This window comes from Abrus precatorius, unplaced genomic scaffold (genome assembly GCF_003935025.1).
Source record: "Abrus precatorius isolate BTA unplaced genomic scaffold, Abrus_2018 Scaffold3, whole genome shotgun sequence".
Taxonomy (NCBI): Eukaryota; Viridiplantae; Streptophyta; class Magnoliopsida; order Fabales; family Fabaceae; genus Abrus; species Abrus precatorius.
In genome coordinates, this window is record NW_020874373.1 from 17706770 (window position 1) to 17778858 (window position 72089).

Below are 72089 nucleotides of genomic sequence, written 5' to 3' on the forward strand. Positions count from 1 at the left end.
AAATGGCTGAAAAATAAAATAAAAATTTGTTATTTATAAAAAACGATTTTTCCTTTTGCACAATTTAATGTAAAACAAATATTTCATGACTAATGAGATTTTAGAGCATTGGAAAAATATTATTAAATTAAAATAATTTGTTAAATAAAAATTAAGATATATTATTTTTATTTATAATAAATATTTTTATTATATTAAATAAGACTAAATTAAACCACTTAAGCATATAAGTAAACTAGTAAAGGGTTCTTTCGATTTAACATGTGATCTCAACTTTGAGCACAATTGTGTTAAAGAATTGGAGGGAGAGTTTTACCACCTACAATGATTTCTAATTGACTTGGACATAATTGCTTCTAAAATTAAAAAAATAAATACTTAATAAACAAATACGTGAAATCAACTCCTAAAAATGCTTTAAATACCAAGTAATGAAATATATATATGGATATGAATTCTCTCCCGTTTGCATAGAAACTAGATGTTAAGTTCTTTTTGTTTAAGCAGATTTTGGTCCACTTAGATAGAATGTTCAATTTTTGCTTAAACGCAAAAAAAGTTTGACTTAAGCGATTAGTCACGTTAACTTAAGTGAATATAGAATAATAGTGACCATCGCTTAAGTAAGAAAAAATATGCTTAAGCAAAAACAAATTACATAAGCGAGTATTAAAACTACTAAGCAAAAATTGAATATAGAGCACCATATTTTAAACATCTCCATTGTCTTAAGCGAAACACCTTTCACTTAAGTGAACTTCACTTAAGTGAATTATAAATTTTTTAAGCGTGTTTGGTGACCTACCTCCTAACTCGCTTTAAGCAAAATGATATTTGCTTAAAAAATGAATTTGCACGAAAGTGAATTTGCCATTGATGTGCATTAAAGGAGAGATTCCAAAAACTCAACAATTACTAATATTGAAAACTTACCCACTAACAATAGTTATACACTTCAACTCAACAATTACTCTCTATTACTTGTATTTGCAAGTTCAATCATTTCTTTCATCTCTTCAACTTTCCTTCTTTAGGTACGTTCTCCTTCATCTCTTCAGCATATGTCCTTTCAAGTATTCTATGGGTTAGATATTTATTGAGCTAGTTAGAATTTGGATTTTAATGGTTAGAGTTTTAGGTTTATTATAAAACTAGTTAGACTTCGGGTTGTAATTGTTAGAGTTAGAGTTTTAAAGTATTTATTTGTGATCAAGTGCATTTGTGAATAGTTTGATTTTTACATTTTTGTAAAATTTGGATGAAGCGCATAACATTCAATTAAGCGAAGAAATTTGTCTAAAGTGATTTATCTTGGCTTAAGCAAATTTGTTTGACTTAAGTGAATTTTCATTGTTGTTGACGCATTTTACTTAATCCTATTATTGTAATTTTGCAGAGATGACACCAAAGAAGACTATTCCCCAAAGGAAGAGACAACATCCAAAAGTAGGATTAGGCACACACAAGAATATGAGGATATACCTACTCAAAAGTAGTCCTTTTCTACACAAACAATAGTCAGTCTCATTCGCACTCCTCTGTTGGTTTTGACAAATTCAAATTCAGAAACCAAGCCAAATATGAAAGGTTATTGGAATTAAACTTAAGGGAATTATTGCTAGAAAGAAATGTGTGCTTAGAAGAAGAAGGACAATTTACTGAGTTTACAAATGAAATTAACAAGAGGATATGACATTTCTTTGCAAACCTCTTAAATAAGATTTATGAAGAAATAGTAAAAAAAATTTATATCAACGCATGACGCTTGCAACCAAGTCAGATGAAGAAGAAGTATTGGGTTTGTAAGTGCACAGTCTCATATGATAGGATGCAATTAACACATTGCTAAGAAATCTCCACACCTTATAAGAAGGGAAGTTATGCCATCACTAGCATAAGAGAAGAGGTGTTACTAGATTTTTAGATGGCAATATAGTTGAGACAATAGGTATTCCAAATAGATCATATGAGCCAAATAATCAAGGTAAGCCAATGAGGTTTAAGAGAGGGAACCACTCACACATCATACGTGCATATGCCTTAGGCTTACCTCATCTACAACATCATGGAGACGATAAGAGTGTGCATTGCAATGGTGATATATAAGAAGATTTACTAGTTTATGATGCTGAACCTTTCCCGTTCTATAGTTGCCACAAAACCCTTAGAATTCCTAGCATTAGTCACTGCTTTTTGTATTGTCCAAGGTGTTCAAATACTATACCTTTTAAAATCAAGTATCAAATCGAAAAAGTTTATCAATGTTCAGTTCATCAACGATTATTGCATCAACCAATTAAAGTAAAGACATGCACCATTTCAGCCTTCTTCATCAACACCACCACCTATCCCCAACATGACACTCATGGAGTGTCACTTTATACAACATCTAACTCAAATATTACTATGGAGGCCAATCATCAAGCTTATATACACATCCTCCACCAGCCAGTGGTGAATCATCAAGCATACACACACCTTAATGAATCATTCTATTGCTTTACCCTACACCAACATCAAGGAAACACTTCAACATTCTTATGGTTTACACCTGAAGAACTGCACCATATGTCTCATAGCTTGGAGGCACTTCTCCAGTTCCAAATAACTCCAACTGATATAAAGAGGATGCAGGACATGAAAAGGAGAAAGGCAACAATAGGTTGATGATGGAGGCCATATTGATCAAGGGATCACAAAAGATGCTTAAGAGGATCAAGTTGAAAAGGATCATGGTCATGAATAGTAACATACTATGGAGGGAAAAGACCATATAAGAAAGATCAACCTTTATATGATGATGTTGTTGCACAAGAACCATGACTTTAGTTTTATTTACTTTTTTCCTTATTTCATTTCAAATTTTAGTTTATGTTTAATTTAGTTTCATTTATTTGAAGGACATCTCACCATTAAAATTTGATTACGAAACTTATATATATAATATAAATATCTTATTCTCTTTTAAATTTTGTTGTATTTACTTATTTTTATATTAGATGGCAAATTTTTGCTATTTTTTTTCAATTCCTGCAATATTTGGTTAAGTAGACCAAAATTTGTTTAAGTGCACACAATTTGCTTTAGTTGTTTTCCTTTCAATGAAAATCTCTAAAATATGGTGCTCTTTGTCTAGTTTTCTCTTAAGCTACTTTCCATTTGCTTAAGCTATTTAAGCGAATGAGGATCTCTGAAATATGGTGCTCACTATCCAATTTTCACTTAAGAAATTCACAAATCGCTTAAGCGAGACCTGATCTAGAGAGCTCCCATTGTTTTCTATGCCTTCTCTCTTTAGCGAGATACCTTCTTGCCTAGACGAGAGGACAATTGGGGCAATATTATTCATTCTCACCTGGATTAGACTGATCTTTCTTGAGCGAGAGTGTAGTGTAGCGAGTGATTCAGAATGATCAGTCTTGCTTGAGCGAAACATGTCTCACCTAAGCGAGACCTCTTGTAGTTTCATAATTTCAAAAATTTTCTTTTAAAAAATAAACTAAAATAGCAATTAAAATAAATATGCAATAATAAAAATGAAGATGTTACAGTTACAAACTCATTACATATAGTGTGACAAATTTAAAGACATGAATTGTAAAGTAAAAAGCATTTGCATGTGTCTTTAGGGATTGTGAGTAATCATATAAGTATTTGCCTAAATTGATTATTGTTATTAGAAGGTGGGTATAATACTATTAATATAAGTTGTACTAGATTATTTCATATAGGTGACTTTCAAATTTTAATATAGCTTTTCAATAAATTGTGCAACAATAAAGGTGATTGACAGAGGCATCAAGCACTACTTTTAACTTTTTAATTGAGAGAAAACTCACTAAAAGACAAAAAGGAGCATTTGAGGTGGTAGGTCTCAATATAGAATTACTAGATTAATTTGTTTTAAGTGGCAATACAATTCATCTTATCTTAAGGTTAAAAATTGATAGTACAAGGATCATATAACTCAATCTAACAAATAAGACACAATAAGAGTATTTTCCTTTTAGAAAGTCTACATTGAAAGATGTAATTGTATCGTGCGCATGAATATACGAGCAAAACATTAAAAGGTAATAGCAAAAGCAACCAAAAATATTGTTTCAAACTTTTAGTTTATTGTTGTTCTTTATTTGTCTATTCTTTAAGCTTTAACCACCAATCTTTTAGGTAGAAAAAGTAAATAAAAATATTATTTCAAACTTAGAATTTGTTGTTGTTCTTTCTATATTTTTTCTTCTTGGTTTCAACCTTTGGTCCTTTAGATAGAAAAATAATTGATTTCATACTAAATGTTTGAGAATGCAATTAGGTTGGTACTTGAATATTTCATGGAGATTCACATTATTGTGTTTAAGTGAAACAATAACAATAAGTAATATATATAGATAGATAGATAATTAGTTATCCACTATAATTAGTCATCCATAATGATTACAAAAAAAAAAAGGTAATCCTTATTCCAAATATACAATTTGTATTCAAATATAATATCCATCATGAATGGATATGTTCTGGGACGGAAGGATTTGAACCTCTAAATAGCGGGACCAAAACCTGTTGCCTTACTGCTTGGCCACAACCCATTTTCGATTTGACACTAATAAACACTATTATTGTGTTGGTATTGGTTGTTCATCAATTTATTTCAGTTTAAAAATTTGTTAAATTCAATTGTTGTTAAGATTTTGATTGGATGGGACTAAATGTGGAATAAAACTCAATTTATTGATCATTACATAGAATTTAATTAAGATATTGTATAAAAATCATATTTCTTCTATTTTTTATTTTAGAATGAAAAGATTTTCTTTTAGTTGTGATTTTGTAGTGTAATGATAAGAAATTGATATTTTTGGTATACATTTTTGTATTATTTACAAAAAGAAGGAATCTACAATTGTTTCATTAGATTGAAGATAAGGTCATTAAAAATGAGTAATTTAAGTCTCATATGGTAGCGATTGAATATTTGAAAGAAAAGTTAAGAAGCTAAAAAATAAATTAAGTATTGCATGAAATAAAGTTTTGTGAACCATGATCAACGCACCTAAATGTGGTGTGTGAGTCTATCACGAAAGATTTTTTACATACACAAAGATTTGAACTCGAGACCTTACTTAAACAATATCGAACCGCTTGCCATTCTAACCAACCTCCGTTAGTAATTTTTATACCTTCTTAACTTTGCTTCTTAAATCTTTAATCTAGGAAGAAAAGTTTAAAAATTGAAAAATAAGAGAGAATGCCAAGTGGCAATTCTAGTGGAATATGTTTTATAGTAAATATAAATATTAAATACTAAACTTCTTCAATTATACAAAAAATTATATATGTCTAAATTTTGTAAGGGAGCAAACAAAATATTATCTACTATATTAAAGACTAACAAATTAAAAAAAAAAAAGGAAAGAAATAGATAAGAATTTTATTTCTTTAAACTTTTTGGACTTTGTCAAATGAATGACCAAATCTACTATGCCATAAGAGAGTATTATCAACTACTTTAAAAATTAAATGACTATCTACTATATTGATTATCATAATATTTACATCAACATTAAATGAAAAATGGGAAGAATGTAACGCCCAACCTTTTTGTAATATTGATTGTCATTATTATTATTATTATATATATATATGGATATTGGAATGTACTCTTGAGTGTGTGATAAATATTGAATTATGTGTGTATGAATGCGTATAGATAAATACGCGGTTATAAGAGTATATATATATATATATATATATATATATATATATATATATATATATATTTGGGGTTAGACTGAATTTTGGCCAAGTGTTTTGGTGCAGGGTGTTCTCGCTGTAGCGAGAGGGCCCTAGGAGGAAGGTGTGAAACTGTCGCCTTATTGTTGTAGCAAGAGTGTCTCGTTGTATCGACAAAACAACAGTTTGAGGTACATTTCTGGGCGTAGTCTCGCTATAGCGAGAATATGCAGAAATCAGGGTGTAATTTTCTCTGATATTTTTGCTATAGCGATAGGAGGCGTTGCTGCTGCGAGAGTGTCTCGCTGTAGTGAGAGTGTCATGAGCAGAGGGGTATTTGAAGGGGTTAGGGTTAGGGTTAGAGAAATTCATTTCTCATCTTCTCCCTTCAAAATCTCTTCTATCTTCTCAATTCTAAACCCTATTCCACCGATTATATTGTTTCCAAAGCCGTTCGTAAGCTAGATTGGAGGTTGGATTCGTGTTGAAAACGCTTAGATGTGAGTTTTCATAGTTAGGGTTTATGATGTGTCATCCTCACTCATTGTTTTCTCAGTTTTCCTGAGTTCTCATGGAGTTCTTCTATGTATTTAGGTCAAAGTTCGTGTAGGGGAGCACTTACCTTGTTGATTTGGTGTGCGAGTCTTCATTTGAGGTAAGGGGAGGACTCTACCCTATCTCATTGTGTTTAATTTACTGTTTATTTTGTTGAATGTTGTGATGTGGCTGAGATAGAGAGTAAGAAATGTGTGATTTGATGAAAATTATTGTGTGTTTAGAGTGAAATGTGAATTGATTGTGGGTTGACATACCCTTGATTAAGAATGTGTGTGAGCATGTTAAGGAATGATGATTGAATAATGTAAATGGTTGTAAATGGATATGGATGACCTGTTGATATGTTGTGTGATGGAATAATAGCATATGTGCCGAGCATTATGAACGAATTATGGGTCTGTGTGCCGTGTACTGTAAATAAAGGTGGGCCTTTGTGCTGTGTAATGTGAATAAATGTAAGCAAAGTATGTCGTGTATGATATGCTATAGATGGTTTAGAAATACACTAGATGTGTGGAAGATAGGGATGATAGAGATACCTTGGGGAAGAGAGAGTGGTGGTGACCCAACAGTGAGCATGGATGCACCACAGGCCACACACTCTCCTCTTGACTAAACCCTTGACTAACACCTTTGCTGAGCAACTCGTGACTGCCCACGCAGTACCTATGAGGTGAGGGTAATCGGCGACTATTCATGGTATGAAACTGTGATCACAGTGTCACAATGAGCGTGGCTACGTGTGATAAGCGCATATGTGTGAAATGTTGGTACAGTAAGTGCACCAGTTGTGTCCTGAATTGGAATAGATGATGAATGATGATTGTGACTGAGATTGAGATGCTTGTCTTGTGGATGCATGATTGAAAATATGTTAGTAAATGTGTAGTATTTGATGTGAGTCTCTATGTTTATATGTGTTGAATATTGTAGAGTACTCATCATTACATTTATTTTTCAGGTGACCAAGACGATCAATACCAAACTTAGTGAAGAAAGGATAAACTACTATAGGACTTAGATTGTATTTTGAAATTATGATGTGACTGAATTAGTCCTGTAGCAGTCTTTTATATAAACTTGTAATCTTTTATTGTTTTGAACTATTTTATGAAACTCTATGATGTGATCTTTTATTTAAATGAAAATTTTATTACTCCTATTTTATGAAATTATTACTTGAAAATTAATTTAAGGTGTTACAAAGAATGCTCAATACTCCAACATGTAAGCTATGTATGACTTTACTATTGCCAATCATTTTCAACTTGAGTGAATTTTGAATAACAAGAGTTAGTAAAGAATATTATGCCATAATAACATATATTGAGTAATGTTTTGATGGATAAAAAGGTGGGTCCAAGAGAAGATATGTAAAGTACATTTTGAAAAATAAATGTTGAGTTGATTTTAATAGTTCATTGTTATTGTAACTATGACTTTAATATGAGAACCATTAATCAAAGTGACAAATTTGTTATTAAGTAATTGATAAGAGTTAAAAAAAAATTAATATAATGAAAAATCAAGAATTTAAGAAATAAAAATACACAAAATATAGCAAATTATTTTTGGAAAAATACGTATGAGAAAGATGAGAATTAGATTCTCAGTTGTGATCTTTAGATTAAAAACCTTCAAAAACTTGTAACTGTAGTTAGGACATCATCTATTAATACCAATTAGGAGTGAGTCTTAAAATCTATTGATGAACCAAGATGAAATGAGTATTTAGACTAATTGGACTTCTACTAGTTAGAAGAATAACTTTAAGTTAAAAAATAACCTACTTATAAAATGATTAAGAGTAGAAAGAATGAATATTAAACAAAATTTATATTAGTTCACCAAAAAATGATAGACCAATGCTTAGTCTTTGACCTTAGTCAATATTTTTTCTATTCAACTTAAGTATACATGTTGCATATGTTACACTCTAAATATTATTGCACAAGTCTCTTCAAGTTCTATTCATCTAAAGATTCTTACAAATACTTCTTTAAGCAAATTACACTCTTAAAGTATCATTCTTATGTCTCTTTAGGCTTCTATACACTAAGAAAGAACACAAGAAATTTGTACATAATAAGATTTAATTTTTGAATGATATGAACTTTACATATTCTAGTTGCTTGTCTTTTGCATGGATATGTATTTTGTTAAATAGCTTTTAGCTTGATAGTCTATATTAGACACGTCAAATTACTTGTGAGATAGAATAAACTATTTTTAAAAATATTTCTAAAGAGAAGTTCTTTTTGTTTTCTTTCTTTTGTTCTTTTGCCATTTTGGTGTAAGGCTTGAGGAATGAGCATAAAAATACTTTTGTCTCTACTAAAGAAGATAATCTTTCACTTCTTAAGGATAAGTTCATTTTTTTGGTTAACTTCTTAATTTTGTACTTTGATTGACACAGTTAATTTAAAACAAATGTTTGTCATAATTTTTCTTTTACAAAATGTTAGTTCCCTTATTGGTTGCTTTCAAACTATCTATTCTTATGAATAATTTTATAATTACATATTTTGAAACATTTAACAAATATATTAAATACAATATAAAATTCATCTAAAGCTTAATAATTCTCAACTATCAAAATTCATTATGACTTTGTGTCTATGAGAAATTTATCTTTTGCTTTAACATGATGAATCATTAAAATTTGACCTCTAATTTGAGCATGAGAATTACTAAGGTTAAGAAGATAAAACACGTTCAAAGTGATGATATTCCAAATGATCATATTGCACCATAGAAACATGAGGGTAATAGTTGATAGTCATTAAGTTTGTTTTATAAAGTTTTAAACATAATAAAATAATGGTTAATAGAAAAATTCTCTTGAGTGAGACTCAATTTTTTATTTAGTAGAAAAACATAAGGTCTTTTTTAATGTTTGAATTGAGTTTCAAGATCACACCAAATGACATGTACTAAAGAAAAACATATCTCAATTATGTAAGACATCAATATTATTATTGCTCTCCTATAATGTTGATCCACTTTGAGATTTGGAGGAGGTGGGTTGTCACCAACAAAGACAAAGTTGATTTTGCTTAAAAATACCATACACATGGTGCAACTTTAAGAAGAATAGTTGTCAATAGTAAATGACTTTGAGACAAACATATGCTCAATACCATTTGAGGGATATATGAAGTAAAGATTAAGAAATTCTTTAGAAATCACTATAGCAAACAGAAGTACAAAAGTACAAAGCACAATAAAAACTAATTGTCAACTTATACCATAACATGAATACAAGTAAAAGAAAATGAAAGTGTGTTATATTATTGAATAACTAAATATTTATATACAAAAGTAACAAGAAGAAACAATTGTGAATAATTAACAAAATCTTAACATAAAGTTAACCATTATCAATTAATAAAAGAAAATTGCTAGCAATACTCTCTTTAATATATTTTTAATTATTAACTAAAATTATTAAAATTTAAAATTATATGTCTCACTCTTAATTTAATAATTATCTCTTATATTTTTATATATTTTTAATAAAATCTAGTTAATAAATAATAATATATTAAAAATGTATTATTAGTTTTTCTCTAATTTATAAAATCTAATGAAATAATTATTAATAAAAATTAATAATTTTAATAAATACTTGATACCAATTATAAATGTGAAACAACACATAAATTAAAAATAAGCAATCTAGTATGATAAAAATTATCCAAATTAATGATTTTAAAAAAATATTTTTTAGTAATTTGTTTTTAAATTTGTTCGGTTAAAAGGCCTAAGAAGCGAGGACAGGCTGAAGAACAAGAACAAGAAGGGGAAGACTTAGAAAGCAACCTGCTGGCATAGGGTTTAAAGAAAATTACTGTTAAGACCCAGAAATATTGTACACAAGCAAGGTGCCCCACATAAACGACGCCGTGGGCTCGGATAATTTCCGAGGCAGGTTAAGGGGTAATTGGGGAATCCAGAAACCACCCTTAGGCCGATAATATAACGCGCACACACCCACCCAGTACCCACCGCACAGCACAAACCCAAGGCGGTGAAGTCCCGAAACAAACTTCGCCGTGGAGGTTACAACTCACAGCAACTGCTATTCTGATTCCACACTTCTGTTTGGTTTGGATTCCCAGCAATACACCCTTTCTCTATCAGCAAAAAATCTCACACCGTACAAATCCGCGTTGCTTCATTCTTCGCTTATCTTCACCCGCATTCTTTCTTCCTACTTGCTATGTATGTATCTTTTCTTCGAATCTCAGTTTTCACTATCCAATTGTATTTATTCTTATGTTTTTTAAGTGTTTGCTTCTTGTTTTATTTGCTGCGGCAATGATTGGGGTTTCTGTTGATTGTGATTCTGATATGATTTTTATTTTATTTTTTTGTATGTGTTTATTTAATTTGCTGGACTAAGGGGGACTGTTTGGCGTTTATACGCCCTTTTTTTGGTGCGTGTAACAAAAATGTTTATGAATTTTAGGATAGTCGAAGTATGGAACGGTTTGGTTGGAATTTAAAAAATAATCAGTTCCGTGGAGCTTATGACAATCCCTAATCAAATTCTTTTTGTTTTTCAAATTCATGTGTAATTTTTATTGTTTGCTTCATATTCAATGTAAGTCTTGGGCTATGGCCGTACGAATAAGTAACACTCTTACATGTGATTTTTTTTTGGACTGATACTTTTATCTCATAATTGTTACCATGAAGTGAATTTTAAGAAGCTTATCAATAAACCTCATGTACTCAAGTAGAAAATTAGGGTTACATCCTGCTGGTTGATCTTATGATTTGAGGACTGGCTGTGCTTACTTGCATTTGTATGTTCTACATCTGTTTTTCCCATTATGTGCTTCGGTTGTGGCTTGTAGTCTGATGGCATGTGCGTGTTTGTTGCATATGCATCCATGCTTGTGATTTGATGTAATTAAGATTTGTGAGCATGTGTGTATCTGTCATGCCTGCAATCATGCGATCCAATGGTCTGACTTCTGTGTGCATGTCTCTACTCTCTATACTTTTTGTGTATCCGATTGTGTATAAATGGCAATATCAGCTTTCATTTGATTAGGGCATAAATAATTGATAACATTACATTCATGTATAGAAGTTTATTTTACCTTGCTGGCTTATAATTTAAATAAGAACTAATCAACCAATTAATTACATATTATATTCTCTGATCTCATTGAGGGTTGTTTATTCGTTCGCCTAGTCTTGTGGCCTTGATTGCCCTTACTTAGTTTTCTTTTGTACTTCTTTATAGGATTATCTTATTAGCTTCCTATGGTAAACTTACTTGACAGCCAACATTTTCTTCTCTTTTGCTTTTTGCAGTTTATTGCGAGCCAAAACTTTACCTATTTCAATTCAATTTTTTCAAGGTTTTTAAATTGTGGTATGCAATGACAGTGTTATGGTTTTGGAGATCTCCACAAGTGTATCACGATTGCAATTGTGGCAGCATCAGTTGCTATTTAGTTAATTGCAATGAAAATGCAACCATGACTGCGATTGCAGCTGCTATTTAAAACCTTGAATTTTATGCATGTAATGTTAACTTAGTAATGTCCTGAGTGTTTTTATCTATCCATCTTTCAAAACAATCTTTTATGTAAATTTTCATTTTAATGGAAAACTTACATTAGGTGTGTTTAGCTGGAATATTTTGTTTTGAAGGATTACTTTGTCTAATTTTCTTAACATATGTGTTTTTTTGTAATAGCTGATGTGTGTACTTGTTATCCTAAAAAAAATCTGTATCTTTTATATGTTTTATGTTAATATTTTGCTGGGGTTGATATCCTAATTTTCAAGTTCCTTTTTTTTTTTTTTCTTTTTTAAAGGTTTTTATGAAAGTTGGAATTCTTGTTGATTAGTTGTGCCAGCTCTACTTGGAAAGATGGGTAGCACATTCAATCCACAGATTTTAGTGGAAAAACTGGCCAAGCTGAATGGTTCACAGACGAGTATAGAGAGTATCCTTAAAGATCATTTTATTGGCAGTAATGGATTTCCAATAGTGTCTTGTTCAAGCGGATGTTTATCTGTTTCCACTTTATTGAGTTCGTTTAGTCATGATTTTAGTGTCTAGATCACCTATTGTGCTTGCCCTGAATTTTTGTTTTACTATATTTGGATGTTGGAACATTATCCTTGTAATGTTGGAAGAGGTGTAATACTCCTCCTTGGTTTATTGCAATGATAACCCTTCCCTTTCAAATGCAGAACTGTTTATGGAGTTCTATGATCAGCAGTAAACAATGCAATATAACTGTTATTTCCTTCTTTACCATATGATGGCTAACAATAATCTTGTACAAAATTCATCTGCACGTGTGCTTGGACACATAAACATTCATATGATTTCTTTGGGTCTTTTTGAATTTGTTGCGTATAAATATTTACTGCTGATCAGATATTATCCTTAATGTGGTTAAGCTTTGTCGCATTGGTGCATTTTTCATATGAACAAAGCCAAACAAGTTGTTGAAACATGGGATAGACAATTTCATTGTTCTCCTCGTGAGAAGAGATTGGCATTTCTCTATCTTGCAAATGATATTTTACAGAACAGCAGGAGAAAGGGTTCTGAATTTGTAGGTGAATTCTGGAAGGTTCTTCCAGATGCTCTTCGAGACGTGATTCAAAGTGGAGATGATTTTGCTAGAAATGCAGCACTTCGGCTGGTACTTTAATAATTATTTTTTCTTAATTATAGAATGTGATACATGCTTTTTGACTTTATTCTTTTACACGTTATCTTAAGATGTAGCCTTGTGTTGTTAGCTGGATTTAAAAAAAGTGTTCTTAGATCTTTTGATTTAAAAGAAAGATAAATAACTTCGGTTATTGTTTACTCCAGCATTTCTTCTTGCATGATCACCTATCAGGGAGTGCAACATGTGTTCTGAATTAGTTAATATATTTTGTTTTGGTCATGTATTTTATGCTTGTTTTTGGAATTGCTGCAAGCTAGATGTCTTCTCATGCATTTTTCTTAATGTAATGAAGTTTTTGGCCAACCTTCAGCTCAGATACTGAATTGTTGATTTTGTTATTAAAGGCTAGGACGCTAGGTACAATGTTAGGTCCAGACATATTAAAGAAAAATGCAAAATTTTCTGGTAGTCTGTTCTAAGTTTATTATAAATTGAGTTGTCAAGGTAGTTTTACATAGAATAGCAAGGTGGGTTAGATTGGTCCGAATTATAATTATAATTTTAAGAAGCTCATGCATCAAGTTTTTTGTTTGTAAACTTTTTGATCAAATATACAGTATGTTTTTCCTTGCATAGCTCAGTTGATCTGTTTATGACATATATACTAACTACATATTACTGTTAAAAATAGTTGCTTTTTAAATCTGTTTACATTTTAAAACTCAGTTGCACAAATTGCAATGTGGTTAAAACTCAATTAAATGAACATGATTTTTCTGCATGGAAATGGAGTTTTGAGCAATGAAAATGCCAAACCAATCAGGCTGCAAGTCTTTCTGATGTTTGAAAACTGCATGTATATTTTTTATTTTGATAATAGGGAACAGTTATATGTTTTTGAACTGAGGCTTTGCCTGATTAAGTTGGAGAGAACCACACTACAAAAGTAGCTGTTGTAGTCGGAGAGCCAAGGCCTTGTAAACTTCACAATAGAATTTAGAATCCCTTACTTTTGATGTGGGGCTCAAGTTCCTTACCTTACAATTGGATCCTAACGTTCCACTATGCTCCACAACTCTGGTGCCCACATGGGCTGACCATGCACTGGCCCCTTTGACTAATCTTTGGTGAACACTACAATGCCAGTGTTACTACTCATGCTGCTCATTTGCAATTGGGAGACATGGTAGAAGGTTTTGATCATAGCAGTCAATTCCAGATACCGGCGTGGAGCGATCAACCCCAAAAATGATATAGTGGGATAGTAGATAACGAGATTACTGCTATTTTGAAAACAATCAAAACAGAGGAAAAAAAAAGTCTAAGAGTGTTTAGTCACCGGAAAAAGCTTTAACACAAATGATCTCATTGAAAAATGACTCACTATCATTGGAAAAAGTCTACATCTTGTCGAAAATAGCTTGGGTTATACTGGAGATGAAGAAGCAACTGGAAAATGTCTTTGCTCACTTTAGAAATAAGTTGGGTTTCATCTGAGCAAAAGAAGACGATTGGAACTTGGCCGAAAATGATGACTTGCACCAGAAAGTGACGTCGGAAATGACGGATGAAGCAAGATAATGAGAGAATAAAGATTGAGGTAGGGTTCGAGATAGAGGTTGGGTTCCAACTTTCAAAAATATTAAAGGGGGCAAAATCTCAAGATTCTCCCCTTAAAAAGCATTCCACCTTTTAGAAAAAGAAGACAAACTTGTCCTTTTGCCCTTGTTTGACATATAAAAGGGGGCGAAATCCCAAGATTACCCTTCTTATAAAGCATTCCAACCTCTAGAAAGGGAGTGCAAACTTGCCCTTTTGCCCCATGATGAAATTGCGATTGCTAGAGCCGTGATTTGCTTCGCTTTTTGCCATGATTTGCAGCGTGATGGCTGCTACACTGAAACGCAATGCGATGATGATGGAATAGCGGCACCCAGCCGCTTTGCACCTCTGGCGATAATGGCCGCAATGGCCACTATTGACTACTATGGTTTTGATACCAATTGATAAGAACCCTTGAAAAATCACATTACAAAAGTTAGTGGTTGTAGTTGGAGAGTCCAAGGCTTATAAACCTTGCAATTGGATCCTAACAAAATAATTTATAGATATATTCTTTTTGAAGTTCTTTAGATATTGCATTTGAAACAACAACAACTGAGTCTTATCTCATTAAATGAGGTCGGCTATATAGATCACACGATGCAAAAATCAAATTCTGTGATATTATTTATTGCTAAATTTCTTTTAATAATTTTCTCTAAAGTTTTTTTAGGTTTTTCTCCATTCCTTTTTATTGGATTGAAAGTCATGTTTTTTACTCTCCTTGCCGACACCTCTAGTGACCTTTGCACATGTCCAAATCATCTAAATTGATTTTTTTGTCATCTTTTCCCCAATAGGTCTTACTCCAATACTTTTGATCATGTTATGTGTCTGTATTAATGCATAATGTTGACTTGAGCATATTGTCTACATGGACCTGAAATATGAGAATATATCATCATGCATTTTTTTTCCCTTAATGTTTTTCTCTTTCAGTTTTGCTCTACTTTTTGACAGCTTATGTTCTGAATTTTTTTAATATCAATTTCATGTTCAAAGGGAATAAGCATGGTGGTTATTGTATCAACTTCATGTTGTTTGTTATCTATTGTTTATTGATCTGATTGACATTCAGCCATTCCCTGATTATTTTTAATTCTGTGATGGAGAGATGTTATTTGATTCCTCAAAATTCATGGTAGTTACTGTAAATTACTCAATTGCAATGATGTGTTCTTCGCTTCAACTCACCCTGCCATTATTGGCTGCTTCAGAGTTGCTTTTGCAATGAAATGCCACTTTCTTGTAGGAATACTATAATTATGACATGTTCCCCCTCTCCTGTAACTGATCATTAAGAAAATATGTAATTTGTTTTTTATCATGTTACTCTTATTAGTTTAAATGTTCGTGATAAAATACATTATATAAAACATTGGCATTGGTGAAATTTCTTTTGATACATGACTCTCTCCTTTAAGCAGATTGGTATATGGGAAGAGAGAAAAGTTTTTGGTTCTCGTGGTCAAATTCTAAAGGAAGAGTTTGTTGGGAGGCATGTGGAAAATAATAGCCGTGATGTGAAACCTGTGAACATGAAACTGGTAATAGTTTCTGTATTTATATGATTTGCTGTGCCTACTGTCATTGTATATATGCTCTGCATGCTGATTGCATTTCTTATACTTTTACATTTCAGAGGCCATCTGCGGGGAATGCATTGGAGAAAATAGTTTCTGGTTATCATGTTGTTTATGGAGGGCAAACAGATGAAGATGCTGTGTTGAGCAAATGCAGGAATGCCATTAGCTGTCTTGAGAAAGCAGATAAGGAAATAGGTCATGATGGTAATTCAGGTATGTCAGTTTATCAATTATTGTTTTTTTGCCTGTTTGCAGTAATTGTGAGTTTGTGATTCATGCACACTAGTCGTCTGTCTATGTTAGTGTATGTGTGTATTGTATCTGTTCCGTAGTGTGACAGTTGTTAGTTGTTGGGTTAACTGAATACAGCTGTTGCACACTAAAAATAGATTGTAACTATCTCAGATTAATAGACTGAACAGTGAACCCTCAGATTCTCTCAAAATTTTTCTCCTTATTTTCTCTCTACTCTGAACTCTAAACAGTCTTAAGCATGAATAACTCATTACTGATTTTTTTTTTTAATTTCTTAATGACTGTATCTGTTACTTGAATGTCAAAAGGGCAATTGGTGTTTTTGCTTTGATTAAATTAGTCAACTCAGCTTAGATGCCAAATGTAAATTAGGGTTAGTTCTTAAAATAACGAAGATGAAACTTTGTAATAGAGATAATTTTCTAAACCCTAATTAGTCTAGTTAACTATCATGACTCATGTATCATCTCTTCCAACAATGACACTACTATGATTTTTTCATGAATATAAACAATAAGAAGCTTGCTAAGGGTGCACTTGGATAAATTTTGAAAAAAGTGCTTTTATGAACTTTTATTTTGGGGAGGAGTTGTTTGAAAAACATTCAATGATCTTAATACTATTTAGGCATCTTTTTTTTTTTCAAAATTAAGAAAAGTGTTTTCTATTAAAGAAAAGCACAATCATCAAAGGAGCCCTAAAATATTTTTGGAATTCTTGGTTTTATGTACAATTAAAGCCTTATTGTAAAATCTGTAGAACTTAGTAGTAGATAGATGTCAGGAGAGAGAGAATGGATAAGGCCATGGTAATGAATCCCTGATAGCGGCATAGAGCGACCGACCCTAAAAACATTATAGCGGGATAGTGGATAGCAAGATAACTGCTATTCCAAAGACAATTAAAACAGAGAAGGAAAATAGATCAAATAGTGGTTAGTCACCTGAAAAAGCTCTAACATAGATTATCTTGCTGAAAAATGTCTCACTATCATTGATAAACGAGTACATCTCATCGGAAATATCTTGGGTTTCACTAAAGATGAAGAAGATAACTGGGAAACATCTCTATTCATGTTAGAAATAAGTTGGGTTTTGCTGGAGATAAAGAAGACAGTCGGAACTTGATTGGAAATAGTGAATTGCACTAGAAAGTGACACAGTTGATGGAGGACGAAATAAGAGAATGAGAGACGGAAGTAGGGTTCAATCTTGACTTGCGAAGACATAGAAGCACATAGCATTGCGAATTGCGATATAAAATGGGGCAAAATCCCAAGATTGCCCTTAAAAAAATTCAAAGTTTCGACTTTCAGAAAGGGAGGGCAAACTTGCCTTTTTGCCTTGTTTGACATAGCGGTCTCAATGGCCGCGATTTTCCCCTTTCATGGCTGTGAATTGAGGTGTGACAACCGCGACATTGAACCATGACACGATGGCTCCAGAATCGTGGCAGGGGGCTGCTCCTCTGTGATTGCGTTTGTTATTGACTACTACGGACAAGACAGGGCTAAAGGTTGCTATTATATTGCAATTTTATATGATTTTTCTTATCCACACAGTATTGCTTGGAGTCTAATTATTTTCCATTATTAACATAAATTACCTAAAATAACTAAATACAACAACAAAGCTTTATCCCACTAGGTGAGGTCAACTACATGGATCATAAAATGTCATTGAGCTCAGTCAAAAATTAAATTCTTTGGGATATTATTTACTATGACATCCCTTTTAATAATTTCCTTGATAATTCTTTTGACTCTCCCTCTACCTCTTTTCACCGTTGCTTGATTCCATTGGGTTCTATCCAAAACCATATAAGTTATGTGGACCTAGCCTTTGCCCTCCATAATTTTGTTGTAATTGATTGTGATAATAACCTTGGGAGAACCAAACCACAAAAGCTAGTTATTGTAGTTGGAGAGCCTAAGGCCTTATAAACCCCACATTAGAATTATAGCTTGTGACTGCATTAGCTCAACGCAGTCTGTTTTTAATCCTATTTTTAAACCATGAATTCATCTCATGCACTGTGTATGTGTTGTTGTGTTAAGTAGAAAATTTAAGATAATGTTTTCTAGTTATTGTGTTTATTTAAGTGGCAATACTTGTTGATTGCATCTTATCGGATATCCTTTGCTATTCAATCATCAATGAGTAGGGCGATTCCATGGATCTGCACTAGTGGATGAGCTCCAGGGGCATAGTGCTGCATTAAAGGACTGCATCGAGCAATTAACAACCATAGAATCATCAAGAGCTAGTCTTGTGTCTCACTTGAGGGAAGCTCTCCAGGATCAGGTACTTATTCAAGAGTTTATCTTTAAAAAAGTAATGTAATCTATAGTATATAATTTTGCTATATTTTTGTTCACAGGAATTCAAGCTGGGTCAAGTCCGTAGCCAGATTCAGGTTTGAAACTTGTCCAAATTCATTAATATATACTTTCTGTGATTGTCTATATATATGAATATATGAGATGGCAGAATTTCGTATTGCCTTTTAGCCCAATGACATGCACAAAAAAATTGCACTATCATTTATCTAGAAGTTAGTGGTTATAACTCTTATGAGTAACTTCCTTATGAAGACACTATTATTTTTATCAGCTGGGGAAATAAAATCAAGAAATGAAAACATTTGTGTCTTTATTTTTTGTTGATCCTTTTTTCATTAAAAGGATCCTTTTTACTATAAAAAAATTATTTTTTTATCTATCCTCTTATTGTATTAAATTATCCAAAAATGGCTCCCAACCACTGCTGGGTAATTTAGTGCTTGGTCTCTTGCTCAGCAACCAAAAAATGTGGCAGCTTTGGTAAAGCAGTAGAATTTGATTGTATTGCATCAATCAATATTATATAACCTCTTTACATTTGTCACACTTGCATTGAAAAGATAACTTTCCTGGTCAGTATTAGAACCAGAGGGCCTAAGAGTGTTGCAGTGGAACTCGTCCATTCTCTCTCTCTCTTATTCCTAGGTATTCAAGAGACTTGGAACTCATCACGAAATGAATCCTCTAATTATCCTATACCACTTTTCTTGGTTCTCCTTGTTAATCATGGAATTTATTATTACATCTATTATTATTCTCTTTCCTATTATATGTTGTATCAATTAGTAATAGAATCAGCTTATTAATTGTATATATTTAGAATTCCTAATTTAGGTTGTATAAATCAGGAATTAGATTTAATTTGTCATTAAATGTACCTGTATTATATGGAGCAGATCAGAACCAGAGAAATGAGAAAAGTGAAATTGTTTTGACATGGTTGCCTGGCTTATTGCATGTTCAGTACAAATATTGACATTTATTGATAACTATAGTCGCTTTACTTGAATATATTTTCTCTGTTGTAAAGCTAAAGTTTTCTCAATGTTTAAAGAGTTTCTAGCTTACATTGAAAATTAGTTTCGATCGAGCGCTAAGATCTTGTGCATGGATTCTGGAGTAGAATATACTTCTACTGATTTTCAAGAGTACTTACAATAGAAAGACATTATTTCTTAGCATTTCATGTCTATATACACGTCAACAAAATGGTGTTGCTAAGCAAAAGAATCAGCACTTGCTTGATGTTACAAGAGTATTACTCCTTGATGCCTCAATCCCTTCTTTTTGGGTTGAAGGCTTGAAGCATTGTACATTGCTTTTCTACTTGATCTACGTCGTCTTTCTCAGGTTCTTTGGCATCACTCAAAAGGGTGTCTTGTGTTATGATGCTACTGCTCAAATATTTCTCATATCCTGAAATGTTTTCTTTGATATCAATATTTCTTTCATTTTCTCCTAAAATTAATGGTTTTGCTTCTCTCCCTACCTTTCTTGAGGTCTCTCTTGATACTAAATGTTTTAAACCTGGACATGAATATGCTTGATGCCAATTTGCCTTGTTCCTTCTCAAGCCTGATCCGTCACTTGAGCACACACCTATTGCACCTTGTAGATTCAATTGTGTTTCTCCTCCATCAAATAGGTATGTTTTCTCACCTACTTCTCTAATTGCCACTTCATCTAGCTTCCCTATTCCTACATGTTATTCATAGGTTATTAAAGACGAGTGTTGGGTCAAAGCAAATCGAGGAGTTGTAGGCACTCAGGAGAATTACATATTGTTCCTTGCCTATCTGCTGTTAAACCCATTGGTCGTAAATAGGTGTACTTTGAGAATCGTAATTCTGATAGTTTTCTTAATAATTACAACGCCCAATTGGTTGCCTTGGGTAACAAACAAGAATATGGAGTGGATTATGATGAGACTTTTGCACTTGTGGCAAAAATGACTACCATCAGAATTCTACCCTATTGTTTTCCTCTTCTGTAGGTGTGTGCAAGCTTCAATGCTCTGTATATATGGCTTATGCCCCACAAGCATGGTTTGAAAAATCAGACTACTCTTCTTGGCTTTTCTTTTACTCAGCCGATATGACTCCTCATTTATTTATTTCCTCATTTATTTATTCAAACCACTACAACTGATATTGTTTTTTTTCTTATTTATGTTGATGATATTGATTATTATTGGCTTTGATTATGTATCCATACAGTACCTTAAAGAGCAACTTTAGGGTTCTTTTAATATGAACGATCTTGATAGTCTTCACTAATTTTTTGGTTTGGAAGTTCATTCTGATTCCAAGGGTATTTTTCTCCATTAATACAAGTACAATGAAGATTTGGTTTTTTTTAGCGGGCCTTCAGTCTACTGTTTCAGTGGATACTCCTCTCAAAAGTTAATGTCAAATATCATCTTGATGAGGGTGACCTTTTTGTCTAATCCTTTACTGTATCGTCAGTTAGGGGAAGCTTTAACTATTTGACTATTACCCATCTTGACATCTCATTTGCAATACCACATGTCAGTCAATTTATGCACATCCCTCGTTACCTTCACCTGGCTGCCGTTTTCTGCATTGCTCTTCTGGTTTATTTTTTCCTACGTGAAACTCTATAACCTTGCTTGACTATAGTGATGCAAATTGGGAAGATTGTCCCAATCCTTGGTGATTTGTCATTGACTGGTGCATCTTTTTAGCTCCTGCTTTGATTTCTTGGGAAAGTCTAAAGCAATCTCGAGACTTGAAGTCCTCCATTGACTCTGAATATCGTGCTATATTTGGCTTTGTGGTCTTTTGGTTGTGCTTGGATTCCTGCAAATAGTTGCCCCGCCTCTCTATGTTCACAATACTAGTGCAATTCAAATTGCTGCCAATTCAGCTTTTCATTAGTGCACTAAGCATATTGAGGTGGGTTGTCATTCTATTTGCGAGGCCTTTGAGAATCATGCAATTAGTCTTTCTTGTATCACCTCACAACTTCAATTAACAAATATTTTTACTGAGGCTGTTCCTCTTCCACATCATCAATTCCTCATTAGCAAATTGATGCTTCTTGACCAGTCGCATCAATTTGAGAGAGGAGGTTAATCAAGGAATTTATTATTACATCTATTATTATTTTGGTTCCTATTATATGTTGTATCAATTAGGAATAGAATCAGTTTAGTAATTGTATATATCTAGAATTCCTAATTTAGGCTGTATAGATTAGGAATTAGGATTAATTTGTCATTAATTGTCTTAAATGTGCCTGTTCTAAATATAGAGCAGATCAGAACAAAAGAAATGAGAAAAGTGAAATTTTCTTGACACTCCTCCCTTTCATATACCACTTATTCCATTTCCTTAACTAACTGTAGTTAATATTTGTTATACCATTCATCATTTAGTATTTAAGCACATTGGTGACTGGTCTACTCAAGGTGAAAAGTTTTGTAAATGCTCAAGGACTGCCAGTTCTGAGGATCCTTATGAGTTATGGTCATGTACCTCTAACTTGTCTATCCCCATTGCCTTGTTGCACTTAGTTTTTCTAGGAATGTCCAAAATTAGGATAGTCGTAAATCTCTCTCTCTTGGGTCCCATTGGAGTAGAAAGACTAAACTACTCAAGTAAATTGAGCAAGCCCTAGGTTTTACAATTTGGGAGAACTCGATATGCCCAATGGATATATTTGCTAGTATAGCATGCTCAATTGGTTACTTCCCTTGCTTAGCAACCTGTAGTATTACTTAAATCCACGTTCAAGCTTAGATATTGTAGGATACACTTTGGATTAGGATTTCAAAGAAGTGCATTTGAGATAATGTTAGCCTTTTCCAAAAGCATAGTATCTCCAATAATTTTAGACTCTAAGGGAAATGGGGGTGTTTTGGATTTGAAATTTTTAGATATACATTCTTCAGATTTTTGCACTTAAGTGCCTTTTTACAAAAGGTAAAAGGTTGTAATTTTGAATCAATATCTTCTGCCATAAACTAAAATCTTCAAGTGTTAGTTTTTACTGGTGTAACAATGTTACCTAATTTGCCCAACCCCCTGACAAATGACAAACTAGGATGGGCATGCTGATTTGCACTACGGATTCATACCAGTTCATTGCCATGCATAGGTTGCAACACTGCCATGGGCATTTAGGATTAGAGGCATGGTGTTGCTATAACATTGGATATATGAAAGGGTTGGGAACATGAAAGGTGAAAATGTTGGGAATATGAAAGGTGAAAGGAACTTTCCAAATAAAAGTCCACCAGCGTTGGGAATGGGAATTCAATTAAAGCTCCCTTAACCAAAGCTGCAGGTGTGTGGAATTGAGTAGTCTAATTTAATGAAAATAAGAATTAGGAACTGGGTAAGGAGAACGAAAAAGATAATAAAAAAATAAAATTGCATAAAATAAAAATAAAATTTATTTAAAATATTAAATTGAAACTAATTTTTCTTAAAATTATCATCTTTATAATGTTTTAAATATTGCATTAAAAAATTTATAATGCAATTTTCTTTTAAAATTATAATAAGAACGTACCCAATAATACTTTGGATATGGCAAACCAAAATAGCGTACCAACTAAGCATATACCTCACGTACCATATGTTTTATATAGTGATGTATGCATGCATACCACTTCCCCATACCCATACCAAAGAGAATTGTGTATTAGGTAACAATGGTTTTTACTGATACATTTACAGCCTTGACAACCATCATATGCTGAAAATTCAAATTTGAAAAAATCATGGGCCCTTATAACTCTGCACACCTGACTAAACAAAATAAAAAGGAGCACTAACCACTGTAATGCTCAGAATACTTTTGCAAGTTTTTTTATTCTGCTTGGTCAAATGTGCAAGCTATGAGAGTCTAAAATATCATTTGTTCTCATCATCTGCTGTTTTCAACCTTGAATTTTTGGCATTGGAGGTTTGTCAAATTGTAATATGTTGGTGAAAACTAATATTTAGAGATTTGAGGTTGTTGTAGAAGCTGTTAGTCTTTTATCTTATGTGCCAAGCAACTTATGATTCATTTAATTTTTTAATAAAACAGGCCATCTAGTATGAGTTACTTTTACAATATAAATAACTTGTATAAATGATGAATGAATTGACGAAGTTAATGAATTGATGACATTTATATCATGGGGACTTGAGCTACAAGTGTAGCTGCTGCTACACATCTTTGGCCTTCCATTCATTTCTTCAAATTTCAAATCTTATCATACTGACATGCTGACCAAAGGCAGGAAAACAACTTTTAGTACAATATATTAAATGGTTTTAACTTCTATTTTCATTTTATGTTTGGTTTTTCTTCAGTTTTTTACCCTTGCTCTCTATTGCTCTAAATGCTATTCACTTTCTCAGCATCAAAACCTCTTTAGGCAAAGCTGATGGACAGAGGTTGGAGATTTGTCGGCAATGAACACAGGCAATGATGAGTCGAGTGCAGCACAACAACAGGACACAACTTTTCTTTCTTTTTTGAGTTTGACTCAGTTGGTTTATGCAACTCGACTGGTTCACTGATTTTTTACATAATTGGCTTGTCTATACTGGGTCACACAAAACATTACTGATATGATATATCAACTGGACCAGTTACCTAGCTGATTCATTGGTCGATTCAGTCAGTCAGGTCCAAATTTTACAACACTAGTTATAGTTTGTAAAGTAAGAAAAGTTATTAGTTGAGCATTACCACCCAACATTGCCTCATTAGTAAAGCTGTATTTACTATCCAATCAAGATAGTGAGAATGAAGTTGGATGATGAAATTGTAGGCATTGAAAATCAAAGATTGCTTGATAATTTTGATTGAACTTACGAAAGATGAGAAGTTATTCATGCAAATAAGAAGCTCATTTGCATAGAGGCAAGTTGTGCTGGCAAATGGTTACATTCATCAATCATATAAAGTTCTCTTAAAAAGGCTACTGGCAACAATGCAATGCAGATAAAAATGGTTAGAGCTATAGAATCATAAAGATAATCAAGAATTGGTAGTCCTTGAACATTTATGTAACCTTTCGCCTTATGGACAAGGTAAATACTTAGGGAGGGAGTGTTGATAATACCTCCAATAAAGAATATCTTTAGGAGTAGTAGGTTGGAGTGTTGAGTAGTATGAACTCCATTGTAGTGATGTTATGCAATATTAATTACAGTTACTTAGTTATGGGAAAAGGGGAGTTCATGGTTAAAAAAAGGAGAACTAAGAGAAGAGGTATTGGGCAATTAATAGATTCACTTGTGGTGAAAGCTGTGGATCTCTCGAATACTTGGGAAGTAGAACAGAAGAGTGGGAGAGTTCCATTGTAACACTCTTAGCCTCTGGTTCTGGAACACATTGATGCTAACCAGTACAATTTTTCACATAAGAGCTACCTTTTCATCCTTTTTTGATCCAATTCTATCACTATCAACGAGTATATGTAATATGTTTTGGTCAAATTGACTGTCTCTAAGCTCTCCTCATGGCAATGGGATACACTCAAACATTTGTGTTTTCTCAAGTACCTAAGATGGCTTCTATTCAGATCTTTCTTTCCATGGCTGTAGGACATTGGTTTAGCTTGACATCAAGAATGTCTCTCGGTTATCTTGACTTTTAATTTGTGTTTGGAAAAGCATTTGCAAATATGATTTGGATAATCATTATTTTGTAAAATTGATTTTGGTTGAAAGTGAGTTTGGGATGACTCATGTTTGGAAACTTTCATCTCAAAAGCAAGTTTTTCAATCTAGTCAAACATGATTTTAGTAGAAAAAGAATTCTACAAAATAAGGCAATGAAACATACTACAAAAATAAGCAACTCCATGTTTGGGATTCAAATCCACTTTTTGAAGTCTCAAACACTTATCTAAACATGCAATATTTGAAGAAGCTGCCTAAGGGGAGTCTGTCAAGCTTGGTGTGTAAGTTTCAGAGTTTAAAATGATCTTCTCAATCTTGGTTTGGTAAGTTCAATATTGTTGTGCTGGAATTTGGTACGATAAGGAGTCAAGTTGACCACTCAGTTTTTAGTAGACATTCTTCACATGGAAAATGTATTATTTGGTAGTATATGTGGATGGTATAGTTATTATAGGTAATTATAATTATGGCTTAGAATCAGGAAGCATTAGTTCAGTCACTTCTGGCCAAAACACTTGGGTAAACTTTAATGTTTTCCTAGTATTGAGGTAGGTCAATCTTATAATGACATTGTGATTTCCCATAGGAAATATGCCTTTAGATATATATTGGATGTAACCAGTGAGATAAATTGCAAACCTATTGATACTTGGATGTACTTGAATAACAAACTCTTACCAGATTATGGAAGGCTTAATTAGATCTTATCAAGTAGTTTAGAAACTTATTTTACAATTGAAGTCACACATTGACTATAAATATGACTAAATAAGAGTTTATAAAGGTTAAAACAATCCTCACTTTACAAGTTAACTTTTGGAAGTAAATGAGGCCCACGTTTCATAATATGGTATTAGAGCCTTTCCAAGCCAGAGGTCCAGTCCTGTTGGGTCACTCACAAATGTCTAATCTTGCAAACTTCACACACTAGATGTCTTGTCCTAGGCATGACGGGGTGTATTAAGATGTTCCACATTGGCTAAAAATAGAGCCAAAATACACCTTAGAAGGACTTGACTAGACCTCCTCCTATGAGCTAAATTTTGAGGTTGAGTTAGGCAAATTTAATACGGTATCAAAGCCTATCGTAGATTTGATATCAGACCACCCTTCACCGAAAAAAAAACCATCTGGTTGGCCCCATGAATTTTCCTAGTGCAATTAACCTTGTCTCATGGATTTTCCAATGCAACTTACCTAGTTTTGCAGACTGCTACCTACCTAGTCCCCGCGACTTATCCAGTGCTACATTAAAAAAAAAATCCTACATTTTCATGCTCTAGATGTCCAATTTTGAGCCTGAGGGTGTTGAAGTCCCACATCGATTATAGATATGACTAAATAAGAGTTTACAAAGGCTAAAATAATCCTCACCTTATGAGCTAGCTTTTGGAAGTGAATTACAAACAAACCAGACTTTTCCTTTAAATTTTGTGAGTCAATTTATGCAGTCCCCATGTGTTGATCATTGCGGTGCAATTGTATGGATCTTGCAATACTAATACATTTTTCGAAGACAAAGGAAATTCTTAGGTTGCGGGGTACTTTGATGCAGATTGGGCATATTTGCCTATTGTAGCCAATGTATTTTAGGATACTATTTCATTGTTGGTGGTAATTTTTTAAGTTTAAGAAGCAAAATGTGGTTGCTCCGTCTAGTGGAGAGGCTGAATGTTGAGCTATGACAATGGTCACCTGTGGACTTCTTCAAGTTGTTACTTTGCGAATGTTGATTAGATGAAGATATATTTTGATAATGAGGTTAGCTTTATACATTGCATCAAATCCATTATTATATGCAAGGCCCAACTTTATACAAATTGATTGCCACTTAATAGAAAGAAAGTTCTTTCCAAGGAAATCAATATTTTGTTAACTCTAGTGATCAATTTGCAGATATCCTTGCAGTATATTAGAGATGGTAGACCATGTATATATGGTGAATTAGGCTGAGGATTTTCATCAGCTTACCTCTACATTATTCTGAAATTCACATTTTTATTAGAAAAGGCAGTGGACCCAACTGTTGACTAACTTGGTGTTGGAGACTGACTTCAATACCATTTTATGAATTAACTATCCCAAAACCTTAAATTGTTAGCTATAGAATTGTGATAGTTTTATATCTAATATATAGTTTTGACTTTAATACCGGTATTCTTTTTAAAGTAGGCTTTTATCATATTTGTTTGATTTTTAGCTCAATTCTAACACACGGATGGGGTGTATGAGATTTTCTTTCACCATTGTCAACCAGTGTTATCAAAAGGCGGCCATGGCAGAAATCAGTGGCAGATTTTTAACAATCCACCATACATATGGCGGCTCATAGCGGGTTTGCAATGGCAGGCCATGGTGGCCTTTATTTGAATGGCGGATATGGTGGCAATGGCAAAATTATGGGAATCTGCCAAAATAAAAATTATATTTGCCGATTTGACCTTGTTTCACGCTAAACCAATCCCTAAAATGTAGACTTCCAATCTTGTTGGCCTTTGATATTAGTCTCGGCTATGATTTTGTCTCTCACAGCAGCCTCCCATTTCCTTCTCTCATCTACCCTGCCGGTCACCTTCCCTACTTTCATCGACCATGAGCTCCAGCAACTCTCATTTTTCAGTGAGCAGGTTTTTTGGTGCTGTTTTTGTTTATCCTTCTTCATTCTATTTTTCTTTTTCCTTCTCCACATTTCTCCTCTGTTCTCTCTCCATTTTTTGTTTCAACTTTCTTTCTCTTATTTTCTTTTTTGACTTTTCCTTCTCTGTTTTTCATCCATTTTTTATTCAAAGACTGCTGCCTTGATTTGAGCAGCAGTTTTCCTTAACATAGCCTAACAAGCTTCCTCATTCTTCGAGGGCCGTTAATCGGATTAATCCAACAAGCTTCCTTAATTAGTCTTTCTATTTTCCTTGTTTTTAACCACTTTGTTTAACTTGAGGCTTGATAGCTTTTAGTTTGTACTGAACTTATGCTTTGAGACTTAGGCTATTGTGTTATGAGATCTTGTTACGAGGCATATGATATTATTTGATGATTTTGTATCAATTAGATTCTTGATTTTGACATATGTAGTTAGTTTTTTGGTTTTATATCACATTCTGCAGTTTTTTTTTTTTTTTTATATATATTTTTGTAGATATAATATATGTATTACATTATTCTATTATGGCTGCCATGCTTCTGCTATAAACCGCCATGGCATCTGCCATAATTTTTATGGCAGCTTTTTGGCTTTCTGCCATAACCCTGCCGTTGATAACATTGTTGTCAACTGGGGACAAGGGAAGTATACTACTATTCAGTTATGTAATGGCATTGTTACTTGATGCTGCATGGTTTTCTTTCTCATATTTGAGTGCCTCCGTTCTTAACGTTTCAGGCTGCACGTGTTCAATCAGAGCAGGCAGGTAATACCTGCCGGCAGTTGCTGAATGCCAACAATATTCAGTCAGTAGCTGAACAGAACTCAAAGGAAATTCAAACATCCATGGCCCCTTCAAGTTTTGTTATTTCTGGTGATAGAGAGCAATCAGCTCCATTAATGTATGCACCGCAAGTGTCGTTTCCTCAAAAATCTGGACACACTGAGGAAGATCCACGTAAGTCTGCTGCTGCAGCAGTGGCGGCTAAACTGACTGCTTCAACATCCTCCGCACAAATGCTATCTTATGTGCTGTCCTCCCTAGCATCAGAAGGCGTCATAGGCAATCCAATGAAAGAGTCTTCTGCTGATTATCAGTCTGAGAAGAGGACCAAGCTGGAGAATGACCAGCCAGCTTACATCCCATCTCAGAATCCTCAACAACCACTTCCTCCCTTTTCGGTTTCTGAGTCTATCCAACATAATGCACCTACAACTAACCAGCAATCTACCCCCATTGAGCCACCACCTCCACCCTCGTCATCACCTCCCCCATTGCCACCACTACCACCAATGCCTCAGTATCCCGTGCCACAGTTCATGCAGACTGCTGGATCCATTAGCAGTATGGCATACAGCTATGGCATGACACAACAGCCATCAATGGCAGCCTATCCAGGCGTTGGGGCTTCCCTGAATGGTGTTTCCCCTTTTACCCCCCCATTGGGTACATATCAGGGTTTTCAGGGTTCAGATGGAAATTACTATAATCAACCCTCATCAATGCCTATGGCCCCAATATCTCGACAATAAAGTTCCCTGTCCTAGACTTAGGGTAGGGAAAATTTGCTTAGGAAAAAACCTTCATACCTCCACCCCGTAACCTAGCTATGGGAATCTGATTCTTACTACTGTCATATGTGCACATAGTAAAAATGCTTTGTAACCTTAGTTGTTGGCTGGTACTAATTTCCTGGAGTTAAATAATTTCGTTGTGTGTTACACCAAGGATAACGGTTTTGTACTTCTACTGAGTAGGGTAATTTATCTTTTAGGTATTGTAAAACTAAGCATATACTGTTGCCTTGGGGCTTATTAGATGTGTGATTTTGGAGGGTGTAAGCACGTCGTTACTGGTGAATCAGTTACTGTTGTATTTGGTCATCAGTCATAGCCTGCTTGCATGTCTTCGAAAATTCCGCATCTCTGCTGATGGGCCTGTTACATGTACAGACCATATGTGTTTGTATTTTATGGAATTATATGTTGTGCTGGAGAACAAAACTATCCTCCGAAGTTCCGGTTAACTGAACATTTTATTTATTTATATTATACATGACATGATATGTTGAAACACGTTTTTGTTTTCTGAGGATAAAGGAACCGAATTTGTAAAGCCATACTTGCCAGTTGCAATTAAGTGTGTTTAGGTGGTGTACTTGGACAAGTTTATTCTGGGATTGTAAATTTCTATTGAATGCTTTCTGAGAATTTTTTTTTCTCTTTGAAAAAACGGTTGCTTCTTTATATAATAAATTTTAAAATGTTATTAGTGGTGAGAATGAAAATACAATTCAAAGTTTGAATTACAATTTTAGTTATAAAAAGTTCAGATATCATTTTAGTCTTATTTTTATCGTTAAATATTGGTTTCTATACTTTTATACTTGTTCTTGTTCTATCATTTTTATCATAATGGGCACATACCTTACAGCTTAACTTGTTAATATATTAATGGTAAAAAATGATAAGGATGTGAACTAAAAACTTAAGGATTAAATTTTAAATAATTAAAATTTTTAAAAGTTAATAATGATTTTAAAACCTTACCATTTGATTGCTTCTTTAAAGTATGCAATGGAATTGAATTCCATGCTAAGTTTGATACATTCTTTCATTATCTACTCATGTTTGTAACGACGATATGTAGTTTTATTTATCCCTCGGAAATTTTTAATGTCACTATCCAACTGAACATTACTATATTTTGAGTCCAAGTCCTCCATCCTATTTTCGACAAACTGAACTTATTTTCATTAGTTGTTTACTCATTACCTTCTTGTTCACCTCCTGTTGCATCGACATTAATGTACTTAAAGCCAACTCCTATCATCACATTCTTCCTCATTATCTTCAAACAATATTATGATCTTCATCCTCATCATTTTCATTATCATTTTCCCCACTATCATCTTCAATTTCTTCTTCCTCTAATGTTAATATCACTTTTTATTTTATTCCCCTTTATACTATATAAACATTTAGGCCTAATTTAAATAAACTTTCAAAAAAGTTTTTATATAAGGAAAAAAAAACAGTATAAAAAGTGAAAAATCTTCTTATACGTTAGAAATAATTTATATATTTTTATTTCTTTGAGAATGTTTTATTTAATATCTTTAAAATTTGAAAAAATAATTTTTTTAACTCAAAGAAGTTTTATTTATTTATTATTCTTTTATAAAGACTTTTCTACATATTTACCTACATTGGACGTTATTTCTTTAACACATGCTCTTGGCAGTTTTTGCAATAATCATTACACTTGCGTCATCCCAAACTTTTGCTAGTCATATCTAATCTAATGTCAAGTATCTAAAAATAGACTTATACAATTCTTTTATATCCTAAATTCTTCAAAATGATAGAACTCTCATGTATTGAGATATTTTAAACTCAATTAGTTATTGGATTTTCAATTATCCGGTATAACATAATCAAGGGTTATTATATTATATTTAGTTGACTTTGTTAGTATTTGTCCACTATAATACAACAACACAATAAACATAATTGAAAGCATTCATAAAATATTTACTAGTATTAGAATGATTTATGTGAAATAAAATTATTAGCTATTATATATGAAAGAAATTATTTTAGAAACACTATAAGACTCATTACACACTTATATGCATTCAATTTTAAAAAAATAATAATTTATGACCAACAAAACTCTAACGATAAACGTCAAAACAAATACCAAAATTAGAAGCATGTTATTCATATTTCCAATCATTTGACATGAGCAACGACCTGTTACTTGTATTCAATGATGAAATTCATATTTAAAAATATTGAATGATGTAGGATTGTCAAATTGGGCTTGGGCTGATAGGTCTGCCTACCTAGTCCACCAACATTGGCGGGCTGGGATGAGTATGTTGGATTCATTGTCCTGTCCAATTCATTCTACTTTAACTCACCAAAATGCGGCCAATGACGAATGGGGACGGGCTAATTCGTTGGACTCATTTTTTAATTTTAAAAATAAAAAAATTATTAATTAAATATTAATTTTTATCACTATAAAAATATTTTTAAATTTATTATTTATTATAATTTTTTATATTTTTTTGTTAATTTTTTATAGCTTGACTCATTAATCTAATGGTCCACCATTTTTTTATTTAATTCATTTTTTAATTTTTGGCATACTAGCTTGTAGCTTACTAGCCCATTGAGCTAGAAATTCCAACTCATTTTCTAAATGAGTAAGCTTGAGCTAGCCCATTTTTGAGCGAGCTTCTGGCAGTTTAGGACATATTGTTTTGTCACCCCTAAAATGACACAATTCTAAATCAAGTGTTAATTGTTTTAGAGGCTTTCAATATCTTTGGTAATAAATACTAACAAATTACCGATAATGGTCTTACTCAAGCAAAGATTTTGTTTTTCTTTTTTTAGTGGAAGGGTGAAATAAATGGAAAGACTTTTGCAATTAACTTTGAGAACTTCCTCTCTTTGCCTAAGTACATGTTACATGCTTCAAATGCCCTCAAAGAGGCTTTTAAGTCATGTCATCAAGTTTTTAACACCATTTGATAGATTTAAAAATGACACAAATTAATCTAAACATAATAATTATCTTTGTAAGGTTGAAATTGTATATTTTATGTGTAGAGACTGTAATATTCTAATTTTTTTTTAATCTTAAACTGCTTATTTTATTTGTACAAAATTGGGATAAAAATGTAAGTAAATTAAAATCTTTTTACGTATAAAAGGATTTACAAATTTTGCTAACAGGACAATATTATTTACATAAATAGTGAATTTAAAGATTATAATAAACCAAATAAAATTTACAAGTATGGGCATTAAACATGCATTTACCTATAATAAGTATAATAATTTATACATTGTTTATCAAAATGTGTGGGACTTAAAATGACAATTACATTACCAAAATAAATTAAGTCCCAGAACACTCCTAAAATATATCCAAAATGTTGAGGATCCGGTGCTAGTCATCGCCATGCCATCTTTCTATTTTCGCTAAATCCTCAGAATCGAGGTTATCATCTGATCCAAGATAGAGATCTCACGAATGTGGCATAACTTCAACCCCTGACACTCGTTCAAAGGTAACTCAAGTCGGCCTTCTGAGATAATCATGGTCATGGTATGTACACAAATAAGTTATAGTTGTTGGGGTCTTAACTATACCTATATACACACACACACACACACACACACACACACACACATAAGGTATGATAGATTCTATTATTTACAAGAAAGTCAAAAGGAACGCAATAATATAGTTCCATTTTCAACATAATAATATTACTGGTGTGTCATCAACATGTACAACCAACTTAAAATGACATGTCCTCTGGTATTTATTAAATAAATAATTTAGCCTACAATATATAGAACTATCTATCAACCTAATTCTTTCTTGAGGCGTTGTTATCCTAGTTCTCTGAAAATTTTAATCAGGATGAGTATCTATTCTACCATTTACAAACCATATTATTAAATATTATAATTATGACATAAGAGAAGATATAACCATTCCACAATCAATTTATAAAACAACAATAACCATATAATTTCTACACATAGGTTTTTCATAATTCATCTAATTTCTCTCTTTCAACACCACTTCTAGTGCACTGTGATCACAGACAACGATGTCTCTAATATTTCTTGAGCGCTTACTTAACTAGGTAAATAGTCGTCGATTAGCCATACACACGGATACAATGCATACAATACCGGATCCTTTAACAAAGGTATAGTCAGGAAACAAGTGTGAGGCCATGTGACGTATTCGCTCTCAGAAAGAGTGTGTACACATATGTTAATATTACTCATCACCCTACATTTCTCCCAAATTTCTCATCGTCTCCAGACTCTATACCCTAGTGTATCTCTATAACTATTCACACTAGATTCATTCCATATTCAACACTTATACTTATCTCGAGAATCCTTTTATTCTCCACTCATAGGATCATACTTAGTAAAACACTTCCGAACTAAGTCCACATCATTCATACCATTAGAATATAGTTTCAATTATTAATTCCTTCAAACCAGCATTATACTTTCTCATAGCCACATAATGCTCATATACATGTCTCAACATATAGTCTATACATTTCAACTCACAAATGCAATATCATACTTCATCATTACATCTCATATAGACATATTTCATATTATCATACCATAATCACTTCGCATGTTTCCATTACACTTCACATTGAGTACTCATCATGTATTTCACGTGAACATAACATAACCATTCAAGCCAAACAACCACATATGCATATTCTCAGCTATTACTTGCAAATACTGTCCTTCAAACACATATTTTCACACAATCTTTATGTAATAGTGCTCCAATGAGCACAAAATATATACTTTAATTAAATGATAGAATAGAGCTCTTCTTACCTTGAGGTGAGTATTCAGAGAGAGACGAATATTATGGTTTAACAACGAAAGTTCTCCTAATTATCAAGAGATATCCTTGAGAAATGAAAAACACGAGAAATGAATAGAGAAAGTAGCGTTGAACCCAAAGAAACTTACTTGGAGTCATTTAGATTTGACACCTATGCTCAGGTTCGAGGAGTGATCAGAGTTGGAAGGAGTTTTATCTGAGAAAAGGAAGTGAGAGTTCAGAGAAAATGAAAAGGGAACGTGAGGTTTGGAATAAAATGAAATTTTCATGCTAAAAATCTCTTAAATACTCCTCAGCCCTGCACGTTTTCACTTGAGTGAGGAACTGCTCACTTGAGTAACGCTATTCTCGCTTGAGCTAGAACACCAAACATTGACCTCACCAAGCATTTTCTGATATTCTCGTTTGAGCGAGGTTAAGCTCGCCTAAGCAAGATAATGTCCAAAGAGTTAGACATTTTTCGTGTGAGTTCTCGCCTAAGCAACTCAACTTGCTTGGTTGAGATCACTACTCGCCTGAGCGATATTACCTCTTGCCTGGGCGAGATGACATTGGGCTGAATATATCTTGTCTTGTTGAGTAAGAATTATTTCGCTTGAGCGATATTATCTTGAAAACATGTGATTCTGGGTGCTTAGTCTCGCTGAAATGACATCTATCTCATCTGAGCAAGACCTCCTGCACCAAACATCTATCAAAACACCCTTAAATCATTTCAATACACTCTAAAACTATATCATATAAAACAATTTATCAATTCATTGAATAAATAAAAAAGATGGTGTTACAAAGACCAAATTAAAAGGCATGTCAAGTATAAAATAAAGTTTATAATTTAATATTTTTTATTTTATCTTATCAAGATTAGAGAAAAAAAAGATAAGAGTAATTAGTTGATTGAAAATTTTTAGTCTAAATATGTATAATTGTATGTCTACTTAAAGAATTTAGTAAATATATAATTTTTTTATTAGAATACTTTAAATTCTTTTGTTAGTCATTTCAAAGTGCTTTTAGTTTTTAGTTTAAACTTAAGTTAGCTTTTCTTTCTCAATAGTAAGTTTTAAAGGTTTTCTACCTTCTTGTCACTTGTTCTAAACTTTCATTTCTTTATTAAATTTGTTACTTATTCTATTAAATTTTAATTAATAACTTAGATTTCTAATAGATACTATATTTAATTTCAAAGGTTAAAAATAATTTTATATTCCTAATATAGTTAAGAAATTTTTTTATTCCATTTATTATTATTATTATTATTATTATTAATTTTAAGTAATATTTAATAGTTTATTTTGTTTATTTTTGTTAAAATATTAAATATATAATTTTCTTCTTATTTTTATCAAGCTTATTATCAATATTTTTATCTATAATTTTTATGAGAAAATATCTAATTTTTCTCATAAAAATATATAATAAAAATTTAGAATTTTACATTTTTAATATAATGCCTAGACCTTTCTTATGAGAGTTTCTTGTGTTATAATAATTATTTGAGGTTTTTTTAATATATGACTCGATCTTGTTAATGAATTGGACCTTTTTTTTAATATTGGCTCCATTTGTGCTTAGAATAAGAAAGTACAGATCTTATCACAAGCAATTGTGACATTATATTTTGGTGAAAATAGTAAACTTTTGCTAGTCATATCTTGCTCTTTTCTAATAGAAATCATACTCAAGAGAACTCCTAACAATAAAGGCTTGAACATCACAAAGAAAGATCAACTGTAAAAAAATTATGTTTCTTTATGATATATAAGAGTGCAAAATACACTATTTGTGAAGAGGTGCTTGCTTGATAAAGGTGAAGCATTAAAGTCTTGCTTTGAAAAGACTACTTAACCATTCAATAGTGAGCCTTGCATTTATAAGTTTTACCTAGGGAGTGGGTATTCTTACCTTTAAACTAAACATGATGTTCTCTGGGATGAGCACAACTTATCAAAGTCAAAATTAAAAGAAGTTGTTTTTTAACGAGCCATGTATGGTGTAATGAATAGATAAGGAAAAAAAGAAAGAAAGAAAGAACAACATAAGATAAACAAGGATTGTGAAAACGAAACTTAAATATATAAAGCTTGAATAACATAACCATTATAGCAATAATTGACCAAAAAATATAGGAAGAGGGAAAATTATGATTAATAAGGTGTGGGGTATCTTCATCACGACATAATACTACGTTAGAAAGGAGATGTGAGAGCAGTTCTACTTCAACTTAGAGTGTTTAGAACTTTTCTAAAACGCCATGCTATGCAAGTGTGTTGCATTTAAGAGAGTAGTTAAATAACCGCTCTCAGAAGTGGAGATTGAATAGTGGTTCCACATGAAATTGCTCTTAGAAGTTTAGTTTAGAGAGCGGTTCAGATATTAACCGTTCTCCGAACTTCAAACTTTGGAAAGCGATTCCACATGAAAAAAGTGATTTAGTGCGATGGGTTGAGTAGGTAATTGGTTCAATCAAGTGATTTAGTGCGAGTTTGAGACACCCAAACATTTTTCTAGCCTTTTCTTAAAGTTATCTTCGTCAACCTTTAACTGGAAGTTAACTTACTGTTGTGCCTCTCCATCACCGTCAAAGCCACAATACCACCGATAGTTGTAGCTAAACATTAAGGAGGGAGGCTTGATGATAGGAGAAATGGATAAGGAAAGAAGGAGTGACAAGGTGAGATAGGATATCAAATAAAGGGAAAGGGATAAATAATTGATAATGGAAAAGGAAACCATGCATGTTTGTGTCATAGAGAAGGGAAAGAAAAATGTAAACCTTAACAAAGTGATTACAATAGCAGCATAGTAAAAAAGAAAGAAATAATTATAAACTTATGAAAGGAAAAAGGCCAAAAAGATAAATGTATGTAATATAATATGATTATATGTTACATGTGTAATGTGCTAGTGTGTTAATTCTCAACCAAATATATTCTCACCTAAATATTTTTTTCTTGGCTTGAGATAGGTGGGTTGTGTTGGCTCCCCTTATGTTGTCCAACCCTACATCAAATCATTACTTTTTATCCACTTTTCTAATGTATTGTGAAATTTGTAACACCTTAATTTAATTTTAATAAATAAAGAATTTTGTAAATTTTTAAAATAATAAAATTTCCATTTATATCCAAGTTCATTAAACATTTCAAATATAGAAGGGTTTACAAATTATATCGAACAATTGCTACAGGACTTATTTCAAATACAACAATTTTTCAAAGTAATATTCTAAGCCTTATAGTAGTTTCATCCACCCCTTCACTGAGCCCGGTACTGATCGTCTTGATTACCTAAAAAATAAATGAAAGGGTGAGTACTCTACACTATCAAAACATATAATTAAGTATAGAGTCTCACCTCCATCACATTTCTAATACATTAAACAAATACAAGCACAGACAACATTATCACATCCGCAAGCACAAATCATGAATCCATGCATACGCACGCCAGAGACGCTCACATTTACATTGTGATCACAGGTTTACACTATGAATGGTCGCCGGTTATCCCCACCTCACGGATACCACGTGGGCAGTCACGGGTCGCTCAGCAAAGGTAATGGTCAGAGGTCTAGTCAGAAAGAGGGTGTGTGGCCTGTGGTGCACCCGTTCTACAGTCGGTGTCACCACCACTCCCTCTTCCCCAAGGTATTTCTACCGTCCTCATCTTCCACACCCCCAGTGTATCGTTGAACCATTCACAGCACATTACAACGGCGTTACACGCCCCAGTCACACACATTTCAGTATACGGCACATAGTCCACAATTAACAGTTCACGACAGTAGGCTCATATTTCATTTTCACAGCACACACGACACATAACTCACAATTCATTCAAGACACACGGCCCCTAGCCTATTTCCATTTATATTACACAGCCCTCAGGCCCACATTTTCACACAATATTCATTCACAACATCCAGTACATAATTCACATCATTTCCTTGCATCCAATGGCAACTAACACAAACACATCACTCAATTTCACATAATATGCCGGAGGTCGGACACCTCTGGACTCAACCCAATTCGTACAATTCATCAATACACATAAAAGAGTAGGGTAGAGTCCCCCCTTACCTCGAATTGAAGACCCACACTCCAAATCGACCACGGGAGTGTTTCCCACACATATCTCGGCCTAAATACAGGGGAGAATTCCATGAGAACCCTGGAAATCACCCAAAATCAGAGAAAGGGAAGGAAAACTGAAACCCTAACCATTTAAAACTTACCTCCAAGCGTTTCCCACATAAATTCAAGCTCCAATCTCGCTCCTGAATAGCTTTTGAGGCAATTAATCGGTGAACAAGGGTTCTGGGTCAAGAGGATTGACGAGATTTGGGAGGGAATTTGAGAAATGAATCTTAAATCCCTAAACCCCATTTTAAAACCCCTCTGATCGCGACACTCTCGCTACAGCGAGATATTCTCGCTGCAGTAAAAAAATCAGAGAAAACTGCACTCTAGTTTCTGCAGAATCTTGCTACAGCGAGACTGCACCCAGAAATGCACCCCAGACTGTCGCTTTCTCGCTACAACGAGACGTCTCTTGCTACAGCGACAAGGCGACAGTTTTGGTCCTTCCTCCCAGTGCCCTCTCGCTGCAGCGAGAACAACCCAGTATCTTGCCCTGCACTCAGCCCAACCACACACACACACACACACACATATATATATATATATATATACATACATATGAGGATACCTTTATTTTTATAAAATCATGAATAATTAAAATTACAAAGTTTGGGGCGTTACAAAATTGACATTACTTAGGGAAGAAATCGTTTAAAGTGACATGTAGTGATTAAAAAAGAAGAAGTAAGAATAACATTATAGAAAAATCTTCAAATTTTTAATGAGAACACAAGTAAGATTCCAATGATCAACATTAAGGAGTCCTTTATCAACATCAAGGATAGTTACAAAAGAAGGTTCCTTATACTTAAAAACAGTAATTGCTTTTTCAATTAGCAACTTATATGGAATTTCACTTTTTTGGCACAACAAACACTAACATTTGATTAATGCATAAGTATGCCTCTTTGTAACACTTTCTAAAAGAAGCTAACCCAATGTTCGGAGCGCAAGTGTACCCATCGAGAAGTAATAAAGGGTTCTTAAATTAAGTTCCTGAAATATCGTCCCACAAGGATTGTTTTCCAATTACTAAGAATTTTCTAATTCAATTGTTTAAGCTTCAAAGATACGAGATTAATTAAAAACAAGAATTTATAAAATTAATTATAAAACTAAGAGCAAGGAATACAATGCACGTCTTGGTTAAACTTATCGGAGAGGAACCTACGACATATGAGTTTTCTCATTCAATCCTTTATGTTATTTTTCTATTTAACTCTAAATTTGATTTCCTTGTGATTACCAATCATTCATACGAATACTGTTAATACCCAATGGTCATGCAATATTAATATTCTTTTCTCTAAATCAACATCTCCAATGGTCATGTAAGACATTAATTTAAGAAAGCTTTAGGAGTCTACGAACTTATTAATTTAATAACGATTAGAAGAGAAAGATTGGTTTGGTCTACCTAATCCTTTATCTCGTTTTACCCTATAGATCTATTAATTAACCGAGATACGGTTGCCTAACGATATAATTAATTAGGATTAAGAGAGGAGTGCAATAGGATAAAATTTAATCACGAAACAGAAATAAAATTTAGATTCAAACATCAAAATCCCATAAATTCATGAACAATAGTTCTCATCGCCCTAGCTATGGACTTAGTTACCCATGCTAAAGAAAAGGACTAAAACAATCATAAACAAAGCCATAATCAAAAGAAATAGCAAACTAGAGTATGAGATGTGTTCCCAGTCTTCAAGTACGATCGCTTGAAGCTCCAAGTCTTTCTAAGCATGTGTCAAGGATCCCGTGCAAGAGAGACGAGATGAGAGATGTATCCCAAAGCAAAAGCCAAGATGTCAAAAATGGTATCCTTTTATGATGCTTGAGATCTTCCCTTTTATAGGATTTGAAAACTCTAAAATCTCTTCATAATTGGGCTTCCCGCAGATGAGCACGGGTGTGCAAGGCCTTAAACACGATCGTGCATGGGCTCGAAGCACTCCCATGCTTATTGAATAGGTCTGGGCGTGCTAACTGCTGCGAAACTCTAATCTTCCATCAATTTGGGCCCATAATGCACCCAAAATCTACTTGCGGCCTCTTTATACCAAACTGCACAATTAATATATAAATTAGTATAAAACTCAAATAAAATAAATGTCAAATATGAATATATGAGATGTAAAAGATGGCCTAATTACAGACTTATCACCCAAAGAGAAATGACCTTACATATTTTCAAACCCTTATCCTACCAATGGAATAATCTAACTCCTTTATTCCACTATAAACAAATAAATTTATGAGCATGACACCTCATATGCATGCATTCTTCATTCACAGTCGTAGTATGCTCCTAAGCAAGTATGTTAGAGCATTGTTGTTTGCACTAGCATTATGCACTGATACAATGCATATCTTGTTGATCCCTCATGCATTTTTTTCTAAGGCTTTCTTTATAATCAGTAATCAAACCAAAACTTATTTTTTTTCAATTCAATACCCACCCATCATCAATAAAGTGAGTAGTCATATACATAATTCATATTTTGAATAGAAGCCTAATTATTGGTTGTAAGAAAACTAGTTGGAAGTTCAAAAATGATAAATATTTTACATTATCATTTTTTCTTCCTTAAAAAGTCTTATGCATTCCTTAGCAATTGTCATTGAATTTGGACTTATCTCCTGAGAAAATTAGTTGTGGCAAGATTGTTATGACTAGTGGATTCCTACAGGAGGATAGGGACAGACAGTTGTGGGATCCCCGATTATGTCGAATTATATTTCTTTTAGGCACGGATCGAGTAATAGGTTTTAACATAGGTGTTGATGGTATTCTTAGATACTGAGACCAGGTCTGTATTCCTAGAGGTACCGAGTTAAGGAGAAAGATTCTAGAAGAAGGTTATAAGGGCAACCTAAACCTTCACCCTGGAGTAACAAAGATGTATCAAGATCTGAAGCAAACATTTTAGTGGCCAAGCATGGGGATGAAATAGTCAGATTTGTCAAGACCTGTTTGACTTGTTAGAAGGCAAAGGCAGAGTGTCGCAGCCCACCTGGAGAGTTGCAAACTATGGAGATTCTTGAGTGAAAATAGGACAGTATAACTATGAATTATGTATCCTGATCAACGAAAGATTTGTCGCGAATCCTCATCAAAATATAAACAAAAATTAATGTAATACTAGGGCACTAACTTAGGTCGTCTCCCATGAATCATTGGATGAATAACCAAATATCAAACATGTAGTGTGCAATGTATTCAAAAAGCAAGTAAAAAGGGGGAGATTTTGTGATTTCAAGTTCAATCAACTTAAGCATAAAATTAAATTGCAAAGTTCAATCAATAAAATGTAGTAACCCTAGTTCATTCATGTAGACTCTATACCTATTCCTCTCAAGATTTAATTTTCTTCCTTCCTCTCAAAATTAGGTTAATTTAACAAGCGAAAATCAACCTTATGTTTTCATACAAATTAAGCAATTTAATGGACTCCAATCTCTCATCCCAAGATTATGCAACCTTAGAAATAAACCCAGAATAAAGCAATTCAAGTTTAGAATCTCATTAAAACAAATTAGGGTTGATTAAGTAATGTCCCCCTCATTCAACAATTAACTCAATTCAAGAGATTAGGAAGAAGAAATTCATGAAAGAAAAGGATTTGTATTAACATTCAAAGGCCAAGGAATTCAAGAATCCATATGAACTCACTAAGGATTACAAGAGTGTATAGCCCTCCATGAAGATGGGTCTTACAATTACAAAATAAAAGTAAAAAGAAATCAATAACATCAAGATGAAAAATCAAAGAGAAATAAGAAGAAAATAGAAATCAAACCCTAGGTTGGACCCTTGGCTGTCACCCAAGGCCGACCTAAGCTCTCCAAAAGTATCCTAAAAACCCTAAAATATCTAAAGGAAAAGGTTCTGCAAAAGTTCCCCTACCCTAAATGGTAAAAATCTATTTATAATGAAGTGGTTGTCGTCCATAGTAGCTACTATGGTTTCATAGTTGTTATGTATAGGTCACCATGCTGTTGACCTTCTCTAGAGTGTTCACTTTGGAATCAAAGTGATCACTTTGGTCTGCCCTGGAGTGTCTACTATGGAACCAAAGCAGTTACGCGCATCACCTCTTCAAACTGGAGTCTCTGTAGTGTCTACTATGGAATCAGAGTGATCACTTTGGTCTGCCCTTCTAGATCTAGCTTGCTGTAGTGTCCACTATGGAATCCAAAGTGGTCACTTTCAACTCAAACCTTCTCAAATGCTAAAAATCCATAGAATAAGTGTAGAAATTCCTGTACAATTATTCAAATGATCAAAATTACAAATTATATCTATGTAAATCAATGTAAATTAACCAAAAATTAAAAAACCTATGATATTTGACCAAAATGGTGTTTCAATGTTATTTACACTTCCTAAGTCTATTTTTTCTATTAAAGAACACTAAAAAGATAAGTAAAAATCTAATAAAATGTGGATTCATCATATCCCACCTGCCGAGAACTGTTAGGAATCATAATGTTGTCTGGGTTATAGTTGATAGGCTGACAAAGTGTGTGCACTTCTTACCGATCAATATGACTTATACCTTGGAGAAGCTTATCAAGTTGTATGTCAAAGAGATCGTCAGATTACATGGAGTACCTGCTAGTATCATCTCTGATAGAGACCCTCGTTTCGTTTTCCAGTTCTAGCAGAGCTTCCAAAAAGCTATGGGTATTCAGTTAAATTTAAGTTCAGCATATTACCCTCAGACAAATGGCCAATTGGAGCAAACCATTTAGACCTTAGAGGACTTGTTGTAAGCTTATGTTATTGATTAGAGGGATGATTGGGAGAATATGCTTCCTCTGGTAGAATTTACCTATAATAACAACTACCATTCGAGTATAGGCATGACACCTTTTGATGCCTTATATGGCAGGAGATGTCGAACCCCTGCTTGTTGGTTCTAAAATAGAGTTCATCTAATGATTGGACCTAAGATGCTCAGAGAACTATGGAGTAAGTTGAGCTTATCCAAAGAAGATTGAGAACGACTTAGAGTCACCAAAAATCATATGTTGATTAATGCTGGAGACCCTTAGAGTTTGAGGTAAGTGATCATGTTTTCTTGAGAGTATCATGAACTATGGTTGTAAGATGAGTCTTGAAGGCAAAGAAGCTGACACCTAAATTCATTAGACCATACCAGATATTGTACTGTAGAGGACTCGTAGCCTATGAGTTAGCATTACCACGTCAATTAGTAAGGCTGCATATGTTTTTCATGTGTCGCAGTTGAGGAAGTACATTCCTGATCCATTTCATGTGATTAAACTAGATGTTGTGCAAACACAAGATGACTTGTCAATTGAGCTTTCAGCCGCCCACATTGAAGACACCAAAATTAAGGAACTCAGAGGCAAATCAATCCGACTTGTGAAGGTCATTTGGGATCTAGTCACTGGTGATGCAACGTGAGAATTAAAGGAAAGAATGATAGATCAATACCCTTATCTTTTCTCTGATGAGAGAATTTTTTAGTACGAAAATTTATTTTCAGGGGGAAAATTGTAAGGCCTATATCATATATATACATATTTTCTTTTAAAGATAATGTTGTAATCATTTGACTATGATGTCTTTATATTTTGAATGCGATGTTGTATGTTGATAATGGTATGAAATGGCTTGGATATATGTATGTGTGAGCTGTAGACATCAACAAAGAATTGTGAGTTTGTAATGTTGTGTGATTACTTTGTTTGAGGTGATTAGCAGTACTGGTTTATGATCAATCATTAAGTGTTTTATGTGTGTGAAAACATAGGGATATAGTAGAGGATTTGTAAAACCTTCATTCTTAAAAAAATAGAGTTTTTGGTGCAGGATTTCTTGCTTAAGCGAGGTGTACATAGCTCAAGTGAGATTAGTTCGTACTGATTTGAGCATTTTGGAGCAATCTTGCTCAAGCAAGATAAGATAAGACATCTCCAACTATCCTCTCGCCAAAGTAAAAAGGGATCTTGCTCAGGCGAGAAGCAAACTCGCTCAGGCAAGAGGAGCTCGCTCAAGCAAGAAGTCGTAGGATAAATGAGGTGCTCTATGGACTCATTCTCGCTTAGGCAAGATGTCTCTCGCTCCCAGACAAGAAACAGTTCCTTCTGAAATACTTGAGCTGTGAATTCAGTTGGGACCAAACTGTTGCATTTGCATTAGATGGACTAAGAATTAGCTGAACATATTGCATCAATTGGTTGAGATTGTTGTGTTACTTGCTGAGAATTATAAAAGCTGTACAGATATTTCTGATATATTTTCATACTCTATGATTATGGCAGTTGGTTATATAGGCTCACACTTACATTTGTCTATGCTGGTGTGTGTGTGTGTGTGTGTGTTACGATGACCGTACGGTAGTACGTGAGCAGGTGTGACAGGTGATGCATTTACTCCCAATGTTGGAAGGTCTGGCTGAGGGATGTTTAGAGTTTAGCATGCCTTTTTGAAAGAATTGTAGCTTTATTTATTTTGTTAGTCTAGGTCTTGGTAATGAGTCTAGACTACTTAGCTATAATTTTTGAGACATGTAATTTTGATTATAATATGTAATTGAGTTTTATATTAAGCAACTCTTATGTAAATACTGTTACAGAATAATAATGCGTGTATATGTTTATAATTTTGTAATGATGCCTTGAAGTTCCATTTTATTATTGAACGATGAGCTTTTATTTTTCGTTGATCATGTTGAAATAAGTCTCAAATCTTTCTAAATTGCAAAAATTTCATATAAGTTATCATTGGATAAGTATCTTACAAATTCTTACCAAAAACGAGTCGTGACACAAATTGTAATAAAATACAATAATAATAAAAATAAGGGTGTTACATAAATGACGAACAATGGGCCACATTGCTTAGCATGTTGAATTCACATAAAGGTAGTATCAATGACAAGTTGACAAATAAACAAAATTTCTTTTCATGAATTATTGACATAGGAGTTTTGTACCACATTACTTAGACATACGAATGTTTGATTGACTCGCACAATATTACACCATATCCATTTGGGTTGCCAAATGGTGGAGACCATAGCTTTGAAAGAAGGAACCATGATTTTTGAAGAAAAATTAAAACCACGTGTTCTTTTTATTCAATTCATAAATTTCTTAAATTGAACAAAACCTAAAATTTCATAAGGACATAAATGCAATGCAAAGAAAGGATTAGAAATAGAGATCATTGCAAGTGCAAGAAAAATTTTGCAAAAACTTAAAGGAATTGAAAGAAGTTAAAAAATACATATAAAAAAAAAAAGTTCACGTTTTTAAATTTTAAAGTTGTGAATTGTGTACTCGTATTCTCTTTAACCCAGCACTCTTGAATAGGGTGGAAGTAGACTGGGCCATATCTAAAGCATGGCTTGACCGGTTTAGTAAAAAAGTTGTGCTCAAGCATGTAAAATAGTCTATTTAATTAAATAAGTGAGGTTCAAACTAGTAAAAAAAGTTTACAACGCCTTAAAAAACCAACCTGATTATATATGGTTTTATATTTATAAATTATATTATTTTATATTTGTCTTTATGAAATGTCTATTTTATCTATAAGCTTGTTATTGACTTTTATAGATATTAACTTATTAGCCTATTTAGATACAGACATGTGACTTATTTAAAATACCTACATGTATAATAGATCATTAAGTTAATAGATCATATCAAACCCAAAAAAAAGTAGAACTGCGGAACATGTAGGTTAAACTTGGCCATACTTAGCCTGCTAGGCATAAGAGAGAAAATCGATTAAATAAAAACCAGCATTTATTCACTGAAACAACTAGGCATGTATAGACATAAACTCAATAATGGTCTGTAACAATTACCTTTTTTTTTCTGATATTTTACACCTAATTAATGATTAGTCAACCTGCAAACGTAAGCAAAATACACGTGTAAATTGAAAACAAACTAGATAACTGCTCCACGACACCTTAAACTTGTACAATCAAATGTGATTTCTCACAACCGCTACGCAATGTCATGTCACTTGAGCAATTCATGAATTGAAACTCAAATATATTTACTTAGACAATTATCAAATGCTTGGAGATTTAAACTTTTTTATATAATACTTGGATGCCAAAAAAATGACCTAAGGATTAATCACTTTAAATCTTCAAGTCATTATGCGCTTGGATCTTCATAAAATGTTGCACTTAAAATTTTTTATCATGAAATCCCTCTACGATGTTATCGATTAAAAATTCGTAAAATTCTTAATTAACATTATGTGATAAATAAGTTTTTAGAGCGCTAACTTAAACAGCGGTTAGCAAAAACTACTTTATAATTATATATTTAGAGAGCGATTCTTTATTAACCGCTCTCAGATTTATACTTTTGAGAGCGATTCTTTGTTAACAGCTCTCAAAACTATACTTCTGATAGTGGTTCTCTATTAATTGCTCTCTAAAGTCACACATTGGCGAACGGTTAATAAAGAATCGCTCTTTAAAGTCATTAAAGTTATTTATAAATGAAACACACTCAACGCATTTCTTGTTCTTAGCTAACAAAGTTGGTCTCTCTAACTGTAAGCTCTGTTTGTCTTCTCTGCTCTCTTATGTTCTCTTCATCTTTTTTGTTAGTCTGCTCTCTTCGTCTTCTCTCACTAACAAATTAGTTTTTTTTTTTCCACATATGTAAGTACATATTCATTCTCTGTTAGCCTACTCTTTTCATCTTCTCTGCGCTAACAATTAGTTTTTTTCATATTTATAGGTACCTTTTCATTCTTTGTTAGTCTACTCTCTTCATATTTTTTGCACTAACAAATTGATTTTTTTTCACATTCGTAGGTACTTTTTCATTTTCTCTTTCTTTCATTTTCTCTTTGTTAATGGTGAATCATTTATTATCTCTTTCTTTCTTTTTTCTCTCTATTAACGTTAAAAATCATCCTACTAACTTTTTTTTTCTGTTTGGTTCATGCAGATATAGACTATTTGGTTAATACCAAACGTATAAACTCAAGATTCAATTTTGATTTGTGATAAAAATGAAGAAAACTCACAAAAAAATCAATTCTAAATTTTGATTTAAACGTAATAATAAATTAATTTTACTTTACAGCAAAAAACTCAAAAAAAAATTAATTTTAAATTTCAGATTCGCGATCTTCATTATACTTTGGAGAGCGGTTCCACGTGAAACCACTCTCTAATCTTACACCTATACTTTGGAGAGCGGCACAAGATTTTAGAGTAATTCTAAATGCTTTCTAATTTAAAATGAAATCGCTCTCATATCTCTATTCTAGTATAGGGTAAGAACTTAAAATTTCTCAACTGCAAACATTTAGCAAATTTTTGTATCACACCAACACTTTGTTAGAGAGTATGTTTGTATTTTTCTTTTCTAGGTCATTGCATGTCGAAATGATTGAGTTTAGAACTACAAATTAATCTTAATTATCATATAATTATCTCGGGAAGTTAAAATATCATAATGAGTCCTACAAAAGTAGATATTTTTTTAACTTAGTTTTGAGTCAAAATTTGATTTTTCCCTCTTCACTTGGGTTGCATATAATCAAACAGAAATACGAGGTCCAAAAATACAATTTTATAAGCTTAAGAATGGTTCAAGCAATCTCACATTAGTCTTAGAGGCTCAAAGAAAACAAATTATGCACAATTTGAGCTTATATGTCTTTCTAGGGTTCACTGTATGTCCAAATTCTCATGTGAATTTATTTCCTTGGTTTAAATTGTTTTCTAAATCTAATTAATGAACTGTTCCAAATATAATTCTAAGGTATTTCATACCTAAAAAAATAGAAGATTTATGGAAAGGTTTAAGTCCAGAATTAATTTTGACTAATAAAATCTATTTTTCTTCTAAAAATTTTACTTGGGCTGTAATAACTTGTTATAGTCTTTTATTGAGTTTTAAAAAATGTTTATCTAGGTCCGACATATTAGTTTCTAATCTAAGAATAAAAGCATCATAATAAATTTAACAAAGACAATTCCGTAAATTTTAAACTTTAATGTTACATAAGGTATAATTTATATTTACAATAAAAAAAAAGTAAAGTGTTACACAAAGTATAATCGCATAAATGGATGTAATAACAGTTGTAAAAATAATTTTCTAACATTTTGATTTGAATTTTTTCCTAAAGAAAAAGGTCATGTGATGTCAAAAAGAAAAATATATATTTAATTTGAATTATTTTATTTTATTTTTATTAATAATTATAGTAATGTCACATTAATTTTTTATTTTATTTTAAAATTTTGATCCAAAAATAGTAAAATAATGTTTTATTATTAATTTTAAAAAATATAAAATACGATATAAGGTTGTGTAATTTTTCAATGAAAATAAATTAAAAACTTAAAGTTGAACGTAATATTTTTTGTGTAAAATTGGATCGGACCGAGTGATTCAATTTGTTAAAACACTAAAAAAAAAAAATTGGGTATAGCAAAAATACTTAAAAACTGGTTTTTTATGTTCCTTTAAAAATTTTAATACTAAAATAGTTTTAAAATAAATAAAAAAATAATGCATATATAATTTTTTATTATTTACTTATTTATGATATTTTTTATCTTATAACTATATAATATATTTCTTATTAATCTAAAAGTCTAAATTTATTTATTTTATAATTTCATACTAATTTATATAATATTAAAAATCATTTAACTTGCATGGATCCAACCTCCTGGATCTATCTAGGATTATATCATTAAACTATATTTCTTCTACAGTATCACTGCTGATCCACTGCTGCACTAGATCTCCACAGGTCTCCTAGATTCAGAACTGCTTATTGTCCCTAATCTCTATCAGTATTACTATGCAATATGAAAAAAAAAAAATTAATAGTTACAAGATTTTGTGGTTTCATTATTGTGAAACAAGCGCATTGATGCAAATATAAACCTTACTATATATACGAAGGATGCATGGTGATGAAAGAATAACGTGTTTATGACGTGAGAATGGCAATGGGTATTATTTTGGGGGTATACATTGAACTTTAAACAGTGAAGAAAGCAAAAGCCTAAAAGCAAGGCGAAGTAGAAGAGTTAGTGGATATGACAGAGGGCAGAGACTAGAGATGGCATTGTCCACACTCTCTGATCATAACACAACATGGACAGCACAAAGAACATGATAACCTTTTGGGTCCTAATTTGACCGTGATCAAGGTTATCCGTTCCCTCTGTAACTTTTTCTAGTCAAATAAGGGTCAAATGTGAGTTCCCATGAATTTGGGGATTATAAAATGGTTTCAAGGGCTACTAATTAGGACCAAACCCGTATGCACATTGCAAAGAGAAAATAAAAATATAATAAAATAAAAAAGCTGTTGAGGAATGCAACAAAAGTTTGTTGGGTATACAAATTAAGAGTGAGACCAACCTTTTTTCTCTCTCAAGTCAAGTCCCACCTTAAAGATGTATGTGTATCTATATATAGTGATCTCACTCTTCTTTTTCTCTCTCCCTTACTTTCTTCAAGTGGTCAAGTGGAATCCTTTACCTGACAAAAAAGAAGTTCCTTTTGGTATCCATTGGATTAAAAATTAATTCAAAAGAATTATGTACCAACCAACCCTTTAATTATATGTGTGTGGTATATATAATTGCATAAAAGAATTTGAATTTTGAGCATAGCATGTGGCATGCATGCATGCGCCCCTGCAGGGTGGAACTAAATAAGGGCATGGTGTGCAAAATAGATGGTAATGTTTAGAAGTTTGGAAGCGATGAAAGAGAAAGTTGTCTCTGAAAATAAGCACCATTTTGTTGAGTGAAAGGGAAGTGCACCAATACGGAAGAAGGATATGATATTTGGGTTCCCAAACAGCACATGGACAGACAGACATACCCTGAAACTGATTAACAGTGTGGAAACACAAGGTGAGACAAAAGCACCGCCAGATCCCGACACCGATACACCCTTGATATACATGAATTAATTGCTTTTTAGTTGGTTCAAATTCAACACAACTCAGAAAATTTAACAAAAGAGATAAAAACCACACTTATTGTTTATTTAATTCTGAAAAAGTTGCTATTAAGTTCCTAAAAATAAGAGGGGCATGGGCATAGACAAAGCATTGGGTGCTGAAGCCTCGCTCTCTCTATTATTATAGGAATGGAACTTGTTCTGTGCAGTTCCTTGGGTGGTGGTGTTGCATGCTATTGTTGTTCAAAGTTAAAACGACAAGCACAAAAGTGCACAGAGCCATATAATATAATAGAGTTTTTTATCACACCTTCAGCGATGAGGAATAGCCAAAGAAATTAATAAATATTAAAATACTGTAAAAAAAGATAAACGAAAAAGTTAATATAAAAAACAACATTTTGATATATTAAAAATTACAATATATATATTAATAATATTTTTAGACAAAAGAAATTACTATTAATTTCTTAACTAATATTCTTAATTAATATGGGTTAAAAATTATCTAAAAATTATAGCATCTAATATTATTAGTGTATTAAATCTTGTAATTTAGAGATAAAAAAAATTGTAAGATATATATATATATATATATAATATTAAAATAAATATAGATAAAATTACATATATTCAAAATTTAATATTCAAATAATTTAACTCTAAAATAATTATAATTTCTAAAAAACAAAAAAAAAGCGTTATTATTATTATTTTTCTAGATCATATTTTCTACTAAATACAATTAAATTTAAACAATTTTTTGTTAGTTGATTCACATACTCAGTGACGTTTATTTATATATTTTGATACCTATAGCCTATTTTTTTTATTTTCTTAAATAATTTTTAGTCAATTAAAATGTTTATTTTAAAATTATATAAAGTTGATCTCTTCATTAATTTTATTATGCTTTAGATTCATAAATTTTATTATTTTTTAAGAGTTCATGCTAAATTTATTATATAAAATAAATATAAACATTTAGAAGTATAAAATTTAAAAAAAAATTAAGATGAGATTTTGTTTACAAAAAAATTTATGGTGAGAGGATAATACTCCATTCTAATTGATGAGTCCTTATAGCAGATTTACATTTATTGTTTCACTTAACCAACACTTTGAGTTGTAAGATATTAATGTTTAAGAAAATACTTTTCTTACTAAAATTTGACATTTAGATTAATGTATCTTCAAAAAATAAAATAACTCAACTGATTCAATTTATTAAAATTTTAGTAAAAATTAAAATATATATTTTAGGTAAAAATTCAATTTAAATAAACTTAAAAATTAAGATCCTAATTAACTAAAATATAATTAAAATAATACATATACCAAACAAACTACAAAAATGTAATTAAGTTAATAAAAAATAAGACATGAAAAAGCGGTCAACGTTGCGCTAACGTCAGCAGGTAAGGAAAGTAGAGGAACAAAAGCTGAGAAAAGCCGTCATGTCTCTTGCTTTAACGGCTCAACCAGAGTTTTAAATATTTGATGTTTGCGAAGTTGGGTTTGGTTTGGTCCTACTTTCTCTAGTGTTCAAAACAAAGTTGGGTTTGCGTCAGACTTTGCTTCTCATAAATCATCGCCATGACGACACCATTATTTTTCTATGTATGGGCGTGTCTTTTTCCTTGGGTTTGTGTCTCTTTCTTTGTATGTGTGTACGTGAGAGAGAGAACAAATAAATGTGTTAAGTAATTAAGTGAGTGTTGAGAGCGTGCTCTTGTAGTGTCAAGTGTGCAAGCATGTGTCTGCTGCGTAACCAAAATCCTAAAGAATTAAAAAAAAAAAAAAAAAAAAAAAAACTGAATGATCAAATCAAAGTAGCTGAGGCGACCGAGAGACAGTGCAGGCCACATCCTAATTAGTCTAGGACTAGGAACATGAAAATGTTCCTCTCTTTCTTCTTCTCAAGGGGTGGGCCCTCACTGCCCCAACACCAACCACTTCCATGGATAACCTACGAGTAGGATCATCTTCATTACCAATCAATTTGCTTCACTCTCTTCCTCCCATTCCATCTGCTAACAGTTTGTTTGGATAAAACAGTGGCAGTTTCAGTAAATGCATAAAAGTTATGGTAATTTCGTAAATGTGTTCATCACAGCTCATGGATAAATGTTAAAGAAATTAATATTTAATTTTATTATTATTATTATATTTAATTTTATAACATTTTATTACTGTTAACAAATTTTTATGGTAAATAAATTATTTTTTATATCATTAAACACACGTTAAAAAATTTATCATATCATTTATTTGAATTTAATTAATTTTGTGCAATATTTTAATTTAATTTAATAATATCTGTATTTATTTCTTATTTTATCTAGTTTTATTCTTATTTATGTATTTAAAGAGAAAAAAATATTTATGTATTCATATAAAGCTTTAAAATAATATTAATATAAATATTTATATAAAAAAAATACTTATAAAGTATTTATACTAGCTGTCTACTCCAAAAATTGAAAAAAATACTTATTACTAGTATAGGATAAATTACCAAGTTTACCAAATACTTTCAACAAAATGAGTGAATTTTTTGTCAGTGTAAATTCTTTTAGACAGGTATTTAAATAAGAATCATAGTTGTAACATTTATTTAATGGTATCTTCATTTCATATTAGTTGTCATTAAGTATTAATGACATATTTTTAAGAAATAATTAGTTTAACTAATTATTATGGTAAAAAAATAATTCTCTAAAATATTTATATTAAAAGAGTTAAAATTATTGCAGTAGTTAAGGTAATAACTAATTTTAAAGTAAATTTTAGCTATTAGTTGACAAAAACTATCTTTAATAAATAAGGATATTGTTGAAAAAATAACAAATATTTTTGTGATAAATAATTTAAGATAAATAAAAAGTACTCAAATAATAATTAATATGAGACGAAAAGAGTTTTAAAAACCAAAATATCCGAAAACAATTATTCTTTTAAGGTAGAATTGATTTTCTTCTTAAAAATAAAATTAACTGAAAAAGAAAGTTGTAAAAGAATTTATATAAAGTTTTATAATGGACATCTTTTCAAATCAAAATTTTTAAATGTACATTACTTAATTAAAAAAGTAAATTTATAAAATTAAGAATCCTCAAAACTTAAAAGAAATATAAGTTTTAAAAGAAGTTGAATAGAAAAAGATTGAATGGATAAATCTTAAAACTCTAAATCTTAAATTCTTACACGCTAAACAAAACTCAAGTTGAGGAAATATAATACATTATTTCTTACCAAAAAAGGTGGAATACAGTGTTAGTCAATGTTTGAGGGCACAAAGCCATTTTAATTAGGCAGAACAAATGAAGTGTAGTAAACCAATGCATGGATGGTTTGTTAATGTTAATATATTCAATCAATGGTGGAAAGTGAACCAAAGGTGTGGTGGCCTCACACTCAGCCTCAAGTCACTTCAAAGCCTCAAATCAAAACATGAAAATGCACCCAATCTTCTGTTTATGCGCCGCGCGCGATTCTGTACTGTCCACACTCAGTTATCACTCCCACGCGTGTGATGGAACCATTCTTTTGTCTCCCCATTCAAACAGTATGCCACTCCTTTTTTGGTTTTCTAAAGAATAATATTACCTCTATTTTTTATATCTGTTTACTTAAAATAATGCTAGTAAATATTCTTAAGATAAAAAATTTTAAAGTTAAATTGAAAAATAAAAAAACAATATTATTAAAAATATTTTTATAAATTTTAATAAAAAATTATTTATTAAAAAATTATTTGATAAGATCCTTTAAAAAATGCAGAAATTAAAAATAAATGTAATTAGTATCTTTATTTTTATTAGACTTATTTTTAATAGATATTTTACCATTATTTATCTTTCATAAGTGTATAAGAATTTAAGAATTAGGTAATGATACAAAAATATTAATTAAAAATAATAATCAATATTTATTTTAAATTTGTATATAGAAAAAAAAATACAATTTAAGTAAATAAATCGAAGCAAATGAGACATCATTTAATTTTTTTTGCAGTTATTTTGTCTCTCTTTCCTCGTTATAGGAAGTGATATAATTTATATTTATATTATATAAAAAAGAGTTGTCTACATAGTTTTGTCATGTAGCTTCTAACTTCACCACTTTCACCACTTGATAATAACTGAAATAGTTTTTAATTATTTAGTAACACTTTTTTAGATTTTCAAAGTCATTATTTTCTATGTTCATTATTATTTTTTGAATAGTTATTAAATTTTATTTTTTTCTTTATTTCTATTATATTACTTATTAAATTTACTTTTTCTTTTCTATCTTTCTCTTCTATATCAAAGTGTGTACTTCAATCCCAACAACTCGCTCTTGTAGTACAATGTTTCATTATGTTCACATATGTAAAGTTAATTTATTTTGTACGAGGACTTGTTGAATTTAATTGTGTGTAAATTTTTCATTTTACTTTTATGGTCACATGTGTGTAGTTAATTACTTGTATTTGAATTTTATTGTGTACATGTGTAATTTTATTTTAATTTTTGGATAAACAACAGCTAGAAATCGTGATGAAGATTGTTTTGGGTCCTATGAGCTTGAGGACTTTGAGCCAGCAACAATTACAAATCGTGAACAAAATTAATTTTAGGTCATTTGGACTTGAAGACACATCGTACTCTCTAACCTTAGACAATTAAAAAAAACACTATACTTAACAAATTTATAAAAAAAATATTTTAAAAATTTAGAATTGTATCTGTTTAAAATTTGATAATTACATATTTATTTATAATAATAGTAATAATAATAAAATTATATTTATATAAATAAAAACTACTTTAAACTACTAATAACATATTTATCTTAAATAAAAATAAGTATTGCTATTGTAAAAGTTTATGATAATTTATTTTATATTTTTTATTAAAATATATATTAAATACATTTTTTTCTAATTTAATATATATTTTTTATTCATATCTCTGGAAAATAATGTGCTTTGGAAATCCACTCTCTTTCATGTAATGTCATGTTACTATTTTTGGTGAAATACATTTTAACTCCATCAATATTTGCACATGACTCAGTTTTTAAAGAGAAACTATTTGAACTTATTAAGTTTTTATGTTTTGTACTATACTCTATTTTACAATATAAAATTTTATCTCTGTAATTTAATTTTACTTAATATAATACAATACTGATTGTTAATAATAAAAATATTTACTCTTTTTTAAATATATAAAATTTTCAATTTCAAAAGAATCATACAATATACTTTTAATTTTTCATTCAAAATAAAATATTTTAATTTTCTACTATTACTTATATATGGTCCTAAAAGATAATGTTATAGATTAATTATAGGGAATGTTTCTTAAAAATTAAAATTAAAATATATTTTCATGTTAATTCTTTATGTATAATTTCTTACGAAAATTCTATTATTATGGATGACAAAATAAAAGATTTTATTTTAATTCCTATTTTATTTTTAGTTATTAATATTTAAAGTATACTTAATAACTTAATGAAATTACAAAATTGAGAATTATGTACAGTGATATATTTCAAGATATAATAAAATTATAAACAAGATAGTAAAGCATAAATTTTTAAATTAAATTAAAAATTATATTAAATTTTAAATTAAAATTTCAATAAGAGTTTTACATTAAGATTACTTTAAATATTAGATTATTATTGATTTTGTGTTGTTATTATTTAATAACTTGAATTAATCAACTGAAATGTTATCAACTTATCCTCTAGTTCATTCGTGTGATCAATGGTAAAATTTATTTGGATGAATAATGGTAGTGTGATTTTAAGATACACAATTAATTGTTTGCTTTCAATATGCAATAATAAACTTCAGTCATTAATTATTTAAATTATAACGATAGAGTATTTTTTTAAAATATGAAATAACATTTAAAAAATGTGATATCTTAATATCGAATTTTAAAATTAAAAAAAATGAATTATACCTTATATGCATATGAAATAGATTGTGATTATTAATTTTCAAATTGTATTAGAATCTTGCTCAATGTTCACAACCTCCTACGATTTAATAGCCTTGAATCTCCTGTGTGCCAAGCCAATTCATCTAAGTAATTGCATGCAAATGTTTTTTAATATATGTGCATTTCATGTTTTTATAGCAGCTACAATGATAGCAAGAAAATGAAGCTGACTTATTTCTACGGTGAAATTGCTTGGTCATTTTGCACATTAGAGATATGATTTTGTTAATATGCAATATCTATATCAATGATATTCACATGTTGACTTGGATTTAATATTCTCCCTTATCTGTTTATTTTGTTTTTATAATCTCGAACAATTCTCATGCCAAGTGAACTATAGTGTTTGAATATTTTCATAGTATATTAATGTATGATTGGATCACTTAAGATTTTGATTAATTGTCTTTTTTAATAGGTGATAATTTTTTTATACAAAATAACAGTTAACAAAAATTTTACGCCACTACCTCCCCTGATTCTTTGTAGTTTCGTAACGATAGAACTTCACAAGAAAGGCATACTTATAATACCAGTAAATATGTCCGTTACTTGCACGGATTAGTTTTATTTTTATTAAATTTATTTATTTTAAAATATAAAATATATAATTTAAATATAAATATATAAATATGGTAAAAATTTTATTATATTAAATATAATTACCTTAAAGAAGATTATAAAATACTTTTTTTATATATTTTATATATAAATATGGTGTATTTGAGATTTGATAATTGTTTTTAGATATAATTTTTTTTGTGATGTCTATATGTCTATTTTTGTAATCTAATATTTGATATATTACATAGTTTTACAAAAAAAAAATTAATATTTAGTGAGTCTAATTTAAATATTTTTTTTAAATAAAAACATATAATTTTAAAAATATAACATAATAAATAATTATATTAATAAAAAATATTTATATTAAATTGATATTTTTACGTATAATACCTGTATTTTAATTTATATTCTGAGAACTAACTTTAAGTTCACAAACTGACAGAATTTTTCTATTAGAAAATATGGTTATCTATATATTATAATATTAAAAAAATTACAATATAACATCATCATCATTATAATATTTTATAAAAAAAATTGTAACAAAATTATTAAGTAAAAATATTGTTAATTTTTTAATTTAAAAAAATTAAATTTGTTATTGTAATTATTATAATATAAAATATAAATAAAATATTATCTACATTAATAGGTTATACATAATTATGATAAGTCAATTTCTATTAATTTTTTTTAAAAAAATAAAATAATAGAAGTAGAGAAAAAAATAGTAGTTAAAAATTTTTTATTTAAGATTTAAGTAGAAACTAAAAGAGAATAATTATTTTATTTAATATAAAAATTAATCTTTATATCAATTAAAATTACAGATGTTGATATAATATTAAATTTATGAGTCACATATAAAATTTAAATAAATTTTATATTACGAACAAAGTTAATACATAATATATATAATAATAAAATAAGATATATATATATATATATATATATATATAATAAGATAACAAAATTATTTTATAAAAAACTTAAATATTTGATGACATTTTACTTTTTAAAGTCTGCATAATGTTAAAAGTATTTATACAATATTGTAATAAAAATGATTTAATCTTCTAAACCTTCCTTTGTTGCCTTTTATTCACCATTTTTCTGCTTCATCTTCATCAAGTTATGACCTAAAAGAAAATATCAAACATAAATTATTGTATAATCTAAGAAATTTAAACAATACATTACAAATTTATAATTTATACATTGATTTTCTCCTTCTTTTTAGTTTGTTGTTTCCACGGTTGAAGATATATGTTTAATACAATCATTTGTTGTTAAATTCAGATCGTTAAGAAAAGTTCATTTATCTTCATTGCAACTTGTTGTTCTTCTACAAAAGCATTAATAATAGTGATAGATTTGATACAAATTAATCTATTAAAAATAAAATTAATACATAATATCATTTAAAAAAAATACAGCTTTATGCTTGCTCAAAAAATTAAATTGAAATATATAACATAATTTAGTGAAACAAACTAAAAATATCAAACTCAAAAATACATGTACTTACATGGGTAGATAATTTTTAACAGCTAACATGATTGCAAAATACAAAGAAAAAGGATGACAATAGAAAGAATCGTGAGCAGTTTTCAAAAGTTATATGACTTATATAAATAGAGATGAAATCCTACTTTTTAATATATGAAAAGTCAGAAAATAAAAAATTAATATAATAAAAGTTATCTTTTCATTTGTATTATAGTTTACTTGTCTTTTCATTAGAAATTTAATTTAATAATATATAATATAAAAAAATAATTAACATTCAAATATTAAATAAAAGTTAAAAACAAAGATACATTTTTATTTATAATTAAAAGATAATTCAAGAATTTCATCAAATTTTCTCAAAAGTATTTTTGTACAATTTAATTAATATTCTATTTTCTATTTTTAACATTTAACTTAGAAAATTTTAAAATTTGTTTAAATTATTTATAATAATTTATAATAAGTTTTTATTAAATATTATTTACAGTAATTTGGTTATTATCATTTTTAACATTATATAATTATCAATTCTAATAAATTTTTCTTAAATACAATTTAAAAATAATAAGTATAAATTAATTATGATTATAATTCTTAAATTATGAAAGATTTTAAATTATCTTATTTGATCTTAAAATATATAATATAAACTAATAATTATGTAAGTATAATTTTTTTTATTTTAAATTAAGTTTTAATTTTTGAAATATATATTAAACTAATATATATTATAAACTAATAATTTGATAATATAATATATAGTATTTTCATTAAACTAATATTTTAAACTAATATATATTAACAACTTGTCTTTTCATTAAAAATTTAATTTAACAATATATATTATAAACTAATAATTTGATAAATGTAGTATTTTTAATTCAAATTACAATTTAGTATTGTTAATAAATATTAAAAAATAGATTATATTAAAATATTTAATAAAATAATTTAAAGATGTAAATTTGTATTTTGATTAGAAATTTAATTTAACAATATATAATATAAATAAATAATTTTATAAATATGTTTTTTATTTAAATTATATTTTAATATTTGAAGTACATATTAAAATATAGATTATGTTAAATTAATTAATAAAATAATTTAAATATGTAAATTTATCTTTTATTATAAATTTAATTTAACAACATATAATATAAACTAATAATTTTAAAAGTTTAATTTTTTTAATTTAAAATATATTTTAGTATTTGAAGTACATAATAAAATATCGATTATATTAAAATACAATAATAATTTTAATTCATAAATTATAAAAATATTATAATTAATTTTAATAATGATAATTTAAGCTAATTTATAGTATAAATATTTATGTTGCCATTTGTAACATAATATAACCGTTAATACTAATAAACATTTTTTAAATATAATTTAAAAATAATAAGTGTGAATAAAATATAATTTTAATTCATAAGTTATACATTTTAAATTTTAATGCGCAAAGTAATAAGTAAGTGTAGTCATTGCAAATGACTTTATACATTCTGAATTTTAATGTATAGAGTAATAAGTAGATGAAGTTACATATATAAAAATAACTTTTTACGTTTCAAAATTTAATACACTCAGTAATCATTAGGTGCAGTCAATTTTACATAGATATATAGATAAACATTCTTTAAATATAATTTAAAAATAATAAGTGTGAATAAAATATAATTTTAATTCATAAGTTATACATTTTAAATTTTAATGCGCAAAGTAATAAGTAAGTGTAGTCATTGCAAATGACTTTATACATTCTGAATTTTAATGTATAGAGTAATAAGTAGATGAAGTTACATATAAAAATAACTTTTTACGTTTCAAAATTTAATATACTCAGGAATGATTAGGTGCAGTCAATTTTATATAGATATAGAAAGATAGATATATAGATAAACATTCTTTAAATATAATTTAAAAATAATAAGTGTGAATAAAATATAATTTTAATTTATAAGTTATACATTTTAAATTTTAATGCATAGAGTAATAAATAAGTGTAATCATTGCAAATGACTTTATACATTCTGAATTTTAATGTATAGAGTAATAAGTATATGAAGTTACATATAAAAACAACTTTTTACGTTTCAAAATTTAATACACTCAGTAATGATTAGGTGCAGTCAATTTTACATAGATATATAAATGATTGAATTTAACAACTATTATTTTTTATTTTATAAATAATGCATAGAGTTTTTGTTAAATATCATTTTTTTTCAATAATTAAGTTATTTAGCATTCAATTTTTTATTGATTAAATTCTCTCAAAGATTCTATCTGTATATTATTTGAGAAGTGAAGGATTAATGTAACTACTCGATTTTATAATTCGTTTTATATATATATATATATATATATATATTAAAATAAATTAAAAATTATGTATAAATTATATTTTTTTTATTTATAATAATATTTTTAAAGAACGATAGTAATACACTTTTTAACATTTTTTTTAATACACTTTTAATTAATGATTAATATTTATTAAAAATTATAAAATTATGAGTCTTATTCTTAATTTAATATTTCTATTACATATTTTTGTAATTTTTAATAAATTATAGTAAATAGTTAAGAATGTATTAAAAATAATATATTATTAACATGATCTCTTTTTTTCTTTACTCACATTTTTGTTAATTTTAATCAAAGTTTGGAATATTAGAATTGTTACTTAACTTTAATTTCCTTTATTACCTTGGATAAACTTTTATAATTTTTATGAATACCTATTTTTACATGTATAAATTATCTTAATTTTTTATTTTTTTAAATTTAAAATTTATTTTTAAGAGTTTCATTTCTTAAAATTATAGTTATTAATATATATTACATTTAATTTAAAATTTTTATTTGAATTTATCATATTATTTCAAAATAAATTATATTTTAAAACTATTTAGTTTTTATTATTTTAATATATATTATTCATAGTTATAAAATTAAGTTAAAGTAATTTTTAAAAATAATTATTGCTTAAATATTTTTATCATATATATATATATAATTATTTTAAAAAATAAAAGTTTATTTTAATTATTAAACTATATATATATATATTATAAAATAAAATATGTGTGTATTATACGGACTAACGAAGAAGTTATCAAATAATTTTAACAAAATGAATATGTTTATCATTATCTTTGTTTTAGCAAACTCTTCTTATAATCTAATCCAAGAATCCTCTTATAAATTATTATTTTAAATTATTATCATTTAATATAATAAAATTATTATTATTGTCATTCTAATAAAATATTTCTTTTTTAAATAAATTAAAAGTTAAATAAATAATATTCATATCAATAGAGTTACATTAAAATAATTTTATAAATAATAAAAAATTCTAATAATAAATATTTTTTTGGATTAAATTAGAGAAATTAGGTTTAAGAGGTATCAAAAGATTGACTATTTCTTACAAACTTCGTAAGCTAATTGTATGGTTTAATTAGGAAGCACTTCAGCATTATTAAAGATGAATTTTTGTTTATTAAATATTTAATAATTAAAATTAGTGGCATATTAATTAATCTTAATTAATTTAAATTTAATTTTAAATTTTAATATATATAATGTGTCTTGATTTTAATAATTTACTTTTATAATATTTTTTCAATTTAATAGTCTCATCTCTGTAATATATTTTCATTTAATAATATAAAATACATAAGAAATTATCTCTAATAATTAAATTATATACATGTATATTTAAAATAATGATTAAACCCTTATTTTAGTCCATGAGAGAGTTTGAGTCTAACATTTTAATGAGGAGAGTGGAAAGAGTGTAGCTGAATATGTTGATAAGGTGACTTTGAATTTGAAGGACAAGGCCCAACCCACAACCCATTATTCAACTGAGAAGATTGGGAAGACTAAAAACCTTGACCCTAACATTAGAAGATTAGAGATGCATAACCTATAACGTATATGCTGATATGTTTAGGCAAAGGGGTGTTTAAATCAAAATTTTATAGAACAATGTCGTTTTTTACAATTCAAGGTGTTTTGTCATGTTCACTTTTTAAAATGATTTCATTTTTGTTAACTGGACTTTTGACATGACACTTAACGTGATAAATTAGCTTTTTGTTACGGTTACTTAATGGGGTTTGAAATGAGAGACTAAAATGAATAATGAAAAAAGAAGTTAGACACTAATGTAATATTTTTAAATTTTCAGGAACTAAAATGTTAGAAATCAAATTTTCTCAAAAATTAAAATGAAGATTTAATCCAAAAATAATACTCCCTATGCATTACAAGTTACTAAGTACTAATAATAACCTTGCTCATACGAACAAAGTAAATGAGTATACGTTTTTAGGTTTTATAAAATTTCACTAAAAAAATAAGTGAATAAATTTTTTATTATATTATATTATTTTAACATATAATATATTTTAAAAATAAAAATAATATTTTAAATAATATAAATATAAATATCTAAATTATATGAAATTTAACCTACGTGACCGATATCCTAACGAATTAAGATGACGGATTCACTTCATGTTTGTGAAACCGTTGGTCGTGGAAACGATAAATAATCGCTGCCATATTGAATCACTCTATAAAGAATGTCTAATTACTATCACCATTTTTTCAAAAGAAATTGATTCTAATTAAAAAAACGAAAAATACATAGAGCCTAATCCAACTAAATTCAACCCAACCCTATGTGTGAACACTCCCACTTCTACCTAAAGCGATTATGTTAATATTTAGTAGTAAGCTGTTTTCCACATTACAATGCATTGAATGATAAGCTATTAAAACTAGGAAATATTCAGCAATTGATACTTTGCTATCACGAAGAATAGGATCATCATAATTAGCGGAATGCGGAGGCCAATCTTCATAACAAAACCAAAAGCTGGTGTTTATTTAGTTTTATTTACTTTAGTTTCATTTTTATTTTACTGGTTAGGCAATTGAGGAAGCAAACAAATGAGTTTTAAGAAAAAATGGCCGACACGCAATTGGGTTGTCGTGAGCAGACCAGAACAGTAACACCGGCTTTCTGCGGCCACATGTTCCTGTGTGCCATTACCTTCCCCAACAACTATTATTATTCACATTAATTCTCTCCTCTTCAACATATAACTAGCTATCTTCCAACACTTTTTACTTCATCACATGTTTTAAACTCTTTTTTAATCCTATATTTCTACTCACAATTCTTAATCTTAGCACCATGTTGCTGACATGACCCATTTTCTATATACCATTTTTTGCTTTATACAATATTATACAAAATAAAAAATTTATGTATAATAATTTTTTACTAAAAAATATAAAATTTAATACATAGGTTCTATTAAATATTATTATTTTTAATAAAAACTTATTGTGGATTAATTTTTTATAATATACAATATTACACAGATTAAAAAATTTATTCTATATATAAAAATTCCATTAAATTAAGATCATTCTACTAATATTTTCATCTGTTTATTTACCATTAGCTGGTATTTTATACCAAGATGCTGCATATCTTATCAAATAAATATATAAACAACCTTGATTGTATAAGACAACTAGTATGAATTGTTCATACCGTAATTATGATTAAAGCATTTTAAAATGAATTCAACACAAAGATACGAAAGCGAGACTGAATAATTTTCAGTATTTTATATTTGCATGATGTCATATCACCGTAAGAGAAGTTTCATTATTTGTTAGGCCAAGGATGGACCTAAGTTTTAAATGCTGTAGCATGAATTGGAACTTATTCTTTTCCATTTGTTTTAACCTTTTTATGGTCATAAAAGAACAAAAGACCTGCGCCTTGGTGCAAAGAAGAAAGTAAGAAATGCAGAGAGATCAAGAGAACTTAAATAATTGGCCCTACTCTTTTCTCATGTTGATGAGACTGTTCGTGTAAAGTTTTCCAGCATATGCACTCCCTACCTTTAAGGTTTTTTTTTTTTTTTCACTCTTTTCCTTTGTTTCACCAGAAATGGTAAAATCTTCAGAATAAAAGACACTATTATATTGAACCACGCTTTCGATTCACTTTCTCTCTGGGTTAAAATTTCTAAGAATCAACCCTTCGAAGTACTTAAACTTCACTTCCCAATTTGAGTTTATCAGTCATATCAACTTGGATTGAATATTTAAGCCTTGATTATTTCTTTTAAAACCGTAACTTTACTTATGAGACCATAAAGGTTAATTCTATTATAAAACTTTGCCAATAACTTTGGGATAAAAAAAATAAAGGTAAAATGAAAAAAAAGGACACCCAAAGCATAGTCCTACGTTAATCCTATAATATTGTGTAGAAGTACATGCATATGTATATGTTATGGCATTTCAATCCTTTCAAACTTTTCAGACACTAGAAAGGAGAGACTTGTACAAGCCAAACCCACTATTTTTGCAGATACCAGCCTTTGTTGAGCATGACCACTCTACAACCTACACTCCCCTTGTTTAAAGGCTGACCCAAATGAAAGATTCATTGCCATTCATATAAATCTACTTTCACCTTTGCATACACAAGTACACACGTCACACACTCATAATACTAATCTATGTGGAGAAATGAAAATAACCGACAAGAACAATCGAATAATATCATTATCTTTTCTTCCTTATAAATCTCTTCTCTAACCCAAAACATGTCCGTATGTGTCTCTTTTCCTTCCCTTCCTTTCCCATATGCAAAAGCCTAATGGAAGGGCCTAAATTAATACTAAAAGGAGCAACATTATAAGACAAACCTACAATAGTGTTTGCAATTAATTAACAATTACTTTGTAATATTTTTTTAAAATCTTTCAAAAATGGGAAGAAAAAAGTAGAAGAGAAACTTGCATCCGTGTTGGAAAATTTTAAACTACACTCTCACAGTGGTGTTGAACCAAATTGATGAAAAAGGCACTGGCTTAAATTGAACCTGTTGTGTACATTTCTGGGAGTATATGATGCATGCATGATGTAAGCCGTGGGAGCAAACAAAGCTTGTGCCCTATTTAGGGAGGTAACACTATTCCTTGCTGCTAACAAGTCACAAGTTAACTAGAATACTGTATAATTATAAATAGTAAATTTTGTAATCTTAGTGTCTCTTAACTTTAATAAAAAAGAAATGACACTATATTCATCATATGTAGACTCAGAAAAAATGGGCATGCTTAACTCATGTTTTATTTTTATTTTATTGTTTCATCTTTTAAATTCTAATTAAGTGGTAGTAGTAGACCTCAACCAGAAAGAAAGGAGCAATTATTTTTGTACCAAAAGCAGGGACAATCTTAATTATTGATTGATTTTTAAATAAAAGTAGATCAATTAGAAAAAGAAAATATTTTCTATAGTAGGAACAGAACATAATAGTGCTTATAAATTTTCTTCTTCATTTTCAAATAAAAGCAAATATTCTTGATGTAAACTGACCGTGATGCAATCCAATTCTAGAAAACCCATGTGGTTTATAGATATTATACTTCTGATCATCGTACTATATCTGTTTTATAAGAATCTCTTATTGACGCTTGTTCCTCACGTCCAGTGAAAACCAGAATATATGTACCCACTGAAAAGTGTACAAGGATTACGAAGTGGGCGCATAAAATATATATCATGATACAAATGTAAATTGGCCTGTGGAATAGGCATAAGCTTGCAAATTCAGGCATCTGTCATTTGATAGTCATATTCTGACACCTAAAGAAGATTGTGATCAATGATAAGAATATATTTTAAGTTGACAAAATTAAATTTCATTTATTCCATGAGTTATTCTTAGTTAAAGTTGAACAAATTTAAAACATAAGCTGCCGATATTAAAAAAATATATTCCTTCAATTTTTTCTTGAATATTATAATGGTTTTATTTTGTTCACTTTATTATTATTGTATAAAAACAAATTTAATATTTTTTATAATTTTTAATAATTAATTTTTATTTAATAAATAAATAATACAATTTTTTTTTAAATATTAATTTCTAAATTGCAAAGTATATATTATTCATGTATATATATGCTAGTAATAGTAAATTTCTAACAAACATTGGAATTTAGGATCTTAGTTGATATGACAGATTTAGATTAGATTAGGCAGCATGTATTAAGTGGGCCCTCTTCTCCATTTCATCTGATCTTATGCGACACTTTTGAGTTATTCACTTGTCAAAACTTTAATTATATCGTAATTATGAAATTAAATTGAATTAGATTATGGTGAAAAGAAATCCAGAGGTTATGCTATTAAAAAAGAATTGCATATGCATATTGTAAAAGTTTGAGAGAAAAAAATTCAATAAACATTTTGTTTTTGCAGTATTTCTTTTAAAAATAGCTTTGCTTATGCTCTTAACTCACTTTGTACTTGAGTTATACAATTAGATGTGCTAAAAACAACTTACATAGATAATATACACCTCAACTTCTCTGCTTTCACTATCAAAAGAATGATGCACATTATTACATCCAAAATTATGTGTAGAAAATTTACTTGCTCCTATTAAAGACTGATGGTATATATTTTAGAAAATTGTTGATTGAGAAATTAAGAGTATCAATTTTAATAATTTTATAGTTTATGATAAATATATTTGTATTTAATTACAATTTAAATCATTTAATTTTTAATACATGTTTATATTTATACTTTACTGTTTAAGTTTACTTTCTTTATTTAGAGGCTCTTTAAAGTATAATTATAACTGTGAATTAAAAATAAAAATAAAATACATTTTATTATATTATATCTTATAAATTCCAACTTCATTGTTAGTTCCTTATAAAAAATAATTTACATAACTCATATATTAATTATTATTGTTGTATTTTTTTCTTTTTAACATTTATATGAAACACGTTGTGTGATATTTAGAGGATTATAATAAAATTAAAATAAATGAATATATAATTTATTTGGGTTAGTTCAGTTGATTAAATTGTGAAATATAAATGATAAGTGTGAGAATTTGATTTTTTGCATATATTTTATGGCGATAAAATTATATAATTCTATAAAAATAGTGTATATTAAAATGTGAAAAAAAAACATTAGTTTCACATTTAAAGGTTATAAAATTTTATTAAGCATAAAGATATTTAGTTAAAATCGACTGTAGGAATTAATATTAAGATAAGTCATCTGTGACTTTATTACCGTATTTAATCTCAACTATTAGATATATATTATAATGTAAAATCTTATTAAATACTATATTTTAATAAATTTGAGTGGTTGGATTAACATGCACACATTTGCACATGAGATCCTTTTCCAATATACATGAGTAGTTAATATTTTCTGCTTGGTGCGTACATTATCTGATGTAAAATTAAAATTACAGATTTGCGTAATTGAGAAATTATAAAGTTAATTGTCACGCTTTGTCTACAGCAATTAAGAAGTAGTGTAGCAGGAAGAAAGACAATGAAGTGAGGAAAAGGAAAGGAAATGCACATGCAGGAAGCAGCAAGGTGTCAATTGGAAGAAACACAGATACAGAAGAAGATCAGAGGTTCGTGATGTCCACTTTCATGCCTTTTGATCTCTTGTAGGCCCGACAACAAGGACGGATTCAGCCGTCTATTACCCAACAACTCCCCTCTGTAAAAGCCTGTCTTCTCTGTCTCCTCTCTCTCTCTCTCTCTTTTTTACTCTTAACCTTATTACATAAATAATTATGTTATAAATTCAATTATTAATTCTTATAAAAATTAATAAATAATAATATTTATTTAAAATTTTAATTAACATCTTAATAACATTTATTAATATTTTTCAATTATTTTCTCTTTTAATTTTATAACTCCTGTGTGTTTGGTAACTTTAATATACATAAATAAATAGTACCACCTTCTTTCTAGCTTTAAGTAAATAGTTGTTATTATTATCATCCTCCTAACTCTCACACAAACAGAATTATTAACAAAATCCTTGCTTCCAAACATAATCATGACCACAGGAAAAATTGCCTGTCTCAAGCTTAAGCAAATAAACCTCATTATTGATTATGACAGTCTAAAAATGATAAATGGAAATTTCCATTAATCATGAGAAGTTACTCTGTAAATCTCTCTTTCTCGCACACTCCCTCTCTTACATTGGCATAGGTGACGACTTAGACTAGTGATAAGTGAGACTAACTTTATATATTATAATATTATGGTATAGAAAAAGTAGAATATAGCACACCCCATGATTAAAAAAATACTATAACAACAACATGATCCATGATCCAGTGATCCACTCAGCCTCACTCTATAAACCCACCTCTATAAATATCACCTCTCACTTCCCTCATTCCTCACACAATCAAACCAAACCAAACCCTCTTTGTTCTCATTCTATGTACAAAGCTAGCTTCTAAGCACCAACAGCAATTTCGTAAAAATGCACTACCAAGCGGCATCATGGGGAAGCTACGTGAGCCCAAGGAACACAGTAGTGGGGGACCCACTGGAGCGCATAGAGAGGTTGGCGTCGGAGAACGCGGTGGTGATATTCAGCATGAGCACGTGCTGCATGTGCCACGCCATAAAGAGGTTGTTCTGTGGAATGGGAGTGAACCCAACGGTGCATGAGTTGGACGAGGACCCACGAGGGAAGGAGCTAGAGAGAGCCTTGATGAGGCTTCTTGGTACCCCCTCTGTCCTCCCTGTTGTCTTCATTGGTGGTAAACTTGTTGGCCCCATGGACCGAGTCATGGCTTGCCATATCAATGGCTCTCTTGTCCCTCTCCTCAAAGAAGCTGGTGCTCTCTGGCTCTAACTCTACAATGCATTGCTATTATAATAATAATAATTATTATTATTATTGTTATTGTCAAAATATTACTTACTATGAAGGAAATGGCCGAGGATGAGGAAGAGAAAGAGAAAGTGGTCTTTTGTGAGTCTCTTCCATTCCATTTTGGATACACTACTACTTGCTTCTTACTGACTTGTTAATCAATCAATCTTTCTATGTTTTTTTTTTGGGTGATATTTGGGTTTGTTATGATTTGCTTGTTTTGAGCTTTTTCCCCCTATTCTGTAAAGTTGAAAGGCGTAATGAATGAATGAAAAAAAATTGAGAGATAATTTTACTGTTTCTGTGTTAGAAGTTTTTGTTATGTTTTCTTTATTCTTTCTTCCTATTTGGTTTTGGAATTTGCCCATATTTTGCTGTGTCTGAAAATAGCACGAGCTTTTATTATTATTTTTTATTGTTGTAGTTAATTGACGCATGAAAAAAGAAATTCTGTGTTGTGACGAAGAGAACAGTGATGGGTTGTGTGCGGTGAGAAAACAATGTCGTGTTTGGACAAAGTTATTTGTCCCTTGCGATGTCTTTTGTGTCCTATGTTGGCATCTCACTGGTTTAACTAATTAGTTTCTTCAGGCTTTGGTCTCAAGGGATGCTAACGCTCTTTTCATATTGGCCATTTTATTATCTTAAGGGACGGTTAGTCGTGGTAGAAAGTATTTTTAATATTTTAGTAATACGTGCTTGTTAATTTTTATTTTTACAGTTAAGTTTAAATAATTAATAAATAGTATGATATAACTAGCAATAGAAGTATTTTTATATAAAATATATAAATTATAATAAATACCTTTTTATTTTTTATAAAATAATAATATTATTAGTTATTTAAATATAATTATAAGGACTAAAATTAACATGGAGTGTTTTTGTATTAAAATGTTAAGAGTTAATATATATAATTTTTTAATTTAAAGTTAAAAAAATAAAAAAAATAATCATTAAAGTATTGAAAATTTGCTGGTTATGGTGACGTGCTGAAAAGTTTTATTTGTAACAAGGATAATGATAAAAAAACATGATTATGAGTGTTTTTGCGGAAACGACTTGTCGTCCAGCTCCTGGAAAATAGGATGCATTTTTCATCATTAACCCCGTTACTCGAAATTAAACAACTTGTATGGATGACGTCATTACTTTGACCTGGTTGCAGCGCCAAGCTGATTAGCCACTTAATAGTGAGCCGGCTCCTTGTCGCATGATTAAGTTCTTGTTGAAAGTTTCTTTTAATGAAGTTTTTTTCGAAAGAATTCTTAAGAAGTTAAATCTGGAGTAAAAGCTAGAAAGTTATTTTAAAACAATTTAGATTTGGTCTGATAACTAGATATGTAGCAAAAATATACAATATCAGCATTATACTTTATCATATTTATATTTTCTGTTTTATGAGATTCTCAAAATATTCAATTCAACAATTATTATGATAAATTTTTTTTTCTTAAAAGTACATATGGACTAGTTTAGTTTAATTAGAAAAACCATTACTTTTTGTCAATTATTTAAAACTGCTATTAACAAAAATAATTATGCGTTTGAAAATAGTATTTCCAAACATACACTTCAAATATTAGATCAAGTGTTTTTTTTTCCCGAGAGACTAAGCTAAGTTTTATATGATTCACATGTTTGACCCCTTTATTTCTTAATTGAAGGTGTTTGGATAGTTAAAGTCGGCTTAATTTAGGCCAGATTTAAATCTGAAGTTTGTGATACAATTTTTTTTTTTTTTTTTGTAGGTAGTACGTGTAAGTTGGATATATTTAGTTTCAAATTAAACCTATGATCAATTTTAATCAACCTGTGGAACTCCATTTTGGTCTAAGCTAAAAAGTTGAAATATAATTATCATAAAAGAAATGAGTATGCAAACTAGTCCTCAAACCTAGTGACCAGGGTTTTATTTTTAAAAGGAAAAAAGTGTGAAGAAATGCACCTCAACAAAGCCATTATTTGTCATGATTAAATAAATTGGATATTTATTTTCAATATTTTCCAGTGTTTAACATATGTGTATGTTTTCACTATTTTGTAAAGTAGTATTCAATGAAAAATATCTGTATGAATGTTTTAGTATACATTTTATATAATTATAAATGTATCAAATAACATTGAATTTTAAAGTAACTTTTAAAGATTAAATATTGAAATGTTAAAAAAACTGTGTATTTCCCTTACTTTTTCAACCATTGAAATATGATAATTAACTAAGAAATGTCGGTACAAATGGTAAATGGTTGATTTTTTTATTATGTTAGTTATTGTTGAAATTTTAATTACTAGGTGCGTGTACAATAAAAGTTTTGTTTGGGAAAGACAAAATTTACTTTGATAATCTGTACACTTTACAATAGATTAGTTCTTACTTGTGGGATGAGAAACATCTTTTTTGGCTATAATTATGAGAAACATCTTTGATGCACAATAAAAAGAAATAAAATATATGCTATGAATCCAAATTTATAAAGGTTGGAGAAGATATTGTAGCAATAACCATTTCAATTAAGCTAAATTACATGCAATAGAGAGAATCATGAACATGGAATGCCTTATGGCAGCGGTGTCTCAAATTTCCAGAATAAACTTCAAAGCCAACAATGGCTTGACTTTGGTAGAAATCGCGGTTACGTTTACAATAAGAATAGGAAACAAGAGGTTTTCATATTTC

At 30.0% G+C, this 72089-nt stretch overlaps 2 protein-coding genes across 5 annotated transcripts; both read left to right on the forward strand.

The window, feature by feature from the left end:
• Positions 1-10156: 10156 nt before the first annotated feature.
• LOC113861979 (regulation of nuclear pre-mRNA domain-containing protein 1A) lies at positions 10157-30218 on the forward strand. 4 transcript variants are annotated; one of them, XM_027495111.1, is made up of 8 exons: positions 10157-10512; positions 12126-12257; positions 12721-12968; positions 15971-16090; positions 16186-16342; positions 18548-18687; positions 18764-18799; positions 28752-30218. In XM_027495111.1, the coding sequence occupies exons 2-8, from the start codon at positions 12182-12184 to the stop codon at positions 29544-29546; spliced, it is 1572 nt and encodes a 523-aa protein (XP_027350912.1). In that variant the 5' UTR covers positions 10157-10512; positions 12126-12181; the 3' UTR covers positions 29547-30218. The 4 variants fall into 4 exon arrangements, with proteins under 4 accessions (XP_027350912.1, XP_027350915.1, XP_027350914.1 ...); XM_027495114.1 differs by having other exon boundaries at positions 10236-10512; positions 12159-12257; positions 28752-30083; XM_027495113.1 differs by having other exon boundaries at positions 10236-10512; positions 12168-12257; positions 28752-30083.
• Positions 30219-69010: 38792 nt separating this feature from the next.
• On the forward strand, positions 69011-69388 carry LOC113863617 (glutaredoxin-C3-like). Its single transcript, XM_027497261.1, has one exon. It carries the CDS (start codon positions 69011-69013, stop codon positions 69386-69388), a length of 378 nt encoding a protein of 125 aa, XP_027353062.1.
• The last annotated feature ends 2701 nt before the right edge of the window (positions 69389-72089 follow it).

Coding starts and splice junctions, on each gene's coding strand:
- LOC113861979 (XM_027495111.1), top strand. CDS start 12,182: ATGGGTAGCACATTCAATCCACAGATTTTAGTGGAAAAACTGGCCAAG. Junction 12,969..15,970: donor GAAATGCAGCACTTCGGCTG/GTACTTTAATAA, acceptor TCCTTTAAGCAG/ATTGGTATATGGGAAGAGAG. Junction 18,688..18,763: donor GGGAAGCTCTCCAGGATCAG/GTACTTATTCAA, acceptor TTTTGTTCACAG/GAATTCAAGCTGGGTCAAGT.
- LOC113863617 (XM_027497261.1), top strand. CDS start 69,011: ATGCACTACCAAGCGGCATCATGGGGAAGCTACGTGAGCCCAAGGAAC.